Source organism: Pleurodeles waltl, chromosome 10 (genome assembly GCF_031143425.1).
Source record: "Pleurodeles waltl isolate 20211129_DDA chromosome 10, aPleWal1.hap1.20221129, whole genome shotgun sequence".
NCBI lineage: Eukaryota > Metazoa > Chordata > Amphibia > Caudata > Salamandridae > Pleurodeles > Pleurodeles waltl.
The window spans coordinates 81,602,903-81,674,991 of record NC_090449.1 but is presented as its reverse complement, the minus strand read 5'-3'; positions in this window follow the sequence as shown (position 1 = coordinate 81,674,991).

The window sequence follows — 72,089 nt, the reverse complement described above, 5'->3', positions numbered from 1 at the left end:
GAGGCCCAGAATGCCTTGCACCAAATTGAGTTTGTTAAGCTGGCCCACACAATAAGGTATAAAAATGCTTTTTTGGGCTCATTTCCATATTAAGTCTTCCCTGGAAAGCAAAGGTTGGGGGCCCAGGGGGATCTGGAATGGGCTGTGTAAGGAGGAAGTAAAATGAGAAAGAAGATAGAAAGGATAAAGTATGGAAAGTAAAAGAAAGGGTAGAATAGAAGGTGAGAAAATGTAGGCATAACAGAAATAATGCAAAACATAAGAGGGGAGAGTGAGTGTAGCATTATAAAGGAGAAGGGAGACAGAAGCTTGGGTGTAGAGAGGAAAAGAGGTATGTAAATGAAGAGTACAGAGAGAAAATGAAAGTAAAAAAGAGGTGCTGTGGAGGAGGAGGGAACAGGAGAAATTGAGAAAAGAGAGGAAAAAAGAAGAATGTGAAAGGAAGCAAGGAGAGAAAAAGGTGAGAAAGGGCTAAGGGATTGTAGTCAATAGAGAAAAGAGACAAGAACAAAGAAAAAGGGATAAGGACATGAAAGAAAGGGGGTGCAGAAATCAAGGTGTCAGAAAGAATGGCAGGGAGAATATGAGTGAGACAGAGAATTGAAGGCAAAATATAGATGTAAAAGGGATGAAAGGGATAGAGGGTAGAGAGAGATGAAATGGAGACTGGGAAAAGAGAACAGGCATAGTTAGATGAGAGGGCATAGTTAGAAGAGGGAGGAGAGGGTAAGATAGAAGTGGGTAAAGATGAAAAGGGGCAAGCAAGAGGGCATATGGAAGGAAGGAGAGACGAAAGGCAAAGGGAGAAACGGAAGTAGGAGATAAGGATAAGTGAGAGGGGTGACGAGAAAATGGGGATTAAGGAAACAGTAAAGGGGAAAAAAGATGAATAGAGAGAAGAATCAAGATAGTGATGAGGGAGCAAAGACAGCTAAAATGAGGAACTCAAGGAAGTTTAAGGGGAGGTGAAGCTATCATTAGGGCAGTAGGGCATTAGGTGAGTATCCCAAGTGCCTGCGGCTGAAGAGGATCATGGCTCTTCAATGATTGCTGTCTTTTAATATCAGCCGGGGAGGTGAGGGTGACCATTTTAGCTTGGGCCTTATAACGCAGCTGTCTGCAGACCTTATGTGATCAACAGAAAAACAGATTTAGGAAAAACTACTGAGAAAGAAGCTTTTGCTCTGCTCACATTTCATTGTACAGATGTTTTGTGCTTCTACTGCGAACGAGTGCCTATGTTGGCACCGATGGCCAAATTGGATAGTTCCAAGCAGGACCAATGTTTCCACTGTTGTTTTGCCAGCGCTGCACCATCAGGTTCTGCAATTCTTTGGTGAATCTATGAAAAAGAGCAACGTTCAGTTCATCCACTTCATGACTGACATGTCTGCCAGTTGTCAAACAACAGATTACATCTGCATTACGACTACATCTGGATCTTCTTCAAGGAAATGAAGCAATTGCTTACTGTTGGTCTCATTGCTGATGATGTTTTTCGGGGCCGTGGGCTGCATGAAACAGTTGCAATGTTCACCAGGGAGAAATCTCATACAGCTGCCAGCGTCTTGGATGAATATGATAACAAACTCTGTGAATGGCTTCAATCTAGAGGTACCATTATTGGATATGTTGCTACTGACAATGGAAGCGATATTGTGAAAGTCATGGCTACAGCAGCATACTTGAGAAAGTTGGGAAAGTAGGGGATCTAGAAGAAGAAGGACTGAAACTTTGAGGCCATGCCAGAAGTGAAGTGCAGCGTTTAACTTCCACAGAGGGTGGTAGTGTTGGCTCTAAGTCTTCCAGAACCATATCATCTTAAGTGGGACAGCATTACCCAATACTAAGCAGACACCAACAACAGCTTCACTTCCAACACCTGAAACAGGTTGGGTTCATATGACAAGACATAAATCAGGTGAGCAGGCAATGCAGGTACAGCAAGTAGCAGCACCAATGACAATTCAGAGGATGGACCAGGACTATCTGGAATACCCAACAGAGGTGTACCTGAATCAAGATCCATTGACCTATTCACATGGGAAGAAGGATCAGCAGGCTGGCAATAAAGTGTGTAGCATGTCAAGTAGCAAGAGTGTCTTCAGAACATGTATTTGCTACAGCTGGGTCAACTGTATCAGTTAAAAGGACTAGTCTCTACCTCAAAATATGGAGAGAATGATGATGATTACAAAGAATGGGCATTTAAACCCCCAAATTATCAGGCTCCAGAGGACATATTGGGGGATGAGGATACTTGGTCTGACATCACAAGTGTGATGAGGGATCATCCTCCGGATGACGCTCTGAGTTTGAGGAAGATCTCTACTTTCTTGATTAACTACATAACAGATCAACAGATATGTCTGCTTTAAGAATACAATTTTACATATTTGGTGCGTGGAGTGTGGCTTACGCTGGCTATTATTATAAATAAACTTACATGCACCAGTGTGCATGTCATAAATCGCCAATCATGGAGAAAATAGCAATTATTTTGGCAAGACTGACTGAACAGTGAGAGGTGAGAAAAACGAACTAAACTTTCAGATCTTGATAAACTTTATGTCTAATGCTTAAGTGATTATTCTGGATCAATGCCTGCCTTCCATGTGTCTCTGGGATTAATTTGTTACTTTACTTCTGTAGACCTGAAAGCCTTAGGGTGGTCACCCTCAACTTTTTGCTTGCCTCCATCCACTTTTCGACACTGTTTTTGCTGGTTTTAGGACTCTGCACACTTTACCACTGCTAACCAGTGCTAAAGTGCATATGCTCTCTTCTTTAAAACATGGTAACATTGGCTCATACCCAAATGGCATATTTAATTTAATTGTAAGTCCCTAGTAACGTGCACTGCATGTGCCCAGGGCCTGTAAATTAAATGCTACTAGTGGGCCTGCAGCACTAATTGTGCCACCCACATAAGTGGCCCCTTAACTATGTCTCAGGCCTGCCATTGCAAGGCCTGGGTGTGCAGTTTCAATTCGACTTGGCATTTAAAAGTACTTGCCAACTCTTAAACTCCCCATTTTCTACATATAAGTCACCTGTAAGGTGGGCCCTAGGTAAACCATAGGGCAGGGTGCTGTGTAGGTAAAAGGCAGGACATATATCGGTGTGTTTTTTATATGTCCTGGTAGAGGAAAACTCCTAAATTCGTTTTCTACTGCTGTGAGGCCTGCCCCTTTCATAGGCTAACATTAGGACTACCCTCATATACTGTTTGAGTGGTAGATTCTGATCTGAAAGGGGTAAACAGGTCATATTTAGTATGGCCAGAATGGTAATACAAAATCCTACTTATTGGTGAAGTTGGATTTTATATTACTATTTTAGAAATGCCACTTTTAGAACGTGAGCATTTCTCTGCACTTAAATCCTTCTGTGCCTTACAGTTCACGTTTGGGCTGGGCTGGTTGACAGCTCCCTTGTGCATTTCACCCAGACAACCATAAACACAGGATGCTCAGTCTCACCTGCACACATCAGCACACTGAATGGGTCTTCCTGGGCTGGAAGGGTGGAGGGCCTGACACTTACATTTCAAAGGACAGTGGTCTGCCCTCACACAATGGACTGCCAAGCCTCCTACTGGGACCCTGGCAGACAGGGCTGTACTGAAAAGGGACCTTGTGCACTTCAAAACCACTCTTTGAAGTCTCCCCCACTTCAAAGGCACTTTTGGGTATATAAACTGGGTCCCTGACCCTACCAATTTAGACACTTCAGGACACTTCAAGATACTCCTTGGGACAGACACTCTGCCCCAGAACCTACAACCTGCCAAGAGGAACTGCCTGGCTGCCCAAAGGACTCCCTTGGACGGCTTTTTTTAGAAGGACTGCTGCCTTTCTGTTGCCCTGCTGCCTTGCTGGCCTCTGGCTCTGCTGAGAAGTGCTCTCCAAGGGCTTGGATTGAGCTTGCCTCCTGTTCCTGAAGTCTCAGGGCCAAAAAGACTTCATCTCTGCAAAGAAACTCCTTGTGTGGCGAAAATCGACACACAGCCTGCTGGAATCGACGCAGCCCCTGTGACTTTGTCCTGCGCGCTTAGGATTTCTCTGCATTGTCCCTGGGCATCAAACGACCCTGCATCGCACACAGGATTCAAGCCTGTGCGCCGGAATTCGACGCAAAGCCCTCGTGGCGTGGAAAATAATCCACGCATCGTCTGTGTGCACCCGGAAGTCTGACACACACCCTTCGTTTTCCACGTATCCCCTCCTCTGCGGTCTCCGTGCGTGTAATTTTGACGCAAACAAGGTCCTTTGTGCTTGCAAGAGACAATTGTTGCTTTTAAGCACTTAAGACTATTCTTATTGATATCAAAGTGATAGTTTCAACTAAAGATTATCAAATCTTGCTTGTTTTGACCTTAATTTAATCATATAAATATCTAATATTTTTCTAAATCTGTGTGGTGCCTTTTTGTGGTGTTTTCACTGAGTTATTGCATAATTTATTTCACAAATACCTTACACATTGCCTTCTAAGTTAAGCCTGACTGCTCAGTGCCAAGCTACCAGAGGGTGGGTACACTATAATTTGGATTGTGTGTGACTTACCCTGACTAGAGTGAGGGTCCTTGCGTGGACAGGGGGTAACCTGACTGCCACCCAAATACCCCATTTCTAATAACTTCTTTCTTTCATTAACTTATGTCCTTCATCTCTAGGTTCTTCTGAGGTCACTCAGTTTACTTCTACCAGTTTAATACTCAGGGGCATATTTACAAGGAACTGGCGCAGCGTGGTGCTGTGCCAAAATTTGCAGCGTTGTGCTGCGTCACTTTTGAAATGCAGGGATGTGTCATATTTACAAAAATATGGCACACCAAAGTGCAAGGGTGTCTGCGTTGAATGGTACATAAACAATCTACAATGTTGATTTGTTATATCTTTGTGTGCTGCATTCTGTATCACACATAGAAGTAACAAATCATCATTGTTTACAGATTGTTTATGTGCAGGATGGGATACCTTCCTGCACACAAACAAACATTCATGGCGTTTTGCTCTTTCCATGTATGCTACAGAATGCAGCACAGAAGGAAAAAGCAAAAAATGAGGAAAATAAAAGTATTTCTCCTCATTGCGCCATGCTAACGCCACCCTGGGGTGGCACTAGTTTTCAGTCCTACCACAGATTTACGTTTCCTTGTAAATCTGGGGCAGCATCTAAAGCAATGAGTGTTGCGGTGGAATGCCGATAGCAACATGCCCCTTTGCCTCAGTAAACTGCATTGATGGGGCCCATAATAACAAGGTGGCGTTAAGCCACAAAAACTGGCTTAGCGCTGCCTTGTAAATATGGCGCAGTGCACAACGCCAACGGAACGTCATAAAAAGTGACGCTCCTGTGGCACTAGGGGCTTGTAAATATGCCCTATAGTTTCTTTCACTTTTTTATTCAGTAAGTCCTTCACTTTTTGATTGAAATCTTAAAGTATTGATGACAGCCATAAGAAAGGCCATTGGCTATTTAATTCTATGGGAGCTACCCTTGTGGACTAGAGAGAGTATGCTGGTAAAATGCATGCTAGTGGCTTAGTGACAAACTCTAATAAGTGTGGGTGTGCTGGACGTCTCATGCTGGGCACAGCTAAATCTTTTTATTTTTTGGGTTATGAGCTGAGTACATGCAGCTAGTTTTCTGGTTGTTGTGGACTAGTATGAGATTGGCTCTAAGTTATTGGCACACCACTGTGCCAGCCTATGCTCCACCCTCTGACTCCTGATGCACCATGCTTTCCCTGACAATCCAATAGGGTTATTTTCTTTTTGCATTTCACAGGCCTTCTGTCCTGCAAGAAAGTTTCCTGGTACCCCTGCTCTGTGGTTCAGCCATGCACCCAAGATGGACAGTGCCTAAAGAGTGCGGTTGCACTGTCCTTTTGCATGCAGTAATATTTTTCTTTCTTTCATTATAACTATTTTTTAACAGTGTGGGGGCCCTCCTAGTTTGTATTTGTTCAAGCCTAGGAAATGAATTGGGAGTCTGCGGGCTGAAAGACTGTTTGAATTTGATAACTGAACTATACTCTTCCTTCAACAACATAATCAATGTGCTTATGGACTTGATGAATGTAGTGTTTGTCTATTGTGCACCTTTTCATAATTCCCTGCACCCACAGATTCATGAAACCCCTAACCCCCTTCCCCTGAAGCTGTGTGATCTGTTGTGCTGTTAATTTCCACCATCAACAGATCTCACACTTGGTAGGGAGGATGTTTTTAAAACTATGCGAACTCTTACAGGAGAAGGTTACCAAAAACCTGCAAAGTTGCCCACACTACCACTCCTACCCAGGCAAGAGACGGCAATCCTAGCACTGTGAATAAATTACAACAATGGTTGGTCAAGGATAGTTAGTGGGTAGTTTGTTTGACAATCTATGCCCATGGATCCTACCTCAGTAACCTTTTCTTTAGTGCTGAGGCTTGGGGGTTTCATCATGCTTACTTAAGTAAATAATTTTACACAATGTTCTTGGGTTTGTCTTGGATATTTCACTCACTTTGTGTGTGTTTATTATAGTTCCCTTTGATGCAGATTGGGAATCTTTTGGATGGCTCTCCAGCATCACTCAGAAAAAGAAGAACCTTCTTTTTACTGTAATGTCGTTTCTGTTACCAGCACTAAAGCTGTATGAAACCCCCCCCCACCCCCCTCCATTACGGTACTGGACTCTGGGAAGTAGCAGAAATTACTTTTTCTACTAAGGTAATAAATGAGGTTCTACGAGCAGAAGGGAGGACTTATTGTTTTGGTGCTGTGTTGGCAGGCACCATTGGGGGTAATAAAGTCAGAGGTTAAGGCAAGGGAAGTAAGAATGATGATGGGAGAATTGGGTATGGTCAGTTTTCCTACACTGATTGACTAGGGGGCAGACTGGAAGACATAAGGCAAAGTAACCCATCCTACATGGCAAATGAGTGATCACAGGCAAAGAGAGACTGAAGAGGGGACAATGTGGATGGACACAGTTGAACAATTGGTTTGAGATGGACCAGGTGTGGAGCTTAACCTCTATTGTGACTATGCTGGTGGGGTTTCCTGTTTAATTTATGGGAGTGTTACACTAATCCGTAATGCCTACCAGTACATTTAAAAAAAGACACATACACAAGACAAAATAAACTCTAAGCCAGTTGCAATCACCAACCACAACAGGCCCACCTCGTCTCTCTAAAACCCTTGAAAACCCACTACAATCTAAACTACCTTACCCATCCCCCAATGTTCTTCCTACCCTCACCTCCCATACATGGATCACTCCTTTGTTAGAAATGGGGTCTCTGGTTGGCAGTCAGTTTGTACTCTGTCCTAGCAGGGACCCTCACTCTAGTCAGGGTAAGGGAAATACACACCTAGGATAACCCCTGGTCACCCCCTTGGTAGCTTGGAACAAGCAAACAGGCTTATCTGAGAGGCAATGTGTAAAGTATTTCTACCAGCACACACAGTAACACAGTGAAAACACCACAAAGGACTCAACTTCATGTTAGAAAACTAGCTAATATGTTTTTGAGTAAAACAAGACCAAATACGATAAAAATCTGACATACACAAGAAAAGATATGAATTTTGCAATAAAAACACAAAAATAGTGCCTATAGGCACAAATGCAGCAATTTGATGTTAAAGCGATGGACTTGTTTCCCACAATGGGACGCCACTGGCGCCGGTTAGGGAGTCACACGGACCCCCTAGGTACAGTACCTTGGCAAAAGTATGGAAAAACCGGCCAGTGCACGCAGTTGGAGAACGAGGCATCACTGGATCCGAGGTGGCGTTGGTTCTGGGCCTGCAAGGCGAAGGAGCGGAGGCTCCGATGAGAGGCGTTGAGCCCTTGCTGCGGAGCAGTGGAGGTGAGGCAGAGTCTGTTGCAAGGTGTTGGTCCCTTTGCACACCTGGCAGAGTAATGTCCGGCGAAGTCAAGATGCTGCAGGGTGACCTCATGGGGTCACGCTAAAGGGTCACAAGCACTGCGACGGAGTCGGGTGTCACGAATGTCGGATGTACGACACTCCCCTCTCACGAGTTCTCAGGGATGTCATCGGCTGCAATGACGCTGGGCCTGCATTGATGGTGAAGTTGTCGTGCCTCGGCGAGGACCACGGATCCAGGTGCAGGAGACGTTGGGGGTTTCATGCAGCAGAGCCCTTTGCGAAGTCACACAGAGTTGTCCAAAGTCGTTTCATGGTGAATTTCACTGGGTTTCCAGGGTTCCAGGAACTGGAATGGCATCCTCTGGTAAGCTACAGTCCACAGCAAGCAGACTCAGAGACTGGTTGGTGAAGTCTTTGCTGAGCCTGAAACTTTATAACAGGAGGCAAGCTCAGTCCAAGCCCTTGGAGATACCTCTCAAGCAGGAATATACCACAAAGTCCAGTCTTTGTCCCCTTTCTCATCCAGAAGCAGCACCTGCAGGCCAACTGAGCAAAGCACACACAGCAAAGGGGCAGTACTCCTCCTCCAGCTCTTCAGTTCTTCTCCTTGGCAGAAGTTCCTCTTGCTTCCAGACGTATTCTAAAAATCTGGGGTTTTGGGTCCACTACTCATACACTTTTCTACCTTTGAAGTAGGCAAACTTCAAAGGAAAGTCTCTGTTGTTCACAAGATCCGGCCTTGCCCAGGCCTGGCTCCAGACTCACACACCAGGGCGTTGGAGACTGCATTGTGTGAGGACAGGCACAGCCGATTCAGGTCTAAGTGTCAGCTCCTCCCTCCCCACTCTAGCCCAGGAGAATCATCAGGATATACAGGATACACCCCAGCACCCTTTGTAACACTGTCTAGAGGAAATTCACAACAGCCCAACTGTCAGTCTGACCCAGACGTGAAATACACAAGCAGGCAGAGGCACAGAAAGGTTAAGCAATGGAATGTCCACTGTCAAAAAGTGGCATTTTCAAACTGACAATCTAAAAACCAACTTTACCAAAAGATGTATTTCTAAATTGTGAGTTCAGAGACCCCAAACTCCAATAACTATCTGCTCCCAATGGGAAACTACACTTACAATATATTGAAAGGCAGTCCCAATGTTAGAACATGTAAAACACATCAATACATGTCCTACCTTTAACATATGCGGCACCCTGCCCCTGGGGCCACCTACAGCCTACCTTAGGGGTGCTTTACATGTACAAAAAGGGAAGGTTTGGGCCTGGCAAGTGGGTACACTTAGTCACTGCAGTGGCAGGTCTGAGCCATGTTTACAGGGCTACTCATGTGGGTGGCACAATCAGTGCTGCAGACCCTCTAGTAGCATTTGATTTACAGGCCCAGGGCACCTCTAGTGCACTTTACTAGGGACTTATTAGTAAATCAAATATGCCAATCATGGATAAACCAATCACCAATACAATTTATACAGAGAGCATATGCACTTTAGCCCTGGTTTGCAGTGGTAAAGTGCCCAGAGTCCTAAATACAACAAAAACTGGTCAGAAAAAGTAGGAGGCAAAAGGTTTAGGGATGACCCTGTAAAAAGGGCTAGGTCCAAAACCCTCTATCAAACATTAACCCTAAAAAAATGACTAAACTACAAAGAAAAATACCTACCCCGTTCCTAACTTTTTGTACCACCCTCACCCCCCACAAACATCCCACCCTCTTCCTAAAGGAAATGTCCCTCTAAAGAATCCAGTTCCCTAATAATGTAATCCTGGGGGCTTTGGAGCGCCAGCAGGGCCTTCTTCCTCTCATTCAGATTTTTGATGACTCGCTGCAGGAGGGCCTCTGAGACTGGGCTTGGGAGGGTGGCTGCTGTGTAGCAGACCTTGATTGCCTGCAGTGACTGTGATTGAGTGGTCAAGATGCCCTTGATTGCTAACCCAAAGAAGCCACTGTGCAGGGTGGCAGCTTCCTCCTACTTCTTCTTCTGCAGGCCACCAGTCAATGATAAGCTACTGAAATAGCCTCAATTTTCTAGTGGTGCAGCCAAGAGTCTATCACCTGCCGGAACTTTCGGGCTTGCCTCCGGTAGAAACAGCTGGATGATAAAAAGAAAGAAATAAAAAGATCTTGAACTGTAGTACTCATCACAAACACTTGTTTATATAGTCAGACAGTAACAACACCGCTGGTTCATAGGGGCCACTAGAATTGTTTTTATGTGATTCTTGGCTTTTTTGCCCATCTAGAATGCAGTACATGGTATGAATTAATCCAACACCTCCACCATTAATTGATTTGATGGGGTTACACTTTCATCACACACTTAATGGAACTAAAATGCCTGAGCTGCAAAAGATGCATAGATATTTCCATAGAAGAATATGACACTTTAAATGTATGTTTGACAAATTATTTTTATCTTATGTATATTGTATAACAGCAATTGAGTCAACTTGGTGAGGCAGCATGGTTTTTTTAGACAACTAATCACATGTCATAGTAATTCTAGTGGCTCTTCTCTACCCTACTACCCCCTTAGTCCCACCCAAATTCATTAACAGTAAGTATTATATTCTTGGCTGAGAAGCAAATAAGTATTGGGCAAGGTAAGGCCTAATAAACCATCAGGGTTGGGCTCAATTGTGGTTGACTGTGGACCAGATGGGTCATATCAAATGTAGCAGGCTTTTTGGTGTGGCTAATGGAAGGTAGATGATGGAACAGTGTAATGGAAGTCATGAGAAGAAGACCTGTGGGTGAGAGAAATGGGGCACATGCCAAGATGTGTTTGTGTGCTTGCTTTAACAGATAGGAGAAGCAGGTGGTAAATATGAGTGGGCTATGCATCTTTTCTTCCCCAGATTACTCCTCCTAACCAGTAATCAAATTTCCTACTGTATTAGTTATTTATTTATTTTTATTTGGGTACAGCACTTGTTTATGCACAAATGTTCATTAACTAGCCCGACCGACTGGAATCACTGTCAGGCCCACTGCGGGCTCCACTGTGCAACACCTTGCAAATACAACCCTCCTTGGGGTAGCTTAATTTTCTACATTGGAAATGCCCTTGACACATAAAATGGGTTTAAAAAGTAAACAAAGGAGCTCATTGTTCTGCTGACTCCATTTTTCAGGTGGGATATTTTGGGCTTTAAAAAAAATTGGAATCAGCTGTTCTGCGCTCAGAGACTTCAACTACAGGTATATTTTACATCAAAAATGTTTTTGAGTTTTGTTCAAAGTGGTTTTGGAAACAGTGGTCACTTTGAAAATGCAGCTCTTGGCTACAATATAAATTTAAAAGAACCCTATGATCTTTGAGCCAGGGAAATTATGTAGAATATTAAGATTAAACGAAAAGAGGGACTATCATGTGCATATAAACCATACTATTGAGTTCCTCACTCAGATGGCACGTATAACTTCGAAATGTACATGATATGATTTTTAGCTGCAGGGATTGCTTCCAATTTTCTTTCTCTATGTATTTCAGGTGACTGCCCTGGAGTGAAACCCTTAAAAGAATTTTAACTGGGGGTGGATGGTAAATTCTGCTCCTCTGGCAGAATCTGCAGAGTTTTGCCCACTCCGCGCTCCACTTGGAAGAACTCTGACAACTGCCATTTGGTGTAATTTTTTCTTGCATGCGGCTCAACAATGTTGAGTTAGTGAGTGCGCGTGAGACAATTGAGTGCTAAACTGTCACCTGGCAAGATTTCTCAATGCAGGCCACAGCGGCCAGTTGCTACCACTCGTGTTGGGAGTGCTGCAGCTCGGGTAGAAAATCTGATTTTACAGTGTGGGATAAGCTCCAGGTGCTAAAATTCTGCATGAGCAGCATGACGTCCAGGAATTCCATCACTCTCTGAACTCCACAGAATCTCGTGGAGTTTTTAGGTAACTCAGTGGAATTATGTGGAGTGGAACTCTCTGAGTTCCGCCCACCCCTAATTTTAACCTTCTTAGCTTTCTTGAAAGAAGATTTCTAACATACATGAGAAGTGTCTTTGGAACACCTGCTTTTGGAAGATATAGTAGAAGAGCAGAAGTGGTGAGATCTGGGCTAGTCTTGTAGTATTTTAAAGAGCTAACAAATTTTATTGTATTAGTATTTCGTTTTACAACACTCCTTCCACCCCTTAAAACTGCTGCTGCACAACAAATGGTTCTCTTTTCCTCTATGTCGGTAGTTCCCAACCTGTGGTCCGGGGACCCCTGGGGGGCTGTGAAGCCTCCTCAGGGGGTCCGCGACTACTCAGAAAATTAAATAATATTAACAAATTAGGTCCCCGCCTTTCAGTAATGACTCAGTGGGGGGTCCCCAGATTCCAATAATAATTCAGTGGGGGTCCCCAGGATCCAGTAATGATAAAGTGGAGGTCCACAGAAGTCAAAAGGTTGGGAATCACTGCTCTACATGACCGTGGTAACTGTCCTATGATATTTTGGCAAACTGTCTTCCAAGGAATCCTTTCTTCCTCTTTCTAGGTTCTTACATCCCCTCTAGCCACTTTCTTCTTCAGTTTCCATGTCTACTCTGTACATGACCTTCAAAGTGCCTACAAAGACCCTTCCTGAGAACCTTGACACATCTAGATTGTGTTACCCTTGTGCTGCTCTCCTATTAATAAAGTGTTCCTGTTTTGAATCATTCCTTTCACCACATGACATAGAACAATTTTGCACACTTCCTCCACCAACACCTTGTTTTTCTACTGCTAAGGTTTCTATACGGCTAAGAGGTCAGGGCTCTCTCTCGATCATGTTCCATATAGTTTTTTCCTAGTACTAATATCTGTACTTACGGTAGTTGCTGCCAAGCATGACAGTCGTTGCTACATATTCATTCTTATCTAGGGATAATTAGGTGAATACCTCATCACTTCTGGATTCAACAACAATGAAACTGTCAGAATGTTTATCCTTTGTGCCACACCAAAGACAATATGAAGAACAATGCAGATGTAGCAGGAAGTGCACGTGTTTGCAAAACTAACCGGTCTATTATGAGTATGCAAGCAGCATTTCTACATGTCTGTCTTTGCACGCGTTAGGATGTTAAATCCAGACTTATTTACTTATGCTTGGTTAATGTACAGCTCCCAAATTTGCCTCCTATTTGTTTAATGATATATTAAAACAAAAGCAAAATGGCTGCCACGTCATTACACATGCACGCATATACCGGTTGATACATGCCTGCGCATGGATGTTTACTGAGGGAATGCCCTAGCTTTAGATATCTCTCTAGGGTTATGTTCCCAAAACATTGATAATATAACTTGATACATAGATACAGGGGATTTCAGTCAGCATTCTTCCTCCCTTGGTCTGTTCAAGTGTCATTCACATTTTGCTTCCACCCACTACCACCTACCACCCACCACCAAATGCAGCATTGAGAATTGGGTCATCCCACTTCATCTATTGCTGTCTTGCGCTGTGAGTGATGGCATTTTGTTTGATCTCTTGCCACCAGTAAACCGTGCACTTTAATGCAAGAGCTGGCACGCCTGGGCTGCTATGCCACTCCTGTACTTTTATATGGTTTATATGTTTACAAAATACGGCATATGATTGCAAAACAGTGCATGTTTACCCAGGTCAGATCTATTGGCTTTGGCAGTGCTTGTTTGTTTATCATATCAAAACGTTTCAGGTAGTCTGGAGTCACAACCCCTGCGTTGATTTCGTCTTTCATGTGAACAGCAGGTGGAGTGAGGGGCTAGAATTATTTTTCTCCCTGAAGGAGGGTGTTGGCATTAATAGGTTCTCCAGAAAGCCTTATAGTCAGGGGCTTGATAAGGAAAAGATATGGGGCCATATGTACGAACACATTTTCCCATCGACACAGAATGGGAAAAACCCTTTGCTACATCTGGCCCATGGAGAGGTAAGGACTACATTTTACTTGGGGACATTTCTGGGAGAACTTTGAGGGTTAGAGAAGGGAAATAATAACTGAAATATGAGACAATTGTCTACACATCAGCTGCATACTTGCAGTGGTGATGAAAGAGTGTTATTGTTCAATACATGAAAAGGAGGCTACAGGTTTGATGTCAGGGATGCCTATTATGGATATCCAGGGTAGCAGACGCCGCCCGCACCCTTGCCCCGAGCTTCCTCTGCCAGCCGCCTACCTACCCCTGGTCTCGGAGATCATGAAGGCAGTAGGAGACGGAGAAGATGGGAAACCTGTGCCACTTGTGATTGCCCGTGGGAGCTGGAACCAGTGCACGGGTGCCAGCAGCTTCCCTCTGCCTTCCAAAATCAGCCTCCAATGGCTCGAACCACCGGGGGAATTCCCGATAGGACAAGCGTGCAGTCCGGCCAGGGACCCCCGCCCTTCATCTCGTTCCCCGGTAGCAAATGGGAGGCTGCTGCTAGGGCACGTTTATAAAGTCACGGGAAGGTCAAAGAGTGCAGGTGTCACACCTACAGCTCCTGGCATTCTGGCGTCCATGTTTGACAATGGAGCATTGGACTGCAATGGGGGGGCCCGCGGAGAGAGAGACTCGTTCTAGTCTCTCCGCGGGTCTTTTCGGGACGACAGGAAGTGGCGCGGGTGCGTCAGGATTGGCGGACAGGTAAGTGGGGGTGGGAGTTAGGATGGGTTTAAAAGGGGGTAGAAGGGTGGGGTCGGCCTCTTTCCAGGCCGACCATTGAGGGAGGAAGTTTTTGTGCGTTGGAAGGGAGGATTTCGCGGCAGGGCCTAGGCGAGGTCAGTTAGGTTTGGGGTGGGCATTTTTGGGCCATTTCATCTGTCCATTGGGGGGCCGCGGTGGGAACCGGGAGTGCGCGGGGGCCAGGGGCTTCCTCGGTCGTGCTAGTGAAGGCACGGAGGCGGAGGGCAGAGGATTCTGCTGTCGGCACGGGCCGCAGTCGCGCCCCGGGGTGCGCCCTCTGCGGACGCGGGGGCGTTTTCCTGCCCGGCAGGAAGATAGATAATTTGGCAAGATACAGGCGCGGAAGCCTGTTTCTTGCTAGCGGACCGCAGAAAGCAGCGCGGTGCGCGAGCTGTCACGCACGAGGCCTCGAGACGGCCTCGGGCAGCGCTGGGGGTCGGAAGGCACCCACCCCCCACCAGTTTAAGCACAAGTATTGGTTTTAGGAGCCGGGGGCTCACGCGGGTTGCAGAGCACGGCGAAATATTCGCCAATAGAGCCAGGCCACTAGGGCCCTCACAGTATACGGCGCCTGGGCGGGCCCCATAAAAAAAAACAAAAAAAAAAACAAAAAATTCTAGGAGCCTGAGACGCGGCGGCCCACAGCAAGTTTACTACTTAGGTTTCCCCACATAGGGCAGGGCAGAAGGACAGTGCAGTTGGGATATGGCCAATTTACACGATGCAGAGGCTGTCAGGGCCGCACTGCAGGTGCTGGGCGAGGCTGGACGGGCGGACCTGCTTAGGCCAGGGGTGTTAGATCAGGCCTGGGTGGGCATGACACGTCCTGCGCGGGCCGCATCTAGCGGCGTAGCGGCGGCAATAGCTGCATGTGACTCACAGGATTCGGAGGGGGACAAGGAGGAAGTCCCAGTGAGGCAAAAACAGGCCTCCGAAGTACGACCAGAGACCCCCAACGCTTTTAGCCCACTAATGTTTGGAGGGGAGGCACAGGACACGCAGGACCCGGGCACAGGTGACACAGGAACGGGCTGCGCAGGCCCGTCAGGTTGGGGGCCCGCAGGCAGAGCGGGGGATGACAAGACAGGGCCAGCCCTTGGGCAACAAGGGGAAGGGACCGAGCAGCCAGTGCCGGGACCCAGCGAGATTCAGACACCTTTGGATTTATCATGTCCCAAGAGCGGAAATACCTTACTCAAGGGGCACGGGCCACCAGCCAAAAAAAGAGGAAAATACATGGGGAGACCCAGAGGAGGGGCGAGCCGGGCCAAACCGGCCCCACGCCAGGTGAAGTTACCTAAGCATCTAGACAGGGACGAGGCTTTTGCGGGGGTATGCCCGGACCCGCCACTCAGGCAACATGGGGCCAGGCAGATGCATGGGACCTAGAAGCCAGAATCCGCGAGCAGCATAGGGCCGTGGCTGAAACGGAGGCCAGGTGGACACAATTATGCAGGGACAGGGAGGAGGTGTGGAGGCGACAAGAGGATAACAAACAGGCCAGAGAAGTCGCGGACAGGGAAAGGGGGCAGGCAGCAGGGGCCGGAGGGGGAAGCTGGGTCTGGATACCGCAGGCAGGAGAAGGTAGGGTCCAGGAGGCTGGTGCGGCCGAAGGGCAGGTTGGCTTGGGAAGCCCCAGTGGTTTAGGCGGCCATGTGGGGAAAGGCACCACAAAGCCAACGTCAGAGGTTGGCAAGAAAAAGAGGGCACCAACTGGGCGCAATACGGCCCAAGCGCGTTGGAACGAAGCAATAGAGGGGTCTACGGCGGCCTTCTCTACACCGCGGGAACGGGGACAGCAGCAGGTTGGCGGACGCCATGTGGGGCAGAATACAACTGAACTATCGGCAAACAGATCTCAAGGGTATAGGGAAAACAAAGAAGGTGGGGAAGAAGAACATGAATTGGAATTGGATTATGACGAAGAGGAAGGAGATTGGGAAGAAGGAGAATGGCGTGATGAGGAAGTGAGCGGGGTTAAGAAAGGGGGGGGCGGGGGCGCAGGAGCGGCGCAACCCCTGCCTCTGTTTTTCTTTTTCAGGACGACGCCATGGCCGAAGGGCCGTCAAGTGGGAGGTCAACAAGGCCTCGGGGCGGAATGACAAGACGAACACCGCGTTATGTGGACGAACCAATTGGAGGTAAGGCAAGATGGTGGTCAGTCTGGGGTGACGGGGGCGTAGCCAGCAAGGTGACACGCACGACCAAATCAATAGGTGTGGGAGATGGGTCAGTATTAGATAACCCGGGGGAGGTCGTAGCACAGAAGGGCGACATGACCAAGCACAAAGAGACGGCATCCACCAGCACCGCAACAGCGGTTAGCCCGCCCACGGGTGAGGGCAAGAAAGATGAGGATAAGGAAGGGGGAGCGCACAAGAAGCGCCTTCCGTACATGGGCTTGGCCATGCCTTTAGGGTCACATGTTGCGGAGAAAACTAAGACGAGGATATGGAAACATGAATATGTGGATGTCTTCAAACTATTACATAGGGACATACAGGCCAAGGAAGGCTCCAAGGAGGAAGAGTGGGAATTAGCACGCAGGCCTAGGGTTCCCATTACCATGGACAACTGGACGTCCGCCTTCTTGATTTTCGCTAGCATATACTGCGAAAAATACCCAGACCGGGCTATCGCGCTTTTCAAGTACATGGATATCATTAGAAAGGCCCAGATGCATTTTGGGGGCTTTGCGTGGCTAAGTTATGACGAGGAGTTTAGGGCACGGGTGAGCATCAACCCTGAGAAACCATGGGGGGACGTAGATCCGGAGCTATGGATGCAATGGATGGCGTCCGCACAGGCAGCGGCATCCACGCATACGGCGAGCGGTTTGCCGGTAACATATAAGCCCTTTCAGGCGCGCCCCGCCTTGGGAGGGGCGGGAAATACTACAAAAACGCAGGCGGGGAACACAGGGGCTTGTTGGAACTTCAACAAGGGTTTCTGTTCAAGGGCTCAATGTAGGTTCAAACATGACTGCTCCAAGTGCGGGGGTCGTCACCCAGTCATACAATGTTTCTCCCTCAACAGCCCAGCAGAACAATGGAGGGCGGCAAGAGGAAGAGGCTCACAGGGTGCTCCTGCGCCAAAAGGGGCCTACACCAGTTAAATTAGAAGTTTTGTTGCCATGGCTACACAGGTATCTGGACAAGAATAGGGCTAGACAATTGGAATGGGGTTTTCGAGAAGGTTTTAGGGTAGGTTATCAAGGTCCTCGGCAGAGGCGTTGGGCAGACAATTTACGGTCAGCTAAAGAACAGCCGCAAGTAATACGCGACAAAATAGACAAAGAAGTGACACTTGGGAGAATAGCAGGTCCATTCCTCGAATGGCCAATGGATCATTTGATGATATCCCCACTAGGGGTAGTACCCAAGAAAGTGCCAGGCGAATTCCGGCTTATACATCATCTGTCATGGCCGGAGGGGGCGTCAGTAAATGATTTTATAGCACAGGAAGATACCAAGGTAATGTACGCGTCAGTAGATGATGCAGTAAAATTAGTATTGAGGTGCGGTTTAAAAGCGGAAATGGCGAAATGTGATATACAGTCTGCCTTCCGTCTGTTACCAATTCATCCAGCAGATTTCGACCTGCTAGGCATGCAGCTAGATGGGGCCATATACGTGGACAGGGTTCTACCTATGGGTTGCGCGATATCATGCGCGCTATTTGAAATGTTCAGTACTTTCCTGCAGTGGGTTTTTGTGAAAACAAGCGGCCACAAAGCAGTGACACACTATCTGGATGATTTTCTGTTTGTAGGGGAAGCAGCATCTGGGGCATGTGGAAGGGCTTTGGCAGCCTTTCAGAGTCTTATGCAGCAGACAGGAGTGCCATTGGCACCGGAAAAAGGCGGAGGGCCCGCTGTCAATCATGACCTTTTTGGGCATAGAGTTAGATGCGGAGCTAATGGTGGCAAGACTGCCAGCATCCAAAGTGAAGGAAATCATAGAATGCCTAGCAGCTGTGCGAACTTTGCACAAAATGGAGTTGCGGACTGCACAAAAGCTACTAGGCTATCTCAATTTTGCGTGTAGAGTAGTGAGGGGAGGACGTACTTTTTGTAGAAGACTCGGATTGTCCATGTCAGGGGCAGTGTTACCTCACCATAGGATAAGAGTTTCCTTGGCCCTGAGGGAGGACATAAAGGTATGGGAGATTTTCCTGAAAAAATTTAATGGGGTACCAATGTCTTTTGGTGAGGCAGACACAGTATGGCAAGTTCAAATATTTTCAGATGCAGCAGGCGCGTCGGGTTTTGGCATTTACTGGGACGGGAGGTGGTGCGCGGAGACATGGCCACAGCAGTGGTTACAACAAGGGAGGAGTATTGCGTTCCTGGAGTTTTTCCCTTTGTTGGTGGCACTGGCAGTCTGGGGACGGGAACTGGCCAACAGGACGGTAGTTTTCCAGGTGGACAATATGACAGTGGTGGAATTGGTAAACAGACAGAGAGCCAGAGATTTAAGAGTTTTGCGTTTATTGCGTCAATTTATGCTGCAATGTTTATCTCTCAATGTTATCTTTAAAGCTGCACATATACCAGGGGTATACAACGAGATTGCAGACTCCCTATCTCGTTCACAGTGGCGGCGTTTTCGCGACCTGGCGCCAGGAGCAGAGCAGTCCAAGACTACGGTCCCGGCAGACATTTGGGAGTGGGGGGCATGATGATCTCGGGGCTGGTGGAGATGTCTTTGGCAGTCTCTACGAGGCGGAGTTACAGGCTGGCATGGTTGGATTTTCAATCTTTTGAGAAGTTTGAGGGCAATTTTTGGGCTCAGGGGTCTGAGCGTTTGGAAGCACGGGCCTTACGCTTTGTGCTGTATCTGATACAGGAGGGGCTATCCCCAGCCACGATAGGCGGGAAATTAGCAGGTGTCTCCTTTTATGGGAAGCTTTTCTTCGGTACGGACCCAGCACAGAATGATTTACTGGGGAAAATGCTGAAAGGATGGGGCAGGGTTAGGGCCGGGGAGGGAAGTAAGGCTAGAGAGGCCATTACTTTTGGGATACTGAAAGAACTTTTGCATGTCTTGCCAGTATGTTGCACGGATGAGCACGAAGTAGGACTTTTCAGGTTGTGTATGGTCTGGATGTTTTTCGGGGCTTTTAGGGTATCTGAATTGTTAGGCGTAGGCAAGGACTGCGGAGTGAAGGAGAAGGAGATCTGCATGCATCAAGGGAGATTAGGCATATGGCTCAGGAAGTCCAAGACGGACCAGTTAGGAAAAGGGAAGTGGGTATGGTTGGAGAAAGGAGGTGACGATCTCGCATGCCCAGTGAAAGAGTGGATGGTTTTCAAGCAAAAGTGGGGACGGGCAGGGGAAACAGGAGTGTTTGTGCATGCTTCAGGAAAGAAAATCACTAGCTACCAGTTGCTGCAGGTTTTGAGGATGGCTTTGGGTAGGACTGGTCGGCAAGCAGGGGATTTTGGAACGCACTCCTTTAGGATCGGGGCAGCAACAGCAGCAGCTCATTTGGGATGGGATTGGGCTAAGATTAAAGCAATAGGTAGATGGAAATCCAGATGCTGCGAGCGCTATGTTAGGCCATAATGAAGCCCAGGTTGGGGGGGAGGGGGTTTAGCAGTACATTACAGTTTTTATAGTGTTGTTTCTTTACAGGATGTGTGGCCGGACCGAGGAACGATAAGACTGTGACTTGGCTGGTCGGCCATTCATTCGTACATTGGGCAGCGAAATTCGCGGAAAAACAGATCTACGGCAGATCAATGGGACTGCCCAGCAGACACCACGAAGTGCGTTGGTGGGGAAAGAGCGGAATGAGGTGGGGGAGTTTACTCCCATTTATCACAGGGAATTTGCCGCAGTGGGGATGCCCGGATTTGTTGCTGATACACTTGGGAGAAAATGACTTGGTGAGGCAATCAGGGCTCACACTGATACAATTTATGCAAAAAGATTTGGAGCTATTGAAGCGGAACCTGTGCGGGACATGTCTGGTATGGACAGAATTTATACCCAGGCGGGTATGGAGAGGGGCAATAAATCATGGAGCCATTGAACGGGCTCGGAAAAAGTTGAATAGGGCAATGAGGGTATTTTGCTGGGCCCAAGGGATTAAGGTGCTGAGGCACGAGGACATTAAGGAGCATGAGGGGCCATTGTTCAGAGATGACGGAGTACATTTATCGCAATTGGGAAATGCGTATTATTTGATGGGTTTGAGGCTGATGCTAGAGAAGCTATGGGGGGAGAACCTGTGGATTAAGAAATGAGCAAGAATCAGGGGGCAAACGAAGATTTGCCGGGTGGGGCAGAAAAACGCCACATGGGTTTTCCTGGGTGGCAGGAAATGGGGGAGGGGGGAGAGCCAGATGCGGGCTTGTTTCCCCCTTCCAAGGGGAAAAATGAGGTGAAGGATCAGAATGGGGGGGAGGATTGTTTACAAACAAGGAGGGCATGGAAGGAAGAGGGGAGTGTCTAGCAGAGGGGATTGGAAGAAAGCTATTAGAAGAGAAGGAAGGGCATGAGGAAGCTTTTAAGTTGAAAGTTGGGCGAGAGGGATTTCATACAGTTCAAAGTTGTTGTTGTTTATGTTAAATCCTGTCCTAAATAAATGACCTTTTGCACTAGAGATGAGTGTCAATGTATGTTTGTCCCGATGGGGGGGCCCGCAGAGAGAGAGACTCGTTCTAGTCTCTCCGCGGGTCTTTTCGGGACGACAGGAAGTGGCGCGGGTGCGTCAGGATTGGCGGACAGGTAAGTGGGGGTGGGAGTTAGGATGGGTTTAAAAGGGGGTAGAAGGGTGGGGTCGGCCTCTTTCCAGGCCGACCATTGAGGGAGGAAGTTTTTGACCACCCACCCGCCCTGCACAAAGGGTAGGTAACAAGGAGAGGGTTGTTAATGGTAAGGCGTGATTAGGTAGGTAGGGTTAGGTTTTGACGTCAGTTAGGACAGGTGCGGAGCACAAGGGTTGGCAGGAAATGGGGGAGGGGGGAGAGCCAGATGCGGGCTTGTTCCCCCCTTCCAAGGGGAAAAATGAGGTGAAGGATCAGAATGGGGGGGAGGATTGTTTACAAACAAGGAGGGCATGGAAGGAAGAGGGGAGTGTCTAGCAGAGGGGATTGGAAGAAAGCTATTAGAAGAGAAGGAAGGGCATGAGGAAGCTTTTAAGTTGAAAGTTGGGCGAGAGGGATTTCATACAGTTCAAAGTTGTTGTTGTTTATGTTAAATCCTGTCCTAAATAAATGACCTTTTGCACTAGAGATGAGTGTCAATGTATGTTTGTCCCGATACACCATTTATATAGCGCTTATTACCAGTATGTGGGGCGAAGCGCTTCAGAATGTCCCACTAGTCCTGAAAGACTCAGATAAGAGAGACTAGGTTGACACACTGAGATGACAACCAAGACTTTTGTTACACTGACTCACAATGCAGAAATGTAGGAATCCACCCGGACAGGATACGTTACGAAAACAGTAATTATTCATGTGGACATTTTCATGGTATGGTCTAAAGCGTCTTTAGAGGCCCTAAATCTTGGTTGCAACGCGGCAAACCAGTTTCAGCCAATAAAATATTTTCAAACGTCACTGCTGTTTGTCATGCTCGCCCCGGGCGATGCCTTGTGTCCTGTATTTGGGAACAAGGTCTGGGCTCGCGCACGCACCCGCACAAAGAAAGAGAGAGAGAGAGAAAGAAGGGCGCAGCGCAGTGTCTTCCGGGGTCGGGTAACGCCTAGATTTCCTTTAATGATGTTTATGTTTCATCGTCACCACACAGCCATTCAAGGTGATAATGTCACAGTGCATGCCCTGAACTTTCCAGCTGGCACCCGCTCTAAGTAAAGATCGGTGCTTAATTTGTAACAAAATAAGAGCCAGGGCCCCCAGGCCGCAGCAGCTTGCACCCCCCATCGCCCCTTCCAGCGCTGCCAATGACGGTACACAAGTACTAACCATTGCATTTCTGTCAGTGTGACATTTCAGACAATTCCAGGCCCCCAAAACTATAAAAAATAGTTTGGGCAGCAGTTATTAGTCATTTTAGTGTATATTGAATTGATAAACAACTGTTGTTGTGCTCAGGTCAAAATTAGACAAACACTGCCACCATTTGGCAGACTGCTATAAATGCTGATGTTGACAATTAAGGCCCAGATTTATACATTTTTGAGCCGCATTTGCGTCATTTTTTGATGCAAAAGCGACGTAAAGTTTATGCCTAAATCAGGGCCTAAGTGCGGTGTCCTCCACCGGGAACCACCGGCTCACGTTAAGCACTGGTACTGATCCATCTAACAGGTTTGAAGTGAGCAGGGGTGTTTTAATCTTTGTGCAGCTATATAAATATATCAGTTTATTTCGATATAGTCAACATATTCTTTTTTCACGTATAAATTAATTGCACATGATTTATGTATTTTAATGGGGGTATTTATATAGGGTGACCCCAGTTTGCAGTCACGGCTCGCGCTAACTGAAAGGGGTGGGGCGGCGCACGCGCGTGCACGAGCAATGGGGATTTAATTAAATTAAATATAAAAAAAGAAAAAAACACGTACCCTTTGCTCTCGCGCCGTACTACGGCGCTCCTCTGACTCCTCCCGTCCAGCTGGTGCTGCAGGCACAGGCTCCCAGCCTGCCCTGTGTCAATCCTGACTCTCCGAGACGGCCGGCCAAACACACATGCGCTCTGAGGGGGAGCGCTGAGCACTCCCCCCAGTGCACGTCATCTCCATAGCCTCACCCCCTTTTCCCAAAAAACAATCATAAACACAGCTTATGATTGTTCTTTGGGGAAAAGGTTTGCAGGTGCTGCTGAGGCGTAGGGAGGCGGCGACGGTCCTCAGCCCCTATGGAAGGGCCGCCCCTGCTAGTTTGGAGGGCAGCGAACTGTGGAACGCAGGACAAGGTGTGCCTACCAAAATGTGCTGTTTGCAAACTTATGAAGAAAAAAAGTTTGGCAAACGGGTTACTCCATCACAAAAGAGATGGATATCCTGTCTGTCGTATTACGATCTTCATAGGCTATAATGGGATCGTAATATGGTGGACATATCTGTCACATTTGTGACTTAGTAACCCCCTCTGCAGAACTCTAAATCAGTCCCAGAATTTGGTCCGGAGACCAGTTCACTATTAGAAACTTGGCAGGAGTAGGACAATAAGGTGATGCTGTCAGGCGGCATACTTAGCTGAAGGCATCAATGCAGCTTTTTAAATGCCTGCATTTCAGCTCAGGATACTGTTCAGTTGCTTTTACTGTGCACTTCTGCACATGCGCATTAAACAGTAGGAAGAGATGTTCTCCGGTCGCCTGCCTTCAGATGGCTTGCATGCAAACCTCAGGAAATACATCCCGTTTGTATTGGGCCAGTCTGCAATGCCTAAGCTGAGTTTGCAAGTGGGCCTCAGCACAGAGTAACATATAGCTGGCATTGTTGTTACTTTACCAGCCCTGCCCTGCTTACCACCCAAGGGAAAGCACTGCTTTGTATAACTGTGTTTATGCCCTGGCTCAGAATCCCACCAGGCACCCTCATAGACTGACACCTGTGGCTCATCAGCAATGGACTCTGGTGGGCCCAGTCCTGGTGAGGTCAATGCCCGCTGCACCCACCAATAAGAAGCAGGGTGCCAGCAGTGAGAAAACCAGGCCTTCATTTGCTTCTTCATTGATGACAGCTTTCTTTGTTTACACTGGTTTCTCAGCAGACATATGATTCTCAGTCTACTGATCATTATCGTTACAGGAAACAACCAGCCTCAGGTATTGAAACTCTGTTATTTTAACAGCACCGAGTCTCTCCTGCTCGGCAGTGCCTGCCAGTTAAAAACCAGGAAATAATAAATTCTGTACTTTCTGTTACCTAACCCAAGTATTATTGTTGGCCGCTGTAAATATCCTCCATCTTTTCTCCGCAAACTCTAAGGAGATGGTCACAGTTTGGCCTTTCCAGTGCTTTGTTTTATTTTAAGTTTCTGTTTGTCTTTTCACACAGTAGTAGGAATGCACAGGGGGGTGACCTTATTCCCATTCTTCGTCAGCCCGCCTTCCACAGAAGGTTACCCCAAATAGCCTTTGAGTTTTGTAACTTTTGCTCCTACTCCTTACTAATCCTACATATTGCAGAGGCCCTAAAGGGCTACCGTGCCGTCAGCATACCGTGTGTTTTTCTTAGGCCTGTATTTGTATGGGACTTTGTCCTCCACCAAGGTTGAGCTCCTGTGTGCTGGTGGTGTGTACTTTATAGTGGTGATGCAGGGCTCTTGTTTCCTGTCTCCAGTTGTCCTTCTGGTGTCCCCGTCTTCTCAGGGTTGGTTCAATGTACATTGAGGTGGGGGTACAAGAAGGTGTATCGGCATGGTTAGGACACCCTTCACCCCTTCCGCCAGTGATCTTAGGCCCTTCTTTGGGTAGAGATGTGCTGCACCCCAGTGGCTTTGCTGCTGGCAGGAGGCCATGGGTGATTATGTGGGGGTTTGTGCTAGCTCTCCATCCTATTCCTTGAGGAACCCACAAAAGTGGATCCAGTGTGTGTTGCACTGGGGGTGAGCAGTCAGGCCCTACACCTCTTTCTCTCTATCATTGTTCCAGATTGCTTTTATTTGCACCTGGACCTGCACACTGGCTGCATCTTCTGCTACAGATGTTCACCTAGAGACCTGCAGAGCAGCTTTTTCCTGTGCGGGGGCCCATGTTCCAACTGATTCGTCTGCATTCCATGGTGTTCACCTCGGCCAGTTATCCCCCTCTCTGGTGCATTATTTTTTTCTGCATTTTTGCTTTGGGGACATTGATGGGCATCTATGTGGGCTTCATTTATGTGCATATATGGCATACATTGGTTGGCCCTATGCCTTCCAAATGTTGTGGTTCTTGGTATCAATGGGAAAGTTTAACGAGAGCAGCACCTTACTTCCCCTTCCAACTCCAGACCTTCGGTGAGGGATGGCTAGAAGAGTGGGTCCTCCTCTCAGGAACCTTTCTGCTCACCGGCTCCTCTCACTCAGGTCTATTTGAAGAGAGTGCTGAGGTCCTTAGTGAAGGTTGTTCAAAACCCCTAGGATGTGTGTCTGGTGAAGTGTCCCTCTCCATTAGATTGTTCTCACAATTCTGGATCGTCTCTGTTTATAGTGACTTTCCCTTCACCTTTCAATGAATATGATGATGAAGTGACTGTGTCTTTGAAAGTAGACTCCATCGCACGTGGAAAATATGTACAGTAGGCTTACATGCAGGAGGTGGTGAGGCGCCTCTCTTTCAATGTTTAGTGGCCTCCCCACAGTGAGCAGCCTGATCATGTGTCCCTCTTCTCCCAGCATATGGTGGTGTCCCCTCTGGTCCTCCTGGAAACTGCAAGCAAAGTAGCCTGATTGTTGGCCTGTTTGCTAATCAGGGCAGTGCTCTGCTCCTGAATTTGTTTTCACACTTAACCAATCAAGGTCCATTAGCACAGCCTTTCTGCTGAGTCAGTTAAGTGGTTATGTTCTTTCCCTCTTATGCTGTTTACCTCCTGCCTAGTGGAGTAGATTGAAAGGTAATGTGCTCACTGTCAATGTAATACTGTAGTGGCTCTCCCATTTTGGTGCAAACAACCATGGTTTCCATTGCTCAACAAATGTAGATATGCATGTACATTATGCCTCTGGTCCTCTGTCCTCCTCACCACCCTCTTATAGAGATAGCATCTTGATAGTGCTAATACTGCTTAAGTCTCCCTCTACAGGTGTCACTTTTTACCCAGGCATCTCAGAGGCCTTCCACGAGATGGCTGTATGAACATGAATTGGACTTGTGGTGTCTATTTTGGCTCCTCTGTCACTTCAGAGTAGCCCTGAGAAGGGTATTTCGTTCTTGCAGGATAGCTCAGATGCTGGCTTGTTGGCAGAATGCTTCACCTGAAATTATGTCTTTTAGAAGCCCTTGAGGGGATTTCCATCCAATAAGGGCTCATGTTGTAAGGTTGTTGCAGAATTTCTTGTGACATCTCTGGGTTAGGGATCTGGCCCCTCTGTGTAACCTACCTCTAGGTCTCTTGGCCTTATGAACCCTTTCGGTTGAGCCATTGAAGAAGGTGCCAATGAAGACCACTTTCTCAATGGTCTTCTTAGTGGTCATTAACACAGAACAGTGGTTGAGTGAGTTGGGTTTTCATCAATATAAGTCTCCTCACCTATGCATTTTTGCTATCAAATGGGATCATATAGTGTTGCAGCTGAGTCTGGAGTCTCTCCCCAAGGTTAGCTTGGCCTTCCTACACGATGAGGAAGTTGTTCTCCAGTTCTTTGCCCCTCATCCACCTTTAGAGGTGCAGACTGCCCACTCATATTGAATAGTACGTACTTTGTAATTTTAGCTCCAGAGATCTGCTGTGTTTTCTGTGCTTCTATTTCTGATATCTGAAGGTTGCTTAGAGGACCACACCTTAAACATTTGATTCACACCACAAGCCTGATGTGGCCTGTGCCTCCGAGTTTGCATGCTGTCTGTGGGTACTTCAACCTCAGTGTTCTTCTGGGTGACAATTAAATTGTGAGCTTTTTTCGTTGCTTATTCACTATCAGTATGTTTTTGTCCCAGGTCTAGTGACTGCGGCTAAGGCATGCTGCTCTGGTTTATCCAGCAATGTTTAAGGAATGTGCAAGGAATGGAATGAGGAAGGAATTGCAAAGTAAGGATTGGATTACTTACTGGTAACCTTCATTACTCATTCTTTAGTGCTTGTCCCGGTGCTTAGAATGTGAAGGTTTCATCTGTAATCTTTGTAATAATGCTTGATATGATCAAACAGTAATGAAGACCCCCTAGGCCTTTATGCCCTTTTGATATGCCAGGGCTTACAAAAGAGCAGTGGGAAAACAATTACAAACTTTGGGTTTTATGAAAAAAGCAACATCAGCGAAGAGAGCCTTTTTTGAGGTAGCATCTTCATGAGTACTGATAGTGAGAGGGTCAACCAAAGTAATGAAGATTACTGATAAGTAGTCCCACTATTTCAGTGTGCTACTTGTAGGAGGCTGGCTTGGTTTGTAGTGGGTACTATAGGTACTTAGGTACTTACACCCTATACCAGGTCCAGTTATCCCTTATTAGTGAAATGTTGTCTGTGTATAGAAGCCAGGCTGTCTAGAGGTAGCTGTAGGCAGAGCATCCAAGGCTGAACTAGGAGACATGCAAAGCTCTTGAAATACCACTGTAGTCACACAGTACTCACACACATGAAAGACAATACTCAGTGTTACAAAAATAAGGGTACTTTATTTTAGTGACACAAGGCCAAAAATACTTTGGAGCCAATACTCCCTTAGGAGGTAAGTAAATTACACAATATATACACTAGTAACCAAAAACAGGTAAGTACACAGTAGGAAAACAGTGCAAATAGTGAAAATCACAATAGGTTGCAATGGGCCTAGGGGGAACACAAACCATATACTAAAATAGTGGAATGCGAAAGTTGGTTCCCACCTAGGCAAGTGTAGTGTGTAAAGGGGTGCTGGGAGTGTAAGAAAACACCAAAGGTAAGTAATAGACCCCAACCCAGAGCCCAGGAAAGCAGGAGTAAAACACAGCCTGTTTCCTAAAACACACTAGAAGTCGTGATAGAAGATTATGCAAGAACCAGAAGAGACTGCAAGACACCAACAATGGATTACTGGACCTAAAGACCTGTGGAAGAAGGAGACCAAGTCCAAGAAGCACTGAAGAGTCTAGAGAGAACAGGAGTCCGTGCTAACCTGGATGAAGGTGCAAAAGAAGAACCACCAGTGAGAAGACAAAGGGGGTCATTCTGACCCTGGCGGTAAAATCCGCCAGGGCCACCGACCGCGGGAGCACCGCCAACAGGCTGGCGGTGCTCCCTTGGGCATTCTGACCGCGGCGGTACAGCCGCGGTCAGAAACGGAAAACCGGCGGTGTACCGCCGGTTTTCCGCTGCCCTGGGGAATCCTCCATGGCGGCGCAGCTTGCTGCGCTGCCATGGGGATTCCGAACCCCATACCGCCATCCTGTTCCTGGCGGTTTTGGCCGCCAGGAACAGGATGGCGGTATGGGGTGTCGTGGGGCCCCTGGGGGCCCCTGCAGTGCCCATGCCAATGGCATGGGCACTGCAGGGGCCCCCGTAACAGGGCCCCACCATGATTTTCAGTGTCTGCCATGCAGACACTGAAAATCGTGACGGGTGCAACTGCACCCGTCGCACCCCTTCCACTCCGCCGGCTCCATTCGGAGCTGGCATCCTCATGGAAGGGTGTTTCCCGCTGGGCTGGCGGGCGGCCTTCTGGCAGTTGCCCGCCAGCCCAGCGGGAAACCCAGAATACCCGCGGCGGTCTTTTGACCGCGCAGCGGTATTCTGGCTGTCCCAGCCAGGCCGGCGGCGTCCGCCGCCGGCCGGGGTCAGAATGACCCCCAAAGTCAGTATTCCACCATAGAAGATAGATGCAAGTTACTGGTTAGTGCAGAAGATGTCCCATGACGGATGGATGAATGCAGTCTGGTTTGCGTCACTGGATTCTGCCAATAAGCCTTGGCACATGCAAAGCTTGCGGTTAGCGGAAAACGGCGCTGCCCGGGACCAGGAGGGGCCTGGTGGGCTCTACCCAGGAGGGGGAGACAGAGGGGGCTCTAAGCAACTCAGAGAGCCCTCGGAAGACCATGCAGCGCACACCGGAGTCCCACAGCCTGGGTGCAAAGAAGGTGCAAATGGGGGCCCATACAGCATGACACAAAGGATTCCCATGGCGCCGGAGAACCACTCAGGGAGCTGTGTATTGCAGGATGGAGCGCTGGGGTCCCAAGCTGTGCTGTGCACAAAGAACTTCTTGGAAGATCGCACACAAGCTTTGGCAACTGCAAGTCATGCGGTGCACGGGGGTACTGTCTTGCATGGGGAGGCAAGATCTTATCTCCACCAAAGTTGGATAGCTGGACGTTGGGACTGTTGGAGTCACTTTTAGTTACCACCCGTGTTGCTGGATCCATGCCTGTTGTCTGGAGAGGGGACCCAAGCTACCGTCGTCGCTGCAGAGAGGTGCCTGCTGAAGCAAGGAAGTGACTCAGTTTCTTCACAGGAGATTCCTTCGGTTCTTCTGGTGCAGGATGAAAACAACAGTCCTCGGAGAGTGCATGACCTGGAAACTGTTGCAGGTGCTGGCAGGAGCTGAAGTTACAATGTTTCAGAAGTCGTCTTTGCTTCTTTGTTTCAGTTTTGAAGAGTTCCTGGAGCAGTCAGCGGTTGATTTGTCGGTAGAATATGAAGTAAAGGGTGCAGAGGATTTCTGCTGGAGTCTTTCAATCCGAATCTGAAGAAACACCCAGAGGAGAGACCCTAAATAGCCCTGTGAGGGGTAATGGTCACCTAACCAGGTAAGCACCTATCAGAAGGGGTCTCTGACGTCACCTGCTGGCACTGGCCACTCAGATACTCCCAGAGTGCCCCATCACCTTGGAATCCAAGATGGCAAAACCCAGGAACACTCTGGAGGAGCTCTGGCCACCACCCATGGGGTGGTGATGGACAGGGGAGTAGTCACTCCCCTTTCCTTTGTCCAGTTTTGCACCCGAGCAAGGACTGGGAGTCCTTGAACCGGTGTAGACTGGATTATGCAAGGAAGGCACTATCTGTGCCCTTCAAAGCCTTTCCAGAGGCTCTGGGAGGCTGCCCCTCCCATGCCTGTAACACTTATTTCTAAAGGGAGAGGGTGTAACACCCCTCTCCCAAAGGAAATCCTTTGTTCTGTCTTCCTGGGCGTGAGCTGATCAAGCACCAGGAGGGCAGAAACCTGTCTGTGAGGTGGCAACAGCTGGGGATGCCTGGAAAACCTCAGAAGGCTGGAATGGCTGTACTAGGGGTCCATAGTGGAGCCCCCAGAGTGCATGGGATTGTACAATCAATACTGGAATCAGTAGTGGGGTACATTTCCCAGTTGTTAGACACCTTACGTGGCCATATTCGTAGTTACCATTGTGAAGCTGGACATAGGTACTGTTCAGTGCACACTTAAAATGGCGTCCCCGCACTCACAAAGTCTGGAAAATGGCCCTGGATAATTTGGGGACACTCCTGCTAGTACAGAGGTGCCCTCAAACACAGGTACTTTGCACCCAGCCTTCAGGGTCCGAAGGCCTGACATATAGGTGACTTATAAATGACCCGGTGCAGTGAAGAGTGGTGTAGAGGCCACGGAAAAGATGAAGTCTCACTCTGAACAGAACCAAAGCCAAGCTATCTTGGGTAGGAAGAGTGGTGTTTGACACAGCACTATAAACTGGATGGGATGCGAATGTAAGATGAAAGAGAAAAAGAGAAATCTCCTGATACAAGGATGCCTCTGATTTAGAAAATGAGAAATTTGCATGTCATCAGATTGGCCAAGGAAAAAATATAATTCATGAAGAAATGCAGTGGAGATATTGTCCAGAGCATAAGTTATCAATAATCTTTTTCTTAAGGCCCTTAAAATGATGTCCATATGTTTACTGCAATGATGCAGTGGAAAGAAGGGGCACTGGAAGCGTAGAACACCCTGGGGCTAATTTACCAAAGTACATTTTCGGGACGTTACATGGTTGGAATGATATCCTTTGCTGACTTGATGTTCAAGATCTCAGGAGTGTGATGACCAACATTTCAAAAGAACATTCTGGTGCTGTGGCCAAGAGAAATAGGGTAGCTAGTGCTATTGATAGGTGTGGAACATAGCACCATAGGCATACCTGGAAAGCCCACTGTTCAAGAGTTATAGTGAGATGCCAGAGCTGCATTTTAGAAGCTACAGAAATATTACATAGTTGCATCACTTGTCCTGGGGCGCATAGGTTAATTCTGCACTGAAATAAGTGGGTCACTTGTTAAAGAAGAATACATTATCCTCTATTGAAGGAATGTGAACTTATATAGCAAGAAGACATGATTTATTAAAAGTTAGTCCATCGTAACAGCTTGCTGACAAGTTCTGGCTACCAAGCCTTCCTCACGGGTGACAAATGCTCCCATGACATGAGACTATTTGATAGTTGGAAAGCTGTATTTGTAACTTGCCCAACTACATTGTCGCTGTTCGCATATATCTAAATATAGGAAATGCCTTTTTTGGTTTGCTAAAAACTTTGGTGCTTTTTTGACTAATCTTTACTAAACTTTCCAAAAAAGTACTTATGTTGCTGAGCTCAAATCAAGTGGGGGCTGTAAAAAAAGGATGGGGTTTCCAAAACACAAATTCTCCATGCATTTTTCATGAACATTTTTGGAACAAGATACTGCAAAAACTTGTGAATAGAATATCATCAAATATTTTTAAAAGGTGGATAGCACACAGCAACTCTCTCTAAGTCACTTTGGGCCCCCGGCACCTCATCCCCCAGGGCCTTTGTTCTTTTGCTAAGGGGAGGGGAGCGAGCAGCCCCCTCCCGAGCCACTAAGGACTTTGGGGACCCTATCCCATAAATTAGGAGGGGGGCACATGGCCCCCCTCCCGAGTCAATAATGATGCCAGGACCCTATCTTCCAGAGCCAAAAGATATTTGTAAAGAGGAGGGGGCATTCTGCCCCCCTTTCTGAGCCACACGGAGCCCCTATCCCCCAGGGTCTTTAAGGGGAGGGGGGTACATGCCCATCTTTGAGAGCCACTAGTGGCCCCATGGACTCCATACACTGGAGGCAAAACATACATTTCAAAAACAGGGGGCTTGCAGCCCCGCTCTCTGACCCACTTGTGGGCACCGGAAACCCCACCACCTGGGGGCCTTCTTTTATTATTAAGCGGAGGAGAGCCACTATGGGCTCTGGGGACCTCATCCCCTGGGGCCTGATTTTAAAATAAAGGGGGAGGGGTGCACAGCACCCCACCTCATGTCACTGTGGGCCCAGGATACCCCATTACACGGGGTCTTATTTTATTATAAAGGGGAGGGAGCAGTCATGGCTTGTGTCATGCAAAAGGTACGGGGTGGCGTGGGGGGAATTAAATTAAAAATAATTTAAAAAAAACAACTTACCTCCGCCACTGCCGCTACATCCGCTCCTCCTGTTCCTCTGCAGGCACAGGCTCCCAGCCCGCCCTGCGCCAATCTTGATGCTGCTTAGAGCAGCGTCAGGATTGGCTGGGAGAGACCAGCCAGGGCACTCTCAGGCAGACTGGGAGCCTGTGCAGGCTCTCTCCAGCCTGGCAACTGTGTTGCTGGGCTGGAGAGAGCCCACTGCGCATGTGTGTTTGGTCAGCCCGAGACAGCCGGCCAAACACACATGCGTTTAGTGGGGGAGTACTGTGCACTCCCTCTCACTGCTCGTCACCCCCAAGGTACGCCCATTTTCCCCCAAAAAAATAATAAACACAGTTTATTATTGTTTTTTGGGAAAAGGTTTGCAGCTGCCGCTCCTGGCAAGGGGGGAGGGATGACACTCCTCCGCCCTAATGGAGGAGCCACCCCTGGGAGGGAGGAGCCCTCCATCCTAGTGTCTCTATGGGCCTCGGGTACCCGCTCTCTCAGGGCCCCTTCTCTTTAAAATGGGGAGAGGGCACATGGTCCCCCCTCCTCAAGCCTATAGTGGCCCTGGGGATTCCGCCCGGGCCTCATGTGCTTGTTGATGGGTGCCCCCATGCCCACCCGGGGCACCCACCAGCAAATACATTGGAGGCTGCTGGGGAAGACCCAGGTTCCCCGTGACCCCAGACGGTTTTCCGCCTGTGCCCATATTGGGTGCTGTTAGAGCGGGCATTGCATCCACACTGTGGGGACAGATGCTTTTGTTTGCTCCCACCAAGCAGGAGCAATGTGTGCTTCCCTGTCCACAAAAGGATCACCAGGTGTGTGCTCCTTCCCAGGGGAAGCAATTTTAAAGCTCTTGCCGCACGTGAGCAGATATGACTTCCCTGTCCATGTTCCTCCCTTGGGTCAAAATCATTATAAAATACTTTGAAATTTCTAAAACATGTATAAGCCAGAGAAGATGGATCTGAAACAGTTTAAGGAAGTTCTTAACACTATGCTAAGACGTTGAAAAACCTCCATTATTTGGGCCAATCTTTCCCAGATTAAAGCAGTTTTTTTTAGAGTATCTTAAGCCTGGAAAAATACTTAATAATTTGGCCATGTGTCTTTAAATCATGATGTTTTGCTACATTAGCACTATGTTGAAGTTGCTTGCACATCATAGCTGACACTTGCATCTGCCTTTAAATAAACACAAATACATAAAAGTGATGCCAACATTTGGCTTGCTAGGCTCAAAGTAGCTTCTGCCATTGAACTATACAAAAGAAAAGTTTAGCTAAAATTGTCACCCATCCCTGAATTAGCCAAAAACAAAAATGAATATCAATTATTGTGCTCCATAATTAGACTGTACCACCATTGCAAATGGGGGGATAATACCGTGTGAAATGTGTTACTACAAATACTGATCCATTGTGACAAAGTATTGAAGGATATTGTGCTATAGAGCTTTTTGGAAAAATAAAACAGCTATGATATTGAAGAAGCCAGGAGAGCTGCAGATCTTTTATTATACTATGAAAAACAATACCATAAGCATAGCTCAGCATTATAAAGAAGTGGAGGAATGACAATTAAAGACGACATGACTTGTTCTCCCGAACAAATAAAAACAACACCCTCAGGCTAACTTCTTTTTTTAAATCTAATGTTTTGAAACAGATACCCCTTCTGTTGGGAAAAGAAGACTGCCACATTATTTGCCTTTTCAGATCAAGTATTTTATTCTCAGGAAATGATATAAGTCAAAACAAACGTATTGGAGATAATCGATATGTTAACATAACTTCTGGATCCAAACATCCAATTGGACAGCAATGATCCACACTTCATAGGTAGTATCAGACATATATATATGTATATATATATATATATATATATATATATATTCACATATTCCTATTTTCAGTCCCAGATTTAGGAAGGCATTGCATGTCTTAGAGATTGGATTTCAGTGATTACAAATTATTTAATTCTCTTATTAGCCCTTCACTCCGATACTCAGATAAGATTAGCCTTTTATTTCTCTGCTAAAGTCTCAAAACTTTCCTATGTAGTTAAAGTCTCACGTTGTGATCCATGGGATTTGTGTGTTTCTCCATCTCACTAAGCTATTCCTGGCAGGAATTACACTGATTTGTTAATTCTCTGTAACTTTAAGAAAGCTAAAGCTGCACTGATGAACCCATCCCCCTGGCATCAAAAATGTATGTTATATTGTTCCTTTTGCCTTTTACATTCCCCTTATTTATTTCCTGGTAAGTATCTGGCTTCTTTCCTTCTCAATTTAAAACAGGCCACATATTATCACCCATCAAAAAAACCCACTCTGGACTTTTTATGATTTGTCCACATTTCATTTAATCAGAGGCGTGTCAAACATGCTTTATAAGTAGGGGTAGGGGGTGGGGTGGGCCTTACAACATAGCCACGTCATCTCACAACCTAGTTAAATCTTACCAGCCAGGTTTGCTTTCTGGGTATAGAACAGAGTCTCTACCATTGAGATGCTGGATGACTCCATACACTTGATTGAAGATGAGTGAACGTGCTCGTGTTATTTGAACCTTGCAACAATGTTTATTATAGTCACACATGGGGCACTCCTTTTGAAATTATCAAATTTCATGTTTGTTGTTGGTCATTTACTTGAGTGCTCTTTAGGGTTGAATGCTCAAGCATTCTGGCCTGTTGTAATCTCTCTGTGGGCTTTTAACCACACCCGTGTCACGCCCATCACTTTTGTTGGTTCGTGGGCTTGCCTTTTAAAATTCGCTTGTTTCATTTGTGAAAGGCATACATACATCATGCCTTTTCTGGTGCTTAGCTCTCCTCGAACGCACCGGCTAACTACTGAAAACATACGAGCCTCCATGTTTTCAGCATGGTTTCTGGACTACTTTTTCTATTTCCTGTGCAGCACGGTCTCGCTGGGCAGTATTCGAGCGCTTTGCATGACTACCAGTTTAATTGTATTGTTTATCCTAGCGCTCCTTGGTGAATTCAAGGTTTTACACAGCGCGATCACACTTGTTTTTTTTTTTTACTATTTATTTGTAATTTTCCCCCGTCTTTCGACTCCATCGGAATGCAGGATGGACTATTTTAGATTCTAAATTTAATGCATGCATTCCATTCACAAAACTTTCCTTTATTTTTGTTTTGCTTTGCAGCCTGCTCTTTTTATTCCGTTTGTCCGCTCGACAGCGGAACTATGCTTTTTTGAATAACTACCCTGTTTTCCTCTGCCTTAACCACGCATGTCTGGAACAACAAACGTGCCTGGTTAAGGCAAAGGAAAACAGACTCCGGATCGGAGAGGAAGTGGGGCTAGGGTAGTGTTGGGGTGTGGTTTTAGGGGTGGGTCCGGGGAGAGGGGTCAGGGTAGTTTGTTTTTAGGGGTGAGGATCGTGGTAATTTAAAGGGTGAGGTGGGGGGTTGGGGTAATTTTAGGTTTATGGGGCTGGGTGAGGGGTCGCAGTAATTTCAGGGGCGGGAGTGGGGGGGTTGGGGAAATTTTAGGTTTTAGGGTTGGGGTGGGGGGTCGTGGTAGTTTTAGGGGCGGTGGGTTGGGGTAGTTTAGGTTTATGGGGCGGGTGTGGGGGGTTGGGGTGGTTTTAGGGGCGGGTTGGGGTAATTTTAGGTTTTAGGGGCGTGGTGGGAGGTTGGGGTCGGTTAGGTTTTAGGGGCGGGGTGGGTGGTTGCGGTAATTTTAGGGGCGGGGTGGGGGGTTGGGGTAATTTTAGGTTTTAGGGGTGGATTGGATGGTCACAGTAGTTTTAGTGGTGGGGTGGGGGGTTGGGGTAGTTTGTTTTTTGTGGTGGGGTCGTGGTCATTTTAAGGGTGGGGTGGGGTAATTTTAGGTTTTAGGGGTGGGGTGGGGGGTTGTGGAAATTTTAGGGGTGGGGGTGTGGGGGTTGGGGTAATTTTAGGTTTTAGGGGCGGGGTGGGGGGTCGCAGTAGTTTTAGGGGCAGGATGGGGGTTGGGGTAGTTTAGGTTTTAGGGGCGGTTGTGGGGGGTTGGTTTTAGGGGTGGTGTGGGGGGTCGTGGTAATTTTAGGGGTGGGGTGGTTTTAGGTTTTAGGGGCAGGGTCACAGTAATTTTAGGGGCGGGGTGGGGGTTCGGGTAATTTTAGGTTTTATGGGTGGGGTGGGGGTTGGGGTGGTTTTAGGTTTTATAGGCGGGTTGGGGGTTAAGGTAATTTTAGGGGTGGGGTTGGGGTAATTTTAGGTTTTGGGGGGTTGCGGAAATTTTAGGGGTGGGGGTTGGGGTAATTTTAGGTTTTAGGGGCGGGGTGGGGGGTCGCAGTAGTTTTAGGGGCGGGACAGGGGTTGGGGTAGTTTAGATTTTAGGGGCGGGTGTGGGGGGTGGCTTTAGGGGTGGGGGTGGGGGGGGGTCGCAGTATTTTTAGGGGCGGGGTTCGGGGGTTGGGGTGGTTTTAGGTTTTAGGGGCAGGGTCGTAGTAATTTTAGGGGCGGGGTGGGGGTTGGGGTAATTTTAGGTTTTATGGGTGGGGTGGGGGTTGGGTGGTTTTAGGTTTTATGGGCGGGTTGGTGGTTAAGGTAATTTTAGGGGTGGGGTTGGGGTAATTTTAGGTTTTGGGGGGTTGCGGTAGTTTTAGGGGCGGGGTGGGGGTTGGGGTAGTTTAGGTATTAGGGGGCGGGGGTTGGGGTGGTTTTAAGTTTTAGGGGCGGGTGGGGGGGGTCGATGTTATTTTAGGGGTGAGGGTGGGGGGCCAGAGGGTCGCATGCTGGAACCATGCATGCCATTCCACGCATGCCTTTACCAGGAATACCTTTACAACGAAAATTCGTTGTTAAGGCATTTGTGGTAAAGGCATTATGTTGTTCATGCATGTGTGGTTCCAGCATGCGTTGTTCCGACATACATTCGCTAAAAGGCAGTTTGTGCACCGATTTAATGTTAATAGACACTAAAGACTAATGTCAGCGCTTAATACGAATTGAACTGACGCTTGCTGCTTGAATAAAGGGTGTTATTATTAGCGATCGCAACTGTAATCCACCTCGGAAGAATGAATGAATGGATAAATTGGGCCCTGCTTTTATTCTAAGCCCAGCACATTACACAGATAGATCAAGCAGGCACGTACCGAGCAATTACGCACAATTACTATACTAACAAAGAATGCATTTTTAACTTGTTCTAAGCGTGCTTGTCTTAAAAGGTGCAAAATTTGCCAGTGCTCCTTATTTATGTTGCAGATCCCAACAAGCTATAGGGGGAGAGGGGAGTAGTTCTGTGAAGAGGGTTAGTGGATCTCAGCTTACCAGCAAAGTAGATAAAAAAACATAGAGGGGGGCTTAGAGAGATAATATATACTTGTGTGCCCCCCCACCCCCAACTTCCTTGCATCTAAATCTCGAGACCAGTGGACCAGCAACACATTCAGATGCATTACTGTCTCTTTCCCAGCCCGATCCATCTTGTTCCACATTCTCTGTGTTCTAACAGAGAAGACGTATGAAGGATACGTGTAATATTGCATTATATATGTGAATGCTGTTTTATACCAATGGCAGGCCCTCTAAACTGCACTCCTGGACCACAGGCCACCCTATTGGTTGTGCCTGGGTAGGCATGTGTACATTTTAGTGTAATCTAAGGCAAGTGTTGGTTGTTGTGAATGAGCATCAGAGTGGTGTTCCATTCATGGCGCTGTGAACTTATAGCTGCGCCTGACCATGAGGTGAAGCAGAAGGTAAACATGCACATATTTGTCCTCTGTCCACCTGTTAGACCTGACAGCCTTAGGGTGGTCACCCCTAACTTTTTGCCTGCCTCCCTCCACTTTTTGGACACTGTTTTTGCTGGCTTTTAGACTCTGCGCACTTTACCACTGCTAACCAGTGCTAAAGTGCTTATTCTCTCTCCCTTTGAACATGGTAACCTTGGATCACACCCAATTGGACTATTTGATTTACTTGTAAGTCCCTAGTAGAGTGCACTACATGTGCCCAGGGCCTGTAGATTAAATGCTACTAGTGGGCCTGCAGCACTGGTTGTGCCACCCACTTAAGTAGCCCCTTAACCTTGGCTCTGGCCTGCCATTGCAAGCCCTGTGTGTGCAGTTTCACTGTCACTTCGACTTGGCATTTAAAAGTACTTGCCAAGCCTACAACTCCCCTTTTTCTACATATAAGTCACCCCTAAGGTGTGCCCTAGGTAACCCCTAGAGCAGGGTGCTGCGTGAGTGAAAGGCAGGACATGTACCTGTGTAGTTTACATGTCCTGGTAGTGTAAAACTCCTAAATTCGTTTTTGCACTACTGTGAGGCCTGCTCCCTTCATAGGCTAACATTGGGGCTGCCCTCATACAGTATTGAAGAGGTAGCTGCTGATCTGAAAGGAGTAGGAAGGTCATATTTAGTATGGCCAGAATGGTAATATAAAATCCTGCTGACTGGTGAAGTTGGATTTAATATTACTATTCTAGAAATGCCACTTTTAGAAAGTGAGCATTTCTTTGCACTTAAATATTTCTGTGCCTTACAATCCACGTCTGGCTGGGCTTAGTTGACAGCACCTTGTGCATTCACTCAGACACACCCCAAGCACAGGGTACTCAGCCTCACTTGCATACATCTGCATTTTGAATGGGTCTTCCTGGGGTGGGAGGGTGGAGGGCCTGCTCTCACACAAAGGACTGCCACACCCCCTACTGGGACCCTGGCAGACAGGATTGAACTGAAAGGGGACCTGGTGCACTTCTTAGCCACTCTTTGAATTCTCCACCACTTCAAAGGCACATTTGGGTATAAAACAGGGCCTCTGCCCTACCTCATCAGACACTTGCTGGAGAAGAAACCTGAACCAGAAACTACATCCTGCCAAGAAGAACTGCCTGGCTGCTCAAAGGACTCACCTGTCTGCTTTCTACAAAGGACTGCTGCCTTGCTGTTGGCCTGCTGCCTTGCTGAACTCTTGTCTGGCTGTGAAAGTGCTCTCCAAGGGCTTGGATAGAGCTTGCCTCCTGTTCCCTGAAGTCTCAGGACCAAAAAGACTTCTCTTTTTCACTTGGAGGCTCCGTGCGCCGAAATTTTTTACGCACAGCTTGTTCCACGGCGAGAAAAACGCCGCACACCGACGCTGATCGACGTGACGCCTTCGGGACGACCGGAACTTCGACACACGGCTTCGCAAGGACAACGCCGCCCGACCTCTAGAGGAGAAATCGACACGACGCCTGCCGTGAGATCGGAATTTGGACGCGCAGCCCCGCAGAACGACGCGCAGCCGGAAAACAAGCAGGAAAATCCAGGCACAGACCCGGGACATCTGGTAATCCCCGCGATCCACAGAAAGAGACGGTCCGCACGCCGGAAAACGACGCACGACTTCCCCGCGTGAAAACTATCGACGCAAGTCTGTGTGTGTTGGGGAGAAATTGACGCACACACCCTTTTTCCACGTATCTCTTCTTCTGTGGCCCTCTGAGGAGATTTTCCACTCCAAACCAGGTACTTTGTGTGTGAAAGAGACTTTGTTTGCTTTTTAAAGACTTAAGACACTTTATATCACTTTCCAGTGATATCTCTACAAATTCATATTGCAACTTTATTTCGTTTTGACCTACAATTATCCTGATAAATATTATATATTTTTCTAAACACTGTGTGGTGTACTTTTGTGGTGCTATATGGTGGTATTGTATGATTTATTGCACAAATACTTTACACATTGCCTTCTAAGTTAAGCCTGACTGCTCGTGCCAAGCTACCAGAGGGTGGGCACAGGATAATCTTGGATTGTGTGTGACTTACCCTGACTAGAGTGAGGGCTTTTGCTTGGACAGGGGGTAACCTGACTGCCAACCAAAAACCCCATTTCTAACACCACCTTTCTGAGGATGTGGCCTCACAAACAGTTTATATAGTTTTAGAAACAACTTTTATTTTTTTCTGGTGGCCTACCTTCACAGTGCACTCTTAGTCATGTCCTCTTTGGCCAGCAGAGGTCGACAACTTGCCCCAAAATTGTCCAGAGGAGGTGAATTTTGGGGCTCCTGACACTTTTGACTGTTCTGCTCCATGTAGAATGCTGCATCAGCTTTCAAAAGCAAATGTGTGAAATCATGCCTGGCCAATACATTACATTACTACTGGACAGCATGCTTTGATACTTAGCCCCGTAATATTGGGCTAGCATCACAATAATAAACTGCTAGATGGAACAACAAGCCACGTGCCTGTGGTACACATGTGTGATCTGCAGGTTATAATCTTGGAAGACTAACACAGCCTTTCCTCTTTCTATGGTTAATACATGTGACACTATTAAACTGGGTTGCTGGATCACCTGTTAACTACATCACCTAAAACGTCAAACCTGTGGCATGAATTTTTTTTTTTTTTTTAAACAAATATTATGATGCCAGAAAATAATTATGACCATTCTCAGCTCCCTGATTTGTAGATTTGCTCTTCAGCATCCACTGGGTGGTAGTTCTTCCTCTAATTTCGAAGCTTCCAGTGCAGAAATGCAGGTCACCGTACTGATCCATTCCTTATACTTCATTAGCCACTTTCCCGGAGCCCTCAAGCTTCCCAGGTTCAAACGTTACTAGCTCTCCAGGTCATGTGTTTTCCCTGTTCAAGTCCCACAATTTTAAGAAAATACGTGTTTGGATGAACTACTCATTCATTTAACTGGGAGTCTTCAGAGCTCTGCTTTCGTGAATCTCCAAATCACCACTGTGTCATCATCAGTAGTTTTTGCCTAATTTTTTATACCAATTTCTTAATAAACCTCTCCACTCAGACACTCGTGCTAAGGTATTCAACCTAAATATTTCGGAGTAGAAAAACTTCTGAAATCCAGGCAGGGCACGTCATTTGATTTTCCTTAATCTAAGGCTGAATCCCGACACGAAGTTTGTAAAACAAACAAATGTGAAGCCAATAAAAGGTACAGTAGGTTTGTATATTGTGGTGTTCACCCAGCAGCCGCTGCTCCTAAGACATCAACAATAAATAAAGAGGCAGGGCCTTATCTTGATGAGTAATATGTGTGTGGGGGGGGACTTCAAATGTTTGATCAACAGTGCTGGCATCTTGTGTTACAATACATTAGACGACAATCGGGGCATTGAGGGGGGGTGCTTGAAGGGGCAGTGGAAAAGGAGAAGAGTGCGGGAAGTTGGAAGAAGCATATTTTGTAAAATAACCAACATTCTGGATGACCTTCAAAACATTCAGAGGGAGTGAGAAAGTGTGTGTTTTTATCTGTGCATCTATGTGAAAATCCAAGGTGAAATTCCACCTCACAATACCCGAGTGAGTGCTCTTGTACCAAACGACTTAATAGATAATACATTAGTTAGGGGAGTACAGCACCCTAAACGCCCCTTTAAAGAGGTATATTGAGCATTTTGTCTAGTACAGTTTTTTTGGATTTTGTCCATAGAAGATAAGGATGATTGTGAAAGCATTTTCCGTCTTTTGACATGGCAGAACAGTAATTTAGTCATTTTCTTTTGTCGAAGCATGACAATAATCAACACATATCCACAATACTAAAATAAATAACTTTTACTTTACATAAAGGTCACTGTGCTTGTACTTAATTGCTATAACCCACACTTAAAAGGGTCCTTTTCCCTTGCTCTTCTATGTTTATGGAGACATTGATTTGTTTGGTGGACCCTTGTTAGGGCTGTGTGCGCAAGCTCTCTGGCCTGTTGTAATCTCTCTGTGGGCTTTGAACCACGCCCATCACTTTTGTTGGTTCGTGGGCTTGCCTTTTAAAATTAGCTTGATTTAATTTGTGAAAGGCATACATACATCATGCCTTTTCCAGTGTTTAGCCCTCCTCGAGCGCACCAGCCAACTACTGAAAATATACGAGGCTCCATGTTTTCCACATGGTTTCTGTTCTACTTTTTCTTTTTATTTCCTACGCAGCAAGATCTCACTGGGCAGTAATTGAGGGCTTTGCATAACCACCAGTTTAATTCTATTGTTTATCCTAGTGCTCATTGGTGAATTCAAAGTTTTACACAGCACAATTGTGTTCAGTTTTTTTAAAATTATTTATTTGTAATTTTCCCCTGTCCCCATTCCTAGCCCCACCCCCACCACCCCTCCTCTTGTCTAAAGTTCTGCAGGGAGAGGGGCAATAGGAGTTTACAACAATTATAGCGCTAACTCAAGCAAATGCGAGACCCATTGCATTGCAAATGATTGTTTTCTTTCTCACTGGATGATTACAATTTTCTCCTCAAGAGTTCCTTGAGGACTTTGAACCAAAGGGAAGGACTTTGAATTGATAATGGCATTCTGCTAACTTGAACCTTAGGCATCGCATGTGTTTCATATGAATAGAGATATGGAAATAAGCACCCTGGAGTTCTAAGGATATCAACAAATCCCCTAGGTTTAGTAACTGCAGAATGTCCTGCAATGTGAACATACTGAATGGTTGTTTTATCAGATACTTGTTCAGCTCTCTGAAATCCAACACCTGTCTCGATTTCCGTGATCTCTTCTTTATAAGAACATTTTTTTAATAGAAACCTGTGTTTTGAAGTGCAGGGGACCTCCTCTATAGTGTCCTGGAGTAGGAGCAACTGAATTTCCTCCTTTAACAGACAAAGATGCTGGTGTTACCCCTTGTGAGGTGGATCTAAAGGAGTTTGTTGAATAAAGATGACAGTGTGCTCATGTTGGATTATGTGTAACACCCAATCTTCAGATGCTGTTAACGGTAGAAAGGTTTTGTCCACAGAATACAATTGAGGTGTGGTGGGTGCCTGATGCCCTTTTGTTAAAGTCTTTCTTCTAAATGTCTGCCTCAAGTAGGCTGTGGCTGGTTGAGCCCTGTTTGGTTAATGTGAATATTTCTGCATATAACCTTGTTAGGACGTTGTAGGGTTGAATCTATTCAATTGATAGTCTCCTCCGATAGAAAAGTGTTCTCTTCCTTTGGCTCCAAGACAAGTCTGGATCCAACATTGCTGCAATACTCCTAAAGACATTGCTGTCTCTGTATCTGATTTAATGTTAAAAGGTCATTGTGAATGTGTTTCCCAAACCAAGCTTTTCTGTCATATTTTATATCTAATATTTTCAATTGGATTTCCGGTCTGAACAAAAAGGTAGCCTTAGGCCTGCCCTTTTGTCTTAAAACAGCTGCACCTGCAGCCTTTCTAAAACCCATGGAGGCTATATTCATTGCTTTGTTGACAACTTCTGAAGATGCTCTCTCAGCTTCTCCAAGCATGGCTTTGTTTTCTTTAAGTTTGTTTTCAGGCAACAAATCTATGAGCTCCCCTAGATCAGACAACATTTGACAGTGACTTCTACGTAGTAGAAAGTTCTAATGGTCATAGAAGCCATAGCTAAAATCTTTTTCCAATATTGCTTGGACATCTCCCTTGCTTGTCAGCAGTAGTATGGCAAGGGGTAGCTGGATTTCTTGAGTGTCTCTGAGCTGCCTATGTGACCACTGAATCTGGCTTACGGTGTCCTCTCAGGCAATCTGGGGAGGCCTCCTGGGCTTTGTATTTTTTATCCAGGCGGGGTACTGCTGCTGATACTGTTACAGGGTTTTTTAATCAATTTCAAGCCCTCCAGCCATATGTAATCAATGATTGGTATAGACTTTACCAGGTTTCTAGACGTCTCCTTAAAGTTATAAAGGAAGCAATCGTTTTTTTATACTGGCACCTGAAGAGCAACTCTTTTGCATGCTGTTTCCAGGAGCATCCGGAGTGAAACTAGCAGTAGGTGGCGTTGGAAGGTCCGAAAGCAGAGCTGTATGTTCACCTCACTAGTATCTGGTAGAAGTTGGCTGGTCGTGAACAATTTCTTCCTCTGCTGGCTCATCCTCATCATCATTATTGTATACTTAGTTGTCATGGATGGTGATAGGTAACAGTATTCTAGGTTTTGAAGTTTGTTGCTACTGTAAAACTGAATCTTTCGCCTGAATCTGCAATCTTGGAGAGCATGTGGAGGAAGTATATTGCAGAACTGGTGATTGCTGCTACTCTAGAGGCAGATTGCCTGACTCTAGGAATTCTTTATAGTAGACTTTGAGCATCTGAATGAGTTCGGTCACCAGGCCTACTGGAACTTGCATCACAGCCTCATGATAAGATTAATCATCAAGAATGTCTTCATAAGCATATTGTTCTTCAAATGCCTCATATCCTCAAGGCCTTGTCCTTGAAGGAAACATCTCCTTCCATATAGCTAGTACCAACATGTCATCATAGATATGGACTTTGAAGGTCACCTTTGAATTCTCAGGCCATAAGAGACCGTCACACTCTTTTCCTGTCCAAGATTCCATCACAAACTGCTTGGAACTGGAAAACCCTTCTCATCGGATTTGCTATTTATGACACAAACTTATTCATCTCTAGAGTGGCATCTGAAGGTCCAAGATTTATAGCAGCTTTACCCAGACATAGACTTGGACACACTACACATGCACAATGCCTTTAATACTCTTGCTATACACTAAATGGAAACAAATATTACTCCATGAAGACGGAAGTGTTCATCTGCACAAACCTGATTCTTTTGCCTCGCCCTTCTGATGCAAGCCCTCTGTGTGAACACCTCAGTTTAAATTTAAACTATAGCACTTGGTATATTAACAGGCTCTGCTCTGGCTCTGTTCTACTCAATAATGGCTCTTGTCACTATATCTAAATGATGATCATGAATACCCAACCAGTAAGGACACTTACCTAAGAAAAACCTTGAAAAAAACCCAGACCAGAGCTCCTTTTAGTCAGCAAGATACATACGGGCTGAACAGTTGTTGTTTGTGGCTGACACAATTGTATATTGTAAACAGATATTGACTATATATGCACAATAAATGCATTTTGTGGTATAAAACTTTACCTTGCACAAATTGTTTCATATATTTAAACGTTGTATTAAAAATATTCTTAAATATATGCATGATGATGTTCACAGTCTGTGATTAAATCTCACATGTATTTCACCCTCATGAGCCCTCACTGATGGAGATGAAGTCTCATATCTGATTTTACTTTCCTTCTCTGCCACAGAAGACGATGAAGGTTTTTAACTAGATTTTAAGGTCAATGAAGAATGACTCCTACTCTTGTGAACCTTTTTTGAATGTTCTCCTATGGAATCCTTTTCTTCTTTTCTCTCTTTTTTGTGGGTTCTCCAATGATGACCTTGTGAAAATGAGGAAACAAGCCGGTGCACGGAGTCGGGGATTGCGGCGTTGCTGGATCCGAGGTGGCGTCGGTTCCGTTGCTGCAGAGCGAAGGCTTCACGAAGCGGCTTTGGGTCCTTGCTACAGAGCGGTGGAGCTGAGGAGGCGTCGGTGCGAAACATTGGGTCTGCGCACTTCCTGCGGGGTTAGGCTCAGGCGTCACGACATGGTGCGGTGACATCCACGGTTTCGCGGACTTCAGTGAGGCTGCAGCGGCGTTGGGCCTGCAGGGTCGTCGCACTCCAGCAAGGACCACGGCTTCGGTTACAGGTGACGTCACACGATTCGGCAGCGGCGTCGGTCTGGAGTCGTCCGCATTCAGTTTACTTGGTTTTCCCACCAGCTTCTCCTTTCAAGGGCCCAGGGACTGGATTAGGCAGGGCAGGAGTCTCAGCAGAGTGTCCAGGTGCTGGCAGAGGAAGTCTTTGATGGCTCTGAGACTTCAGAACAGGGGGCAAGCTGAGTCCAAGCCCTTGAAGAGTCTTCTCAAGCCGGAATATACCACAAAGTCCAGTCTTTGTCCCCTTTCACAGGCAGAACCGGCAACTGAAGGATATCCCAACAAAGCACAGTCATAGGCAGGGGCAGAACTTCTTCTCAGCTCTTCAGCTCTTCTCCTTGGCAGAGGTTCCTCTTGGTTCCAGAAACAAATCTTGAAGAAATCTAAAGTATGGGGGTTTGGGTCCAATACTCATACCCCTTTCTGCCTTTGAAGTTGCCCAACTTCAAAGAAAGTCTCTGTTGTTTACAGGATCCTGCCTTGCCCAGGGCAGGCCCCAGAAACACACCAGGGGGTTGGAGACTGGATTGTGTGAGGGCAGGCACAGCCCATTCAGGTGTTAATGACCACTCCTCCCTCCACTCTAGCCCAGATGGCTCATCAGGATATGCAGGATCACCCCAGCTCCCTTTGTGTCATTGTCAGTCTGACAGAGAATCCACAAACAGGCAGAGACACAGAATGGTTAAAGCAAGAAAATGCCTACTTTCTAAAAATGGCATTTTCAAATTAACAAACTAAAAAACAAATTCACTAAAAGATGTATTTTTAAATTGTGAGTTCAGAAACCCCAAACTCCTCATCTCTATCTGCTCTCAAAATGATACTGTACCTTAAGAATATTTAAAGGCAGCCCCCATGTTAACCTATGAGAGAGATAGGCCTTACAACAGTGAAAAACGAATTTGGTAGTATTTCACAGTTAGGACATTTAAATAACATCAGTACATGTCCCACCTTTAACATACACTACCCCGTGCCCATGGGGCTACATAGGGCCTACCTTAGGGGTACCTTACATGTATAAAAAGGGAAGCTTTATGCCTGGCATGTGGGTACACTTGCCAAGTCTAATTGGCAGTTTAAAACTGTACACACAGACATTGCAGTGGCAGGTCTGAGCCATGTTTACAGTGCTACTCGTGGGTGGCACTATCAGTGCTGCAGGCCCACTAGTAGCATTTGATTTACAGGCACCTCTAGTGCACTTTACTAGGGACTTACTAGTAAATCAAATATGCCAATCATGGTAAAGCCAATTACACATACCATTTTACATAGGGAGCACTTGCACTTTAGCACTGGTCAGCAGTGGTAAAGTATCCAGAGTAACAAAAACAGCGAAAACAGAGTCCAGCACATAGCAACAACCTGGGAAGCAGAGGCAAAAAGTTAGGGGAGACCACACCAAGGATGCCAGGTCTAACACCTATGCACACCACTTGGCCACTTACCAATGAATTTTACCAGGCTACTACAGGTAGAGGTTTGGCTTGCGTACATTGTTTAGGGAAAGGCAATTTTAGCATCCCTGGTGCCCAAGAAAATCCCTTTAATGTCGTAATACTCAAACTGTGCCTTATAGATAAATCTCGAAATTCTCTCAGCTATAACTAACAATTGCAGACACACATTGCCAAACTGTATCAGTGAAAATATTTCTCACACAGTGCATGTTGTTGTTTACATGACAAATGGAAGGATATAGCCACACCCAGTTTTTTATGATTGAAGCATACAGTGCAGGATAATTAGAGGGGCTCACCCTGTTTAACCACGTCTTCTCACTGTTTTGCCAGCATGCTGTATATACACAATATTACATTTCAAGCATGTATTCTTGCACGTATAAAGAATTAAAGCTGCCATGAAAACGTTCTGATCTAACGTGCACAAGCAGACCCTGAGCTCAAAATTCACCTTCTTTTTAAGTCTAAGTCCATCTGCTTTGCAAGTTCAGGATAGGGGGGTGCATCTTTAGTCATACCCCAGACATCTCGTCTTTACAACAATGATGCAAAGGGGATGTGTACAAGCAATTCGAGCTACTCAACACAATGTCAGGCTTGGTATTCATAAATGTGCCTCCAAACGCCATACACAAGAGGAAAACTTATTTGCACTCTTGTTCAGAACCTTGAAGGCCCGGCACAAATAAAGCACTGCATAGAGGCCCACGGACAGGTTCTATTGCTAACACCTGAGCAATGTGTCTCACACCCTAATCAAAAAGGGAGTTAGCTCTGTGTGCGTGCTCTGACTCACACACAGATACAAAAACAGCTCACAAAAAACACATTTTTGGGACACACCACATCCCTCATACATTTTAATTAAAAGGTGCACCCTTCACAGGACCTCATACACGACGATCTGTTTAAATTAAGAATCGTGACACGTTTTTTGAGTCTCATCTGACAATCTCCCCTCAGATAAACCCTCAGATAAAAGGTGAAAGGGACCAACTTCTGCCTAGAATCATTCTCCTTATAGAACCAAACCCTTCCCGGGAGAGCCTTAGTTCCATAAGCACAGCTATCACAAAATGTTGTGTACAAGTCTGAACAAAACAGTTATTTAAAAAAAAAAAGTTTGCGTTCATAATTTTATAGGACAGTAGCATTCGATAATAAAACCACATGTTGATGCGCAGTTAGCAGATAGATGCAAGTTGGTTGAAAGTAGACAAACCTAGCAGCGATCATGAATATTAAGTAGTTTTGCAGGTTTACAACGAGAGTAGTACACAAGGTAGGACCTTCACACAGCACAACAGTTTATGTCTAGTCTTCGGGTTCCAATGACAGCAGATACGCTCTGATTGGTTGCCAAATGTCCTTGGAGCGGGAGGTAGAAGGTTGAAATGTGGCCTAGACTCGGCTGGTAGTGTCACAATAAATTATTCTTTTCAATCATGCAATATTCTTTGGACACATCTTGCTACCCCAATGCAATGCAATCTCCTGTTAAGCCAAGAATAAAGCTATTACAGTGAATATTCGGGCTTCCTGTGGAATGTCTTCCACATAGCCCAGTAGTGCCACGATGGGGTTTGGGGTGAGTACAATCCCAGTCATCAGAGAGAGCTGGGAAAACATCTTATGCCTATATGTCCACGTTAAGTGTGTAAAATCAGCCTAATCTCCGTGACATTTTGGGGATCTTGGCTAGTGCACTGGGTGTACTATATGCCATATGTAAGAATTTATAGTGGACTAGTTTATGTTGGTGGTTGGGAGATATCACTTTTGTCTGGTGACCACAGGAGTGCCATATCATATGGGTTAGGGTAGTGGTTCCCAACCTGTGGTCCGGGGACCCCTGGGGGTCCGCGAAGACTTCTCAGGGGGTTCGCGAGAGGCTAGAAAATTAAAAAATATTAATAAATATTGACAAATTAGGTCCCCAGCTTCCAGTAATGACTCAGGTGGGGGTCCCCGGATTCCCATGATGATTCAGTGGGGGTCCCTGGGTTCCATTAATGTTAAAGTGGGGGTCCACAGAAATCAAAAGGTTGGGAACCACTGGGTTAGGGGGAGCCTAGGTTCTGCTCCTGTGTTCCTCTGAGCCTCTCATCGTGTGCTGGTCTCAGGGCCACGCAGGCATGATAAAGCCTAAAAAACAGATTCACTCCTTCTGTATCGGCCACCACCAGGGTCAATTGGGGCAAATCACCAGGGCCAAAGGAGGAGGGGATTTTCGCATGTAACGTGCTACAAAGTCGTCGTAAGATGCAGTGGTCCATATATGTAGCACCTGCAAATCTGTCATCATCAGCATAGGCGAGGACATGGCCATTCGGAAACAAATCTCTGAATGTATATAAATCTTGTTGAGTCAGCGTATGTTGAACCAGTTTTTCTTGGGTGATGAAGACTCATGAATTGTCAGCCAAAGGGAGAGTGGGTGAGGATAGAAGACCTTCCCCCAGTAGTAGGTGCAGTTTCCTCCAAGCCCAAGTGGTAGTCAAGAGGGTTTGGATATCAAAAGTATCTGTGGAAGTATGGAGCGGTGGGTTACTGTCCCTACTTGGTCACTTTCAGGTTTGGCATAGGGGAGGCGGGCATTCGGGTAATACCAGGGATAGGCAAAGTGACACTGTACCACAAGGCAATATAGTTGAAAGACCAGTACTATAAACACGCCACGGCCATAGGGAAGAACCGATGATGGAGAGAATGCTGAACAATGCCAAACATTCACTCCCAGCCACTCCTAAACCCATCAATTTTTTGCTCGCCACACCATTTGGACCCAACCAAATGCAAATCAGTCTTGACCCTGCTCCTCAAAGGAAACTGGCTGATGAGGGGTAATACCCCAAAACCGGTCCCAGGATGCTTGCTCCTGGTTCAGGGAGGACCTGACCTGGCAGTTTGGGCTGGACTGTTCCCTTGAGGAGCAGGGTCAAGACTGATTTGCATATGGCTGGGTCCACAATGGAGCAGTGTGATGAGCAAAAAATCGATGGGTTAAACCCAGATCTGTGACTGGGCTCAATTTTTGCATTGTTCAGCATGCCATCCATTAGCTGTTTTTTTGTTGCCCTTTGTGGGAAGGGTATGCCCAGAGGTGGGTCCCATGCTAACTGTGCCACCTAATTCAAGCTAGTCTGACTGATGAGTGGTGATACTCCGGAATTGGTTCCAGGATGCTTATTTGTGGGCCAGGAAAAAACTGGCCTGGCAGTTCGGGCTGGTTTGTTCCCATGGGGAGCATGGTCAAGACAGATTTGCATATGTCTGGCTTCGAACTAGGGTGGTGTGATACGCAAGAAAACAATGGATTAAACCCAGATCTGTGACTAGGGATGAATGTTTGCATTGTTTAGTATTCCATCCATCATCTGCTCTTTTTGCTTTTGTCACACTATGTGGGAATGGTACGCCCAGACGTGGGTCCCGTGCTCGCTGTGCAGCTGGATTCAAGCTAACCTGGTTGATAAGGGGTGATACCCTAAAACCGGTCCCAGGTTGTTTGTTTCCCGTCCAGGGAGGGCCTAGCCTTACAGTTCAAGCTGGACTGTTCCCATGGGGAGCAGGGTCAAGACTGATTTGCCCATGGCTGGGTCCAAACTGATGTGGCGTGGTGAGCAAAAAAACAATGGCTTATACCCAGATCTGTGTCTAGGGGTGAATGTTTGCATTGTTCAGCATTCTGTTCAACATCTGTTCTTTTTGCTCTTTTGTTCTTTTTGCTTTCAAAGGGAAGAACACCACCATGCTCCATTTGATCCATGGCTGTTGACCTGGCCAGATGAGACTCAATAAGAGGCTTCTCAGGGTGGCGTGAAACTGTTTGTAAGAGGAATGGGTATATTTAAAAATAGGTAGAGAAACCAGGGGAGAACCACCACTTTAATGATGGCGATGTGACCTGTCATTTGAAGAGGAAGTCTAAGCCATTTTTTTACCTGCGTGGTATGTCAATGGACGGACCATAGTTTAAGCTAATCACCTGCTACTTTTCACAGTGTAGAACAATACCCAGGTATTTAGTGGAGTCATTACACCATATTTGGGGATAGTCACTAGAAACAGGTGAAGTGACATTAGTGAGGGGGATAATTCCAACTTGGCCCAGTTAATATTTAGGCCAGAAAAGGTGCCAAACCTGATAATTTTGCACACAGTGGGAGCCAGGGTATCTGCCAGACGTCTAATAAACAACAAAATATCATCTGCGTATAAGGAGAAGAGCAGGGGCGCAGAGCCAAACGAGACGCGTCAGTGCATGTGTTTCTGCTGCAGAAGTGGCAACAGGGGTAAACCCTGTCTGGTCCGCCTAGTGATCTAAAGTAGAGTAAAGGGATCCATTGGCTCTTATGTGGGTACTGGGGCTGGAGTACAATAACATAATAAGCTAAATGAACCCACATGGTATTCCCAGCTTGAGTAGTGTCACAAGTAAGAAGGGCCATTCTAGGGAGTCAAATGCCTACTTGGCATTCAATAGCTCCACCGCCACTGGTACATCTGGGGACATCCAATTGAGCACCACAAATGTGGTACGCAGATCTAGGGAGGTGGAATGGTGGGGAACAAAGCTAGTCTGCATGGGTGATAGGATGTCATCGAGCAGCAATTACAATCGAGTGGCCAGGATCTTAAACAACATTTTATTGTTGAAGTTGAGAAGTGAGAGCGGGTGATGAGAGATACAGAGATGAGGGTCTCTGCCGGATTTCAGCATCAATGTGATCACAGCCTCCTTCATCAACCTCAAGGGCTTCAGCATACATTTCCAGAAAATGTGGCACAAGGAGGTGCTTGTTTGCCTTGTAGAAGACACCTGTGAAGTCGTCCAGGCCAGGGACCTTGGATCCAGGCAGGGAATCAATCGCCTGAATGACCTCCTTGCAAGGGATAGGTTCACTCAAAATTGTCTCTATCTCATTCAACCAGACTATGGCATTCGCTGCTAAGTATTCTGCCTGGGCATTTGGATCCCCACAAATCTGCATTGTGTATAGATGTGCATGGTATCAAAGTAGTTCACGTACAAACCCTGGGTTATCTGTTACACGTTTCCCACTCTCTAGTTGCAATGCAGCTATATACCCACCACCACAAGTCGGGTGTAGGATCTTTGCCAGCATGCAACCTTGTCTCTCACTCTCCCCATGCTGCCAGGCCTTCGCATACTTTCCCAGATAGGCTGTTCCGCATTCAGCCTGCTCTCGAAATTCATTCAATAGAGTTGCAAAGTGATGCAGTTGGGGCTCGGGCTGTTGCTGAGCAGCCATTTGATCAATGTCTCTCAGTTCAGCCTCTATGCCAGCCTGACTGTTACATATATCCTGCAGTATCCCGGCGTGCTTAGAGATCCATATCCTGCTTATGTAGGCCTTAATGGTTTCCCACAGTGTAGCCTGAGCAGTGAAAGAACCGGTGTTCAGGGTAAAATATTCAATGATGAAGTCAAGGAGCTCTGAACAACACACTCTGTTGAGTAGAGCTTTGCATGGGAGGTGCCATGGATGCTCCAGGCCCGGGCACAAGTAGCACCATTCATACCGGCAAGTGATCCCATAACATACATGGAAGATGCTGTATATCATCCAGCCAAGGGAAGCCAGTTATGGATATGTACCAGTAGTTTATGCGGGTGCACACCCCTTGGGGTGCAGAGTAAAATGTGTGCCTAAAGGTGTCAGTGTATTTTAGGTGGCACATGTTGTGCAGAGCCTATGTGGTACCCCGAAGGATCAGTAGTGATTGAGGTTTGCTGCATGCAGCCACACCAGTATAGTCCAATAATGGGTCCACTGTAATATTAAGGCCCCCACCCAGGACAATAAATTAAGCGTCTGTTTGTCCCACCTGGGATGAAAGTTCATGGAAAAAATCAGGGGAATCAACATTGTGGGCATAGACCTTAACCAATAGGAGCTGGAGTTCCACCATAGTTCCCACAAGGAGTACATACCTCCCACTGTCTTTGATAAAACTAGCATATGGGTAGAAGGGGATACTTTTATGTACTAAAATGCATACTCCTCTGGAATACGTACTGTTACAGGAGAAATATTGATGGGGACCCCAAGAGGATGCAAAAGTGTGTGAATCTCCAGGAGTGAAGGCTTTCTTAACACCATGTCGGGTTAGGTAAGAAAGTACCTGTTTGCCCTTGTGAGGGTTGTTGAGGCCCCTGATATTCCAGGACAAGAAGGTGAGTTCAGCCGTATGCTTGTGCCCCTTGCGTTGTGTTGACCTCCAAAGCTAAACACATAAGAGTGTGTGCACAAATTAGTGGTGGCAGCCCTGATCTGCCAAGTAGCAGTGGTCAACATACACAAAAACCCTACTAATACCCAACTCCATCACCCTACCCACACCAAACATGTAATCACCCGGTGAAACACAATATTTAAAGGCAAAAAGAACAAAAACATAAAGACCTCTTTAGGCTCCAGCATGGTATACACCTTAGGAGGTGAGCAATGCGATGGCTAATGGGACCCAATAGTGAATAATAACTGATGCATTGGACATTTAAACAGGCTGCAAGAGGTCAGTCATATAGACAATTATCTAGGACTGGTGGTCAGAAGGGTATTGCCAAGTAGCTGTGAGAGCAGTCCTGGCAAGGCTTTTGGCAGCTACAGAGAGACCAGCCAGTCGGATGGGAAGAGATCCATGCTTGCTGTGGGGTACACATCGAGGGGAGGGGGCAGAACATCCCTGGGTGGGGCGCTGTGACGTTGATCCCTCCATGTTGTATTGTTTGCAGAAAGTCATTGCATCAGCCAGGGCGTCAAAAAAAGCGAGCCTTCCCATTTAGGTCCACCCGGAGACAGGCTCTGTAGAGTATGCCACACTTCAGTCCATGTTTGTGCAAAAAGTTCTTGGTGTCAGTAACTTTGCTTTGTGCATCCTGCACTGCTAGCGTGAAGTCAGGGTATAGAGATATTGGGTAGGCTTGGTAGTTCAATGGGCTGTGTTCTTGCACTAGGTCGAGTGCCATGTGTCGATTCCTGAAGTTAAGTGAGAGTGCTAAGAGGGGACGAGGTGGGGCACCAGGAGGCAGGGGCAGGCCAAGAGATTAATGGGCTTTTTCTACTACAAAGGTAGAAGTGAAGTATTGGCAGTCAAAGAGGTTGGTCAGTAGGTACTCCACAAGCTGGTCTGGGCGGCCCATGGCAGTGGATTCCCCAATGCCCACTGTGCAGGTATAAGTTCTTCGGGCATGCTTCTAGATCTTCATTTTGCACTGCTAAAGCTTTTAGGAGACGTTCCAGGTTATTAAGTTGCCTGGTGACTGTTGTAGTGCCATTCTGCAGGTTCGATGTGCATTCCTCCGCACTGTCCAGATGCGCGCCCTGGTGGTCTCTGTGCTCGCCCAGTGGGTCAGCCTGTCCACCTATGGAGCAGAAACCCTCATGGAGTTCTGCCATGATAGCTGCTGTGCCTATCATTTGCTCTGGCTCTTTATTCCCAACCGCACCATCCTCAGTGTCCGATGGGGGTTCTGCACGGTCAGAAGTTCAGGACTTTTCGAATGGAAGCTTACACTGTTTAGGGTCCCCTTGCACAATGTTGATTAGGCCGCATTGGTGGCCACTGCTTCAGTGGGCGTGGTGGAGCCACCGTAGCGGTCGTGCCTTACTGAGCAGCTGTGAGACGTAGTTGTGGAGAATTCCCTTACGGGGTGTTGCACATGGTGGATGGCCTTTACTGCAGCGCCCAGTCAGGTGGGTGATTCGGGGCTGTGGGAAGAAAGGCAGTACTCCGGGCCAATGAGGGGAAACCAAACAAGTAGCAGACACTGGTAGTCACGGGCCTCGTGTATTCGGTGGAGTGCAGAGGTAAGAGCAGGAGTCCTGGCTGAGGGTTCACAGCACCATTAGGTGTGCAGAGGAATGCATGCCACAGGAATGGGGCCTACACAGCTCCGGTCTTGTAGTCTGGTGTTGCACTGCACTGCCATCAGATAGGGGAATATCCCAGATGTCGCAGTGGAGCAGGGTGTGTAGCGAAGGGCAGAAACAGGACTATCCCCCTGGCTGTATCAGCACGGCACCCCACAAGCTTGATCTCTCCTCCAGGCTAGCCAGGCCTTGCAGCCGGATCACGGCGATTCTCAGCACCCACCGCCTCGTGTGGTCACGGACACCCACCTTAAGTGCTACTGTTCAACTCCACTAAGTACGAGGACGCAGGGGGCCCAGCGAGACTAGGCAGCCTCAGGCTCACACACGGCCCCTGTTATCGCAGGGCCTCCGAGACAAGGACTGGGCCACTTCCTGCTCATCGACGGCTAATGTGTTTGTGGCCACCAAACTCCCACAGCCCGGCACCCAATCATGCCGTGGCCATCAGATAGCCAGATGTCATACTCCTGATGCTTGCAAATGAGGATTTCGGGCCCTAACTTGTCGGATGAAGTCTACGAGCCAGAACTTCTCTGCCGAGCTGCCATCTTGGTTGCTGGTGTGGCCACACCCCTTCTGAACAAAAAAGTTATTGATAAGCTACAAGCAGTTCAAAACCAGCAAATGAGAATGAGGTGGGACATAACAATAGGGAGATGTAAGAGCAGTATTAATAGCATGCTAGTAAGTTTTCATTTCAATGCTCTGTTTCATGCACTAGACAGTGGGAAGGTCCGTCCTAAATGCAGATTCTGTGCTTTCACTATGTACCGGCAAGATACCTCAGATCAAGCAACAGCTTATTATCAAGTCCAAGTGCAAGTGGCAAAATATTAGAGGTGGGCTAAGGGTTTGGTTGGTTACATATTACAAGCCAAGCCTTTAGTGAACTAAGGGCCTGATTTAGATTTTGATGGAGAGGTCACTCCATCACGAATGTGACTGTTTGCATGTCTGCCTTATTACAAAGGCATTATATCCTGTGAAACTTGTAACTAGGTGCACATTATATGTGGCTTTGAATTATATTATAGATGGAGCAACGTGGAAGTCTCATGAGACACAACAGATGTTTGTATACAGAGCACATGCTGATCTTGTTTATTTCAGGGTGCTCTATTATGCGATAATGAAGGAAAAGGAGGCAGAGTGAAATATTTGGCTAGTATCACATAATTTGATGAAGAGGGGAAGCTGGAATCCATGCCAGGTTTTCTGTTTTCAAATTCTGTAACTCAGCCACTAACATCTTTATCTTTCTCTCTCCTGTTTTTGCACAAAGGTTAACGCTTTGCCTTTAATTCTTTGCACATGAGGTAAGAGCATGAGAGGCAGGTAGGAGATACATGAAAACTTGAATGGTTTTGGGGTCAAGGTTATAAGAGGATCTCGAGCTCAGCCAGATCTGGGCATCTGGCTCAAGGATGTCTCAAGATTTCACTGGCTCACCCTCCTCTACAAACCATGGGGCAGGTCACTCGACTCGCAGGCCTCAAACTCTGGAGCACCGTCATTCTGCTTTCGAAGAACACTTGTAAAAGAAAAACACAGGCGCTGGGATAGCCTGTGAAGTCTTCCGTGTTTTTGTTTTAAAAGACCCAGTAACGCAGCTACAATAGTGCATGGCAATTGCCTTTTCAATGAACCAGAACTTGCAGGTCATGCTAAATGTCATACGTTACATGTGCATTCTTAAACATTTTCTCTAACTGGAAGTAACTAGGAGGGAGACAACATGATAGAGAAAGAGTTTGATGATAATGCCTTTCTGTGGCTAGTGATGTGGGACTTCCTTGACAATATTCAATAACACTAATAGGACCTGACTCCACAACTTACTAAAATCTTTACTTTGTTGTGCCGACCTTAGAACGAAACTACTCTGTAACGACATGGCTCAATAGTTGCAATTCTATAACATGGATTGATATGGCTGTAGTGCGTTTAAAATGAGCATGAATGCCTAGAGTTACTAAAATGCTAGTGATCTTTAAGTGCGCATAAAAAAGACATAGCAATTCAATAATAACATGTAACAGCACTCGTTAAGGCACACATGATCACTGGCAGTTTCAAAGTTCACAGACATGGATTAGGGCACAGATATAGATAAATCCTCTTCTCATGATCCCATTTTTAGGTCGAGTAAAGCAAGCGCTTTTCTGACGTGTTGGTATGCATCTGGGCTTTTAACAATGCCCACTTCACACCCATCAGTACCACTCGCTCCTGGGCTTGCCCTTCAAAACCCCTTTGATGACATTGGTTTACGTTTGTCCCTCCTTGGGGAGGTTTTGTTACCGCCTTGGCCACCGCCCCTGCTACATGTCTAATTGCACTTTTGCCGGTAAGTTTGACTTCGAGCGAACCTCTTTTCCCTTTTGTGTGTCTCTTCACGCAGATGCTCATGGCGGCCGTAGCACTGTGACTCGACTCGCTTATGTGAAACTGTTTTAATTTTAATTTTCACTTTATGTGGCAAGAAAAGTCCAGATAGGAGTTAACAATGATAATAGCTCTAACTCGGGGAAATGCCTGACCCATTGCATTGCAAATGCTTGTTTTGACTTGCCTGGAAAAAAACATCTACAAAATTAACTTGCATACTACATCATTATTTCAGTTTTAATTTCTGCATTGTCACTATCTTTATCATCCTTAAGTGTACTAAGCTGATGTACAGACCACCTATTATTAATGCGAGTAAACTGAATGATGCAGATCAGTAGTTTCATACATTGTCATCATGATCAGAATAATTGCATCATTCAAAACCACGTCCAGATACCATTCATGTTAAAATCAAACCCATTTTGGATTCCATGTAGTTTCTTAGCACTATCTTGAATATAGTTGTCTGTTAATGTTTGCTAATTGAGGTCTTGGGGAGATCTATACACAAGACCTTACTATAATGCAGACACCCATGTTTGGCTGCCAGGTGGTAATTTAAACCCATTCTGCTTTGAGAGAGCATAGTTTCCTGGGCATCTAACTGATCTGCAATCAACCCTTAAGAGATTGCAGACACTTTGGCTACCTCTTCTAGCATTTCAGAAGTGCTTGTAGTCTCTTCGCTCGCTTGTTTTACACTACACATGGTAAAAAGAATGGACAAGATTTTTGTTAATTTCAGACACCTCACTGTAGCCTGCCATCTTTGGAGAGAGTGAAGAGTGGATGTCTGATAGCATGGAGGCTTGACCAAAATAACAAAGCCCAGCCACTCATGAGGCAGCCAGGGATGGGCGTTTGTTCCGCAGGTAAAATGAGTACATCCTTCTTGATGTTGATGTTTGTAAAACACCATACCAGTGGGAACTCCTTTCTCATAAGGGAGTGATTCATGGTGTATTGTCTCTGCCCAAATAGGCACTCTGGTTGCTGCTTTCCAGTGATGACAAACCAGCCCCAGTTCCGACAGGGCCATAGAAGTAACTTCAGTTCTATAACTGGCAGAGGGAATTGTTATACTGTTCGAGTCCTTGGGAAGGCTGCCGGAGTTGCCTGTATATTCTGGGCCCATCATAGAGCAAATTAAGGCCAGTTTTATTTTTGTTGAGGTGCACTCAGATCAGAAGCACACTTCCCACTATGGCCAAAGGCAATTCAATCGAAATCCAGCAGGAAGAAAGATAAAACCTTTGCCAGTAATTCTCAAGCAATAGTAAGCAGGAGTTATACACAAAGAGGTGGCCTTGCTCAAGGACAGATCAGTACAGTTAGGTTTCTTGATCATTCCCCATTTCATTGTGATGATGCATCCCACTAAGCGCCTAAGACTTAGGTCAGTGGGAAAGATAGCAGTGTAGACCCACAGAGGTATCCAGGAGGTGGCAGCTTACCTCTGGTAGAGGTGGTAATAATGCCGGTGATGGGTGCAGAACTGCACAGCTGTGGAGGGCCAGGCGAAGGTGGGCACTGGAGATGGCAAGGCAAGAGCAGGACCAGTTCAAGCAGTGGGCCCTGGCCTGGGGCTGTATGCAGGTTTGGAAGAGAGCAGCGGTGGGCAGTCATATTGGGGAGGTGCAGCACACTTGCACTGAGAGGAGTTAATCCACGTTGCCAGACCACAACAACTAACTGCTGTGTTGTTGGTTACCAGGATGTGGTAGGGGATGGCTAGTGAGGCTGCAGGGAGTCTCCCCCCGATGGATGCGTATGAAGACCATGGTCAAGGGATGAGGGCATGGCAAACCTCGGTCTGCACTTTGGTAAGGCAGGTTAGATCTGAGAACAGAAACGTACAGACAGTGTACATGCTTTCCGTAATATTGTAAAACTGCATCATTATTCAGTTATAAGTCTAACTTGACAAGAGGGATGTGTGGGTTTATAGGAAACCATAGGGCATCCGTTCACTATTTCATAGCAGCTTCGCTTAGTTTTCTGCATTGGTTCAGCCCTGATGCACCACAGAGCTAAGAGCAGAGCATCGGCCCATTTCAATTGTGCCTCAGAAAATATTTTTGCTATTTTATTCTTAAAGGTACTATGTTGCCCATTGAATCTTGTGATAGGTGCAGTGGAAATATTGATTTATCCCTAGCGATTTGCAAATCTCCTGCACAACAGTGGAAACAATGTGTGTTTTACGATCGCCTGAGAGGTGACTCTGGATTCTGAACAATGGGATAAAATCCTTATGTAAGCATTGTGTAACTGTGATGGCATCTGCTCTTGTGAAGGGATAGGCTTCCACCCACATTGAAAACATACAAACAATCCCAGGGATGTATGAATATGAAGGGCACCTGAGCATCTGATGACACCGATCTGCAGGTGCAAAAATGGGTCGTAATGAGAAGGATGAGCAGTGAGGGTGGTCTTAACCCATCTCTCAGCATAACGGGACTGACAAGTGACACAGGTGTGGCAATGATTTTGGACCTTGGGGGAAGACATCGGTGCATCCCTACTGACATTGGCATCACAGTGACGCAACTACGCAAGGTTGGGAGCACACATTTTTGTGCGCCCGCAAGCTCGTTGCTTTCTCTCCATTCCTATTTGATCCAATACTGCTTCTCACTTTCAGCAGCTCATTCCTGCAACAGAGACACATCCTTCAGGGAAGATACTGAAAACAAATAAATTCATACAAAATATGGGACAAAAGCATTCTTGAATAACTCAGACTTTCTAGCGCCTGAAGCAACCAGAACACCTCAAGACACCTCATTGTATGGACATTGGTGGGCAGCACACATGACTACAGCAGTTTGTTTCAGTAACATTAGTACATTTGTCCATACTGACCTTTCTTAATAAGGGTCTCATCATATGTTAGGCACCCCCTTGGCATCCAGAGAAGTCCAAAGTCATTTGTCACTCCAAATGCATACTTTGAGTCCATGTACACCATTGTAATATTTTTCCCTGCCAGACTACAGGCACAAGTAAGTGCAACAAGTTCAGCCATCTGAGCAGATTATTAGGCAATCAGTAACTTTATAGACATAATCCATCAACAAAGTACATCAGTTCGCAACTGGGAACGGGAATACAAGTTAAATCAATATGGGGCCTAGTGACATTGACAGTGATATCCAAGCCATTGTGGGGCTTTCCCTCGTCAAGAGTGGGCATTAAAGATAAAGGATTCAAGGTGGGACAGTGGAAAAGAATAACACGAGAAGCCAACAGCATTAATATTTGATATCTTGACAATATGTCTGTAAAGAGATTATGGGTGTGGTGGTTAGAAGAAGAGCAACAGGAACGTGAGTCTTGCAACAGAGTGAAACTTAATACATTGTTTTCATAGGCATCAACACGGTGAACAGCAGCAGTCACAGAGCAGAGACATGGCAGGAGGGCAGTTGCACGTGTAACCAGGGTTGCAGAATAATAGGCACCAGGCTTATTCTGATCATCATGATCTTCGACTAGCATTGCATTCATGCCAATACCGTGTGAACAGTTTAGCACAATGAGAGAGCACCAAAGCGGGTGCAGAAGTGAAGGACTGTTTTATTTGCAGATGCACATTTTCAACCTCTTTGGGTCATTGCAAGTGTTCAGTGATGACTTTTGCAGACCAGTCTTGCAGGGGTTTTGCCATGATGGCGCAGTACAGGATCCATTGTCTGTAGTGCCCAGACATACCCAAGAACTTAGGTACCTGATAGGTTGTGACTGGATGGAGCAACTTGCAATTGGCTTCAACATGATCAAGTGACAGGTGATGCTCTTCAGCGGAGATTTCATGACAACAACATTGTGTCTGGGGGAGGCAAAACTGCAGTTTCTACTTTGAAGTCTTGTGCCGTTTTAGCTAATTTAGTGAGGATGCAGCCTGAGCCTACCTTGCAGTGATCTAAAGTATCAGAGGCGAGAACAGGTCATCAACATTTTGATCCAAAGTAGAAGTCTGGGGAAAAAGCAATGTGTCCAGGTCTTTCTTTCAAAAATGAACAGAGATTCTATAAATACTTGAGGGAGTCTCGGGCACAATAACTGAGACCTACTAAATGAGAAGGTGAAGAGGAACTGACCCTCTTCATGTAGGGGGCTTCTTACTAAGAATATTAAGAGTGTTACATATTACGTTTTGGGCAATTTCTCTAACTGGTTAAATTAAGGAATATATAGTATACCTGTACGTGAGATATAATAATATTGTCATAGAGATCAGTGTTGGTCCTGAACCTTCTGATTTGGAGCGCCACAGAGGCCCATTAATGTAAACAAAATCCCCCAAGGATCTTTAGGAAGTTTGCGAAATTTCATGGGACATGCTGTTTTGTTTGCAACTAGGCTTATTTTGGCCCCCAGGGTTAGTTGTTATTTTTATGCTTCATCTTAATTAAGTTCTAATATTTACTGGATGTATGCACATGAATTGTGCTCAGTGATTGGCCTCCTACCAACGAAGGAATATTGACAGCATCAGTAAGCTATTGTTCCCTCTTTGTGCTTAATTGTCACACACTGGGAGAGCTTGGCCATACTTTCCATTCTTTCCTTTACCTGATCTCCTCTTGATTGAGATTGTGGGAACTGATCATAAGTATTTTCCAACTGGTAACTACATACTGCTGTTCGAGGCTCGAAAATGTATTCATAGAAACAAAAAATGAAAATTCAGAAGAACATATATTGAATACATTTCACATCCGTGAAAATAATGTCCCATCAAAAATTAGAAGAGTACATACCATCAAAAATAAGCAAATACCTAGTATATGACACTTTGCATCTTCTGCCGAGGCCATCTCTGTGCTCCAACCAGGAACCCGACGCTCTGCTCTGAAGACGACAGTGTATGATGGGTGCAAAGCTTGGCCTCAGTGTTTCCAGGGGAGTTGCATATGACACAGTTGTGTATTCTTCGCTGGTTTCACATCTGTGGCAAGTTGGTTTGCTTTACTGTGCTAGGGCAGAGAGGAGGACTTAGCTAGCCTTGCACAGACTCCGTGATAAAGTGTCCAGAGTCTCCATGCATTTTACCTTCTTTCAGCATTATCATTGCTCCTCCAAAACTCACCTTTCTTGGTTCAAAGATTTAACTCCTACCATACTCCATATTAATTTTTGTACCATTCTTTATGATTCTGCTAAATCTGGCCAACATGGTCTGTCATATTTTGTTCTTCCAGATTTAGCATACCTACTTTTTCTCTTTGTCAATTTTATTTTCCTAAACCATCATGGATGTGGTATTATTTATGTGTCAGTTCCTGATTCTTCAACTCTTCAGGTTCCTGTTCTTCCCAAGTTACGCAGCCTGAGCCTACCGTTCCATGTGTCGCAGATACTGCGGTAACTGTAGTGGTGAGCTTCATCCTCATGGTTATTGCTTTCTGATTTCTTGTTTTACTTTGATTAAGTCTCTGGTTTTTATCTCCTGGAATCCCTGTTCATCTCTAGAAACCCAGCTCCTTCTCCTGGGATTCTGTTACATCTCTTGGAATCCTACTCCAGCTGGATCTGCTCCTCATCTACTCCATTTCGGGGTTTGTGAGTGCTAGGTAGCTCTACTAATCTCTTCCATCCTTCTGCCTCATTGGAGGTCTTTTATGCCCCTGTGGTTTATTCTCCATGTTGCTCCATTTCGAGACACCTGCTGCTTTCAAGTGATATCCAAAGGTGTTAGGTAACAAAGGGGTTACAAGAGTCCCCCTTACTTCTGGCAGTCTTGGCGAAAGAAGGGGAGACCGTTGGGTCAAGCACTTCACAAAGTTAAAAAAAAAAAAGTTTGGAAGGCTGAGAAACACAACATGTCAGTCACATCATTGTTCTTCCAGTGCCAGGAACCATAGCACATATGCAGATACTTGGGTTAATTTTGTGTGCCTTTTACACAGTGTTACTTAATTATTAAAGTACCAGTAAACAGCGCGCTGAACTCATATTGAGATTTGAACACATACGCTCTCATTATGATTGTCATGAAAAGTGGTTAATTTTTTATTGCACCCAATACATTTCCACACCCATGGATCAGAATTTATTGGGTGCAAGAAACAGCACTCTATTACAATTATTGGTTGAAAAATGAGCAACTATTACCACTAGCTCGCCAAAACCTGCTTCGTATCTGCCGGGAATTCTTCCCTCAATAAATGTCGACAGGTTTGAATTTTATTTACTTATATTTTAATGTTAATACTGCTAAACACAAAAAATGACTCCTCTGTTTTCAGGCTACACTTCTAAGGTTGTCTGAGGGCTCCTCAAATTCCTGTTGTTAGACAGTTAGAAGTCAACACCTTAGCTTACAAGCTAGAAGAATAAGGGGCATATTTATAAGCCCCTATCGCCAACTTGCACCACATTAGCTTAATTTATTTTTACTCTAATGTGGCCCAACAAGGCCAAAATCCTAGCGCCATGTTTACAAAGTGGCACAATGCATGCATTGCACCATTTTGTAACCCTTTGCACTACATTATGCCTGCGCCAGGCATAATGTATGTTAAGGGGGGCCCAAAAATTGGCACAAGAAAATCTAGGAGATTTCCTTGCATCATTTTGTACGGCACTTTTAATGCCGGCTCAAAGCAGGCGTTAGAAGGGGGCTTCCATTATTTTTAATGGCCCCCTAAGTACTCTGCAGGAGTAGAGCTAATATTTTGGTGCTACTCCTGCAGAGTACATGAATAGCGTCATGAAAAATGATGCTATTGGCCCCTACTCTGCGCACATGGTGGCAGTAGGGGGGTGCTAAAAGTATTTTAGAACACGAGGTTCAATGATTCATCATCCTCTCCATAGTACGCATGCCAGGCACGCTACTGAAAAAGCACAAACTGACATGACCTGCTCACTCTGCTTCCACCTGAATTTTTCTGAACCTTTCCAAGCATCAGGATCCCATGTCTGCAACGTTTCTATCCTCTACCACAGCAACTGATGATATATTTTTGCTATGAGTCACATTTATTTCCTTCCAGGATGTCATTTTAACACAAAAGAGGCTCGCCCGACGCCCACATATGATAATATACTTAATCATTTGAGAGATACTCACAAACCGTGAATAACATCTTGTTTTACCTAGAAGCCCAACCTGCTTTCCTGTGTGAAGAAGATGCAAACACAATATTTTATTACTCAATTGCAGAGTACACACCTTTGAAGAAAGGCACAGGCATTTCTTTTGAATATGTTTGAGTGCCAGTTTCAAACTGTACCTTCACTTGGCAATGTCAGCTCTAAAACATGACTATATTCATCAGAGAACCAAATCAACTTTCTCAAAATAGCTCTTGTCTCAGCATGGTTGTAGCTTGGAACACCAAGATAGTCTTGATTTTCTCACTCTCCTTCAAGATATGATTGCAAACTCCACGCATAGTACTATTGAGCAGGTCGCAAAGACCGGGTCCAAATTGTGCCCAATTTTGTGCTATCTGCCTAGAATTGTGCAGTGTGACTGATATGCTGTCCAGTCACATCAGAAAAATATACATTCATACTACATCAAGAACATTAATGAAGCAGGTCACATTTTGCAACCCTCTACAAATGGCTGTAAATGCAAGGATTGAGGTCTGCGAAGGAGAGCCGACTTCTGCTGCTGCCTTCATGTATGTGAGCCCTTAAAAAAAAAAAAAATAACAGCCGGCATACATTATAGGGGCAGATGCTGCTTTAAAAAACAAGCATTTGCAATGCAACAGGTCTCGCATTTACTTGAGTTAGACCTATTGGCATTGTAAATGCATACCTGGACTTTTCTTGTCACATAAATTGGTCAACACTGCAGCATAATTTGGTCCTCTCTGCCACATAATTCCAGTGGCCCTGAACATAACTAAACCACTTCCATTTACCTTGAGACAAGTTTCTGAGTGTAGCGAATATGGTAGTATATTGATTGTAATGCTCAGAACAGCCACTAGAGCAGTGGTTCCCAACCTTTTGACTTCTGTGGACCCCCACTTTATGATTACCGGAACCCGGGGACCCCCACTAAATCATTACTGAAAGCTGGGGACCTAATCTGTTAATATTCTTTAATTTTCTAAGCAGTCGCGGACCACCTGATGATACCTTGTGGACCCCCAGGGGTCCCCGGACCACAGGGTGGGAACCACTGCCCTAGAGAAGGCCACAATAAAAATAGCATTTGTAAGGAACATAGGGCCTGATTTCGACCTTGGCGGATGGGATATTACAAGTTCCATTATATTCTATGGAACTTGTAAAACGGCGGGCGGGATATCCGTCACGTTTGTGGTGGAGTATCCCATCCGCCAAGGTCGTACTCAGGCCCATAGTCATGTAACTATATAGTCAACCTCTGGAGGGCATAACGACATGAAAGCAGAATTGCAGAAACTAATGGAATGTAAACATATATGTAACCCCTAGAGGACATAATGCCTTACACTTTTTAAGGCTTAGCAGGCCTACTGCAATACTGTTACAAACAAGGCCCTTAAAATAAAAAACTACTCCCAGCTGTAAAACAAAAGTTCCAGCCATGAGAGATCTTAAAAAGACATTAAATGGTCGGAGAGGTTACTATTTTGGGTCCCCCAACCAAGTGTGGGCACCCACAGAAAGAGTGTGTCGTGTTGAACAGTTTGGTGGTGGTCCCACTGTCATAGGACCACCACAGGCTGAGCTATGGGCACAAATGTTGGGTGGGAGACAGGCGTGGTAAAAGCCCACAGAAGCAGCTTGAGCGCTGCTTAGGTTTGACCTAAAAATGTTGACATGCTGGGAAACCACAGTTGGGAGCATGCATTGGTCCCCTTGATCACTACTTGCTTTCCCCCAGAGCCACCTAACATGATTGCCCAAATAGAATCTACCTCACAGAGATAGGTTGATCATTGTGAATCAGTTACCAATCCTGATTGGGGTCAATAAGTGTTCTGATTAGTTTCTGGTAAGTTTTTAATCACCAACGATTTCATGCATTGAGAGATGTGCAACAAACGTTATATTGATATAACCAACAATAAAATGAGAAATATTCTTGCTCATTAGCTAAAAAGAGATCAAATGGAATGCACTAAACACTCTTTCTACTTTCCTGTTCCTTACATTCTTCCATCCCTACTAGCAGACTCATCTCAATTGAGGGAATGCTTTTGGATTGACATCCTGTGCCATAGAGATCTGGCTACCACAGTGTCTCCCACAGATATTGTGGGTAATGTTTCAGTGACATTCCCTTCTGATGCCTCATTGTTCTGCAGAGTGTTATGTATCCTAGGGCTTGGTCTGTGCTCATTATTGGAACATAGGTCTGCCAATATTTGAAACATATTAATAGTTGGTTAATATTTGTAAACTAATGGCAGACGTCTGCTTGCAAAGGATGAGGTTGGACACAGTCAAACTGTTGATTACATTATGGAATCACTATTGCTCTGCCATTGCCTTGTTACCACCACTCATAGTGTGCGTTCAGTGGAACTCATTTCCTATGCTAGATATCTCACATAAACCAGAATCCAAAGCTATTCCATTCTAACAATTGCAGGCATCTGCAGTGGACTGAGGATGACCTGGATGTAATTGCTGCTCCCATCTTTAGAGAGAGAGCTTCCAGACTTTAAAGGGCCACCTGGAAAACAATGTCACAATGGAACTTAAAATCTAAACTGACATCATTAAACAATCCAAAATTCTAGAATGTCTGTTTATGGTGATTTTTAGTGATGCATTGTGGACTCCAAGAACAATTTTTATCTTCACTGGATGACCACTTTAAACCACCTCTTTACAAGATCTGTTGCACTAAGGTGCACCAGTAAGGCTAAAGGCCACCAAAATGAGCGATTCAATTTCTTGTTCTCTATGGCAAGAGGCATGTTATGTTCTGTAAGGCGGTGTATGATTTCCCTTGTAACAAAGAAATGATCACCTTAAAGTAAAGTGAGTGTAAAAGGGTGGTAAAATAGCTAAGTATACATTTAGAAATGCCTGGCATGATCTTGCAGAAGCATGTGGATCCTTTGATAAGAGACCTTCTTTGAACATGGTTTTTGGTAGAACAAATTCCTTTCACCATTCAGGATGTGGCAAATTCAAACGAGTAACTGCTGTGGTCTGTTCTGTTTAGCTAAGTTGTTTGGTAGGTTTCTATTGCGCAGACTGATCGATTAGGAGTAGGAATATAATATCTTCTTGTATGTGCAGTAAGGATTCCAGGAGGAGTTGGGCCAACAACAACAGTCTTTAACTCTCTGCTTGTTCCCAGCTAAGGAAGTTCATTTGAGAACAGGAGCTATTTGTAGTATGTACATTAGTATATTGTCCTTCTTTACTGTTCGGTGAGTTTATGTCACCATGTTCTGTGTTACCATGTTCTATGGAACTTCTAGGAGGCAGTTAGGTTCCCGTTTAAATGACTGGTTGCAGAGCTGTCTGCTGGATGTTTCCTTAGACGTGGGTTTGTTACTTCAAGGATTAAAAGAATTTGAAAGAAGAGAACCTATTCCTAACATCTCGACTGACTTCTTTTGTGGATTGTACATTTCCATATCACATTTTTGGTAGCAGGAGTGGGGTTACATTCATCGTTGCTTGGTTATATACTCTGAACCCACTGACAGTTGTCAGATTTCAGTTAGTCGGCAGTGAGAACATTTCATCCTATTGTTTTTTATTTTCTCACTGGATACGCTTGAAACGCCTATTGTTTTTAATTCTTCTAGAAACGTTTACTGTGGAGTGCGTGTGTCTCCCTGGCTTCCTAGCAACAGATTTTTCATATAACGCGTAATACGCTCTGCACGTCAGAAGCTTGCTGTATTTGTGGAACACTTTCTTGTGTGGTACATCGGACGCTTCCTAGCAACGTGGCTTCATAGCAATGCGTTTTCAGATAACAGGTAACACGCTTAGTGAGTCGGACGCATGCTGTCCTTTGGTTTCCTAGCAACGTGTTTCAGCTAACACACGTTGCACATTTCAGCCTTAGATTTGATTGATCCTTATAACGTTTAGACAACTGAGTTTTTGTTTTGGCGGCCATTTTGGATTGGGTTTTCACTCGTTTTTTAAATATTTTTCCAGTGCAACTAAAGTTCATGTAATTTCAACAACTTTATTGCACGTTTTACTGCCACTATTTCTTCTGAGTCCACATTTCACAATTAATTACTTGCAATTTCTTATTAACTATGGCTACTGTACAAGGAGAAATGAAACCTTTTCTACAAAAAACAGGCAAACCTGAGATCAAATAGAAAGAATGGCTACGCAATTTAGAAAATTATTTAGCGGCTATAGATGCCACTGACTATTCGCCTGCAAGAAAGATGGCATTATTGTTCAATCATCTAGGAGTTGCTGGACAAAGAGTATTCAACAACTTACCAGTTATACCGATGCCGGCTGGTGATGGAATTGGGTGGAATGTTTATGTGGAAGCAAAGGCTCGCATGGGCAAACAATATTCTGAAGAACTGAGTGTCTTATTAGAAAGACACAATTTCTTTAAATCTAAGCAAGCCAGTAATGTGGACATCTATATTAGGGGCTGGTTTGTTTTTAATTGCTAGTAAAGATCTTAATGGTTGTACTAAAATAGCATACCCAGGGACGAAACATGCATAATACTCACAAAGTCTAAAAAATGATTTAAGTGAGTCTTTGTTTGTAGGAGGAGGTGCCATTTTAATAGCTGCTAAAGTGCAAGCCTTTGGTTTGATCCCTTTGTTGGTAATAGTATGTCCTAGGTATTCAACTTCTTGTAGCTTGAACTTGCATTCATTCAACATTACAGTCATACCACAATCCATCAAGATTGTGACCACTTTTTGTAAAATTACAACATGTTCTTCAACTGTCTCTGTAATACCAAAATATCATCCTGGAAAGCTTGAATTTGAGACTCATGGCCAAACAAAGTGTCCATAAGTCTCTGGAAAACACCGGCTGCCGATGCCAGACCAAACGGCAGCCTGAAGAATTTTCAGCACCATATGGCGTCACAAAGGTGGCTAAAGCTTGAGACTCTGGCACAGTGTTTCCTCTTAAGGCGTCAGAGCTTTGCTGATTGGCCACCATGCCTAATGCAGCCGCACAGCAAAGTATTTTTGTTGTTCAAAATAAACTTTTAAAGCTGGAGATTTTTTTAAATCAAAACACTAATGCTTCTGCCACTCTGGGAGTTTTCTCTTACAGTATGAGGGTCAATTTTTATTATTTTCTGTTAGGCCCACAAGACTTTTCCTGGTGGTCCAGAAGAGAAAACAAATATTTCATGATGGTTCACTCGACTCAAATTGACAGTTTGATGGACAGGGTAATCAGCTTCATCTGTGGTGAAGTACGGAGATGGTGCTCCACCACGTTTTTGGAGATTTACTTTGTCAGCTAAAGACAATTATTGTGGGACTGATTCATTTCATAAAGGAAGATATTTTGATTAGTAATGCCTGTTGCCCCAAATAAATAAAGTAAATGGGACAATGTTCTCATTCTCAAAGAACAAGAGTAGTATACATGTGCCTTCCTTGCTGGAGATACATTTTCTGTGAGGACTGCTCCTTTCATGGTCAATGGCGAGGACATCTAGGGCTACGTCAATACTGAACTGATGCAGGCAGAGAAGATACGTTTCTCAAAAGTGTTTTGGTCTTTCTATCTGCTCTTTCTAGTTGTGTGGCCCGTGTCATACTTGCTGTTCAATACCTATATGACAGGATATGCTGGACACATTTTGGATATAGGTAACAGTTTGAAAAAAATAATTTTGTTTGCTTCACTAGATTGACAGAGAATTTCATCACTAAGTTGGACTAAGTTAGTTTCCTTTAGTACCCTTATATTGTCATTTTAATTGTTGTATGTTTTTACAGCAATGTGTTTATATAAATTCTTGATGATAATGAGCTTGTAAATACCCTGTTAGATTGTCTATCTTCACTTACCCACATACTCTCTGGGCATTAGTGTGGGGCTGTGAAGCTTACATCCTACTCTATATTATGAATCGGTAAGAAAGAAACTGCATAATGATTGATAGAATACTCCTATAACACCAGTTGGGGAGGCTGTGCTTTCCTTGTCAGTAATGGCTGCACTGCTGTGTTGTGCTGCAGCTTTTGGCTGAAGAACCAGTGGTGTCTATTTTGGCATTTGATTGTTAGCAGTCCACATATCAAGTTTCTATTGTTTGGGGCAGTCTACAAACACCTCAGAAGGTCTATGTGACTAGAAGTGCTGTATATGTTGAATATTTTGAATTACGCAAGAAATATGGATATTACATTCGCTTCATGGCAACAGGTTTTCTTACTTTGTTTTGATGGGTTTCCATGTGATGTGATGAATATGTATCATATTTATCACAGTATCTAGTCTGATGTGTCCCATCACTTAATGTACCTACTTGGACACCCAGAGGATGAGGAAATCTTATAGCTTCTTCACTCTCTTGACTCCTTTCATCTGAGCCACAGTACTACATCCTAGGAGGCTTTAATAACAGCCCGGGACAGGGATGCAGCAACACCACTCAGTGATGGGGACGTAGAAAATGGTGACCAGCTAGCCATCAGGTCGCTGCATTGCCTGATCCCTGGGATGCACGCTGAAATTAATACCATTATGAGAACCAAATGTTTGATTACAGTAGCTTTACTTGCCCATCCTAGGCAAACCTAGGTAATTGTATTGTGCCTTGAGCAGCGGAGCCCATGTCCTCTCTCCATCTGTTCATCCAGGGTAACCACGGCAGGCATAGTAAACAGAGAGTCCAATGCTGGTTGCTGGACGAGAGCTGTGCTGGAGCTCAGAAAAGGCTGTAAGGATGCAGCAAGGATCCTATTCTGGGGGAAAGGAGGCACAGGCAGCACAGGTGTGGAGATCGGGATGCTGGTGGCTGGCATACGGGAGAGTAGGAGTGAGGATTAACCAGCATCTGCACCTGGAGACCCCAAGGAAAGGACTTCAGGGCAGAGTTTGGCAGACACAGATGGCGTAAGGAGGCAGAGAGGTAGGGCTGGGACTAATAGGTCTATAATTAGTCCAATAAAAGGCCAAAGGGAGGCTGAGTGTAAGCATTTTAATGAAAGTCACTGAAATGAGGAACAGGTACTCTGAGTTGAGAAGAACCCTTAAAGAAGTATGTAATGGTTCTCCCAGCAGTATTAAACAACCATAGCACCACACAAAATGCAAACAAGACAATGCCAGTTATTGAAACAACTACCTATTATGATGGTGTTTCTACATCAACATTAAGAGTAGATAATTCAAATAGAAATCCTTTAGGGTATGTT